The sequence below is a fragment of the Chenopodium quinoa genome, unplaced genomic scaffold (assembly GCF_001683475.1).
Source record: "Chenopodium quinoa cultivar QQ74 unplaced genomic scaffold, ASM168347v1, whole genome shotgun sequence".
Taxonomy (NCBI): domain Eukaryota; kingdom Viridiplantae; phylum Streptophyta; class Magnoliopsida; order Caryophyllales; family Amaranthaceae; genus Chenopodium; species Chenopodium quinoa.
Genome location: NW_018745286.1, coordinates 1,755,173 through 1,827,261, shown reverse-complemented (window position 1 = coordinate 1,827,261; position 72,089 = coordinate 1,755,173). Strand labels below are relative to the sequence as shown.

At 35.2% G+C, this 72,089-nt stretch overlaps 2 protein-coding genes across 2 annotated transcripts; one reads left to right on the top strand and one right to left on the bottom strand.

The window, feature by feature from the left end:
- The first annotated feature begins 32,087 nt into the window (after positions 1-32,087).
- On the top strand, positions 32,088-57,193 carry LOC110711967 (tRNA ligase 1-like). Its single transcript, XM_021890409.1, has 27 exons — positions 32,088-32,552; positions 34,316-34,765; positions 36,832-36,882; positions 37,012-37,094; positions 37,418-37,517; positions 37,697-37,775; positions 38,133-38,256; positions 39,794-39,900; positions 40,663-40,791; positions 42,161-42,225; positions 42,313-42,477; positions 42,800-42,960; positions 43,047-43,078; positions 45,904-46,076; positions 46,306-46,385; positions 47,549-47,614; positions 47,699-47,979; positions 48,601-48,708; positions 48,856-48,953; positions 49,771-49,831; positions 50,769-50,845; positions 50,936-51,007; positions 51,274-51,350; positions 54,295-54,375; positions 54,742-54,844; positions 55,678-55,836; positions 56,604-57,193. The coding sequence occupies exons 1-27, from the start codon at positions 32,403-32,405 to the stop codon at positions 56,994-56,996; spliced, it is 3,525 nt and encodes a 1,174-aa protein (XP_021746101.1). The 5' UTR covers positions 32,088-32,402; the 3' UTR covers positions 56,997-57,193.
- Positions 57,194-57,884: 691 nt separating this feature from the next.
- Positions 57,885-63,868, bottom strand: LOC110711968 (plant UBX domain-containing protein 4-like). Its single transcript, XM_021890410.1, has 4 exons — positions 63,118-63,868; positions 61,308-61,599; positions 59,183-59,278; positions 57,885-59,099 (listed from the first exon to the last, which is right to left on the bottom strand). Exons 1-4 carry the CDS (start codon positions 63,666-63,668, stop codon positions 58,725-58,727), a joined length of 1,314 nt encoding a protein of 437 aa, XP_021746102.1. The 5' UTR covers positions 63,669-63,868; the 3' UTR covers positions 57,885-58,724.
- Between the last annotated feature and the right edge of the window lie 8,221 nt (positions 63,869-72,089).

Here is a 72,089-nt window from a genome sequence, read left to right as displayed (position 1 = left end):
CCGCCTGCTATGGTAAAGATTTGCTCTTCATCACTGTTAGAGCTTACAGTCGGCTTCTTGGACGGTTGTCCACTGCTAGCTTTGGGATTACCCTTGGACTTCACCAGATAAGACTTTAAAGCCCCCTCATCAGCCAGACGGTCCCATAGTCGCCTGAGGCTATAGCAGCCATTGGTGTCATGGCCGACATCCTCATGGAACTCACAGTACTTGCTCTTGTCTCGACTGTTGATGGGACTCTTCATTGCTGCCGGTATTTCAAGGGCCAACCGGTCTTTGATCTCCATGAGGATGGAGGAGCAGTCCTTGTTGAACTCGTACTTGGGCAACTCTCTCTTTTTCATCTTGGACGGCTGACCAGAACGGTCCGCCGCCCAGACTTCTTTTCTTTTCTTGCTCTCTTCTTTTTTGGCCGGCTGAGCAGACCGGCTCTCTTTCTTGTCGGACCTTCTAAGTTCCGACGAGTGCTTGATGGCACAGAGCTCCGTCGCCTATATGTAGGCTTCGGCTTCCATCAATGCCTCTTGGAGGGTAGCCACCCTCTTTTGGACCAGGTCGAACTTAAAGGTCGACCCGTCCTTTAGACCCTTGAATAAGTTTGTATAGGCAACTTCATCAGAAAGCCCTTGGATCTAAATTCTCATCAGATTGAACCGCCTGACATAGGACCGTAGTCCCTCCTTGTCTCCCTGCTAAATAGCCCCTAAGTCGAGACCTGTCTTTTTGGTAGGGATGTTCATGGAGAAGTTGGATGCAAATAGGTATGCAAGCGTCTTGAAGTTGTTGATGCATCCGGCTGGCAGATTGCCAAACCATCGTTGGGCTATGCCCTTCAACGTTACCGGGAAGCATCGGCACCAGGCGGCGTCTTCCAACCCCTGCAAGTACATGAGGTTGGTGTAAGCCATTAGGTGGTCTTCCGGGTTGGTGATACCATCATAGGTACCAACCAACACATTTTTAACCTTTGTCGGCTGAGCCGCCTCGGTTATCTCCCTGGAGAACGCCGACGGCTGTTCCCCAAGGTTTAGCAGCCGGAGCTGCCAGTCCATAGGCTGGACCTGCTGTGCCGCCGGACCCCCAAACAGGGCCTGCTGCATATATGGTGATCCATACGGCATGTATGGCTGTTGGGGCACATACGGAGCCGGCAGGATAATTTGAGGGCCAGTACGTGTGGACATGCCGCGTGACTGACTCTCTCGGTTTGTCTCCGCATACTTCATTGAAGTATTGCGGAAACTGTCTGGGTAAGTCGACGTTGAGGCCGACTCAGACATCTGTTGACTTCTCTTCTCCTCGATGAACATCCGGGCGTCAGAGTAAGTTTTTTTTAACCCATCCAGCTGAACTTGCCGGATGGCCTTCCTTTTCCCTGATTCAGGGAAACGAAGTCTAGAAAGGTTGATTAGAGGCCCATCCGTCCCCTTTGGCTTAGGGTGACGAGTAGGCACCCGATCTTTAATGTGCTTCTTCCCGCAGGGAGAAGGCTTCTTGGCCGACTGACCCTTGTTGGAGCCACTTGACTTCTTTATTGTGTCCTTGATTTCCCCTTTGAAACTTGTCATGAATTTCATGAGCTCGTCTCTGGTGACGGGGAAAGTACCCTCTGCCGCCTGGGGTTGCCCACCAGGCTTGCCGGGTGGGTTGCTGGGACCAGCTTTGTCTTCGCCCCGTTCCCTTGTTTCTTTGGAACGGGTGCGGCTAGTTCAGAATGATCCGTCTGGGGCAACATAAGTGTCGACCTCAAAGTCGTCACCACTATCCTGGTCCGTATGGACCTCAGGTTCGGTCGTAGGCCGCTTGCCCTCACCAGGCGGTACAGAATCAGATGCCATCTCGGAAGTACTCTCCCCACAGACGACGCCAAATGTTTCGGGGTTTTTGGAGTCCCTCGGGAGAGTTACAATTCCGGGAATGCATGCCTACTGTCTGTACCTGCAAACCCACGAAACTCCGGTTGTGTGGAGTTCCGCCTCCGACGATCAAGTTAGAACGTTTCCGGATATATAAATGTGCGGAAACTAAAGGTTTTTCCCTTTGATTCAGAAAGAATTCTGCAATTAATATTGCTCGGTTTTGTGTTTTTATTTATGAATGTGTAACAAATGAGGATTTTCCTCTATTTATAGTATACGGGGAGCAGTTCCCCTATTACGGTTACGATGTCACGTGTTAGCGGAGGATTGGATCCCATTGGGCCTCTCTAAGGCTGACACGTGTCAGCATGCCATTGGGCCACGTGGCATAGGGTAATTTTACCCCAAACAATAAGTGTGCGAGCAAGTATGTGCGGAGGGATTGCTGTGCAAAAGGGGGCTAATGCATGCTGCATGGCTTAGGGCTGCTAGGCAGCACCTAGCGCCAGCAGCACATGCGCGCATCGCCTGTGCAAGTGCATGCTGGTGCGGGGCTGCTAGGCAGCACCCAGCCTACAAGAAAACGCTATTGGGCTAGTATTGATAGTACAAATATATATTTACAGTACTAATATTTTATTTGATTTGGGAGTTGGATTTTATTATGTTGAATTTAATTTTATATTGAATTATAGTGAATTCAATTTTCTGTTTCAATTTTTTGTCTCAATTTTTTGTCTATATTGTATTGAAATACTAATTTTATATAAAATTAGTACTAATATATTATTTGATTTGGGAGTTGGATTTTATTATATTGAATTTAATTTTATATTGAATTCAATTTTCGGTTTCAATTTATTGTCTCACTTTTCTGTCTATATTGTATTGAAATACTGATTTCAATTTTGTGTCTCAATATTCTGTTGATAGTTTCTATTTATATTGTATTTATCTATTGTATTTGTGTTATATTTTGGGAGTCTCAATTATTTTGAATTCAATTTTCAGTCTATATTGTATTTATATATTGTATTTAAACTGGTATGCAAATGTAGATGTTGTGGAAGAAAATGGAAGTGTTGATAAATGCATATTGTTGTTTTGCTGATCATGGATTAGTTTGTTTTGTTGATTTTTTGGGTTATGATCTTTGAGCTTTAGTTGTGTAATTTAATTTTATAGGGTTAATCTTTTGACTTTTGGGTTGTGTAATGTTTTTGAATGCTTTGATTAGCTTGGTTTTAAGTGTTATATGTGTTATCTCACTGTGGACTAAGGTGGATATTGTCAATCTTGGGTTTATGAAAGTTCAGATATAAAGTCCATCTGCCTTAGTTAGTGTGCATTATATCATGGATATACTTTGTCGTTCAAATTCTAGTTATGAATCATGTCATAAGTGGCTAGATATTTTGCTTTTTTTGGTGTTGAATATAACATGTTATTACGTTTTAGAAATGAATCATGAATGGATGTATGATGCACTCCGAACTTCACTTGCGTACTTGGAAGGAGTTAAGGAGTTTTGTAAAATTGTTGTGCAACATTAGTGGAGTGTTGTTGTTAATGAAGACTTACTAGGGCAAGACCTATCTTCTGTCCTTGTTATTATTGCAAGAACGTGAAAAGGTGGGATGACATTAAGAAAATAGAGGAACAATTAATTATTCATGGGTTCATGTCAGACTACACCGTTTGGTACTGGCATGGTGAAAAACTTATTACTATGGCCAGTACATCTTCTGTTAATAATGATACTAATAATGATACTGAACTTGAGAGGGAGTCGGGTGGTTGTGATAATAATAATGGGTTTAATCATGAAAACTGTGTTGATGAAGATAACATCAATGATATGATGGAAGGGTTGGAGGATCGTGTGAATAAAAATTCTCGTACAATTGAGGAGGTGTCAAAGGCTGTAGAGACACCACTATATCCTGGTTGTACAAAGTATTCCAAGCTTTCGGGGGTGTTAACATTATTCAACGTAAAAGCAAAGAGCAGTTGGACCGACACGAGTTTCACTTTGTTGTTAAAAACTGTTTCGGATATGTTTCCCGAGGGGAATGACATTCCTAAGTCCACCTATTATACGAAGAAATTGATGTGTCCCATGGGTTTGGAGTACACCAAGATCCACACATGTCCTAATGATTGTGTGCTTTTTCGAAAGGAGAATGAAAACTTAGATGCTTGCCCAAAGTGCGGTGAATCTTAATACAAGCGTGAGGGTTTGAACTTGAACTGGAAGAAGTGGCCACCAGCTAAGGTTGTATGTTATCTTCCAATAATGCCAAGGTTTAAGCGTCTGTTTCCAATTAAGCAAGATGCTAAAAACTTGGTGTGGCATGACAATGAGAGGAAGAAAGATGGGTTAATTAGACACCCGGTTGATTCGTTGCAATGGAACACATTGATGAGACATTTCCAAAGTTCAGTAATGAACCTAGGAACTTGAGGCTTGCGCTGAGTACAGACAGGATGAACCCTTATGGCACTTTAAGTAGCCAACATAGCACATGGTCGGTTCTTTTGTCGATATACAACTTACCTCCTTGGTTATGCAAGAAGCGAAAGTATATCATGTTGTCACTTTTAATATCAGGTCCTAAACAACCTGCTCATGACACAGATGTGTACTTAGAGCCGCTCATAGATGATTTAAAACTGTTGTGGGATGAAGGTGTTGTGACATTCGATGCTCATACTGGTACGAATTTCAGACTAAGAGCCATGATTTTCTGTACCATTAATGATATGCAAGTTACATAGCTGAAACATTGGGGTAGAATGTGTATATGCATACTAGAAGGTCACTTTGTCGAGACCTTCCATATCGAAAGATGAAGAAACAATTCAACGGGTTTACTGAGAAAGGAGTGAGTCGCAAGCCATTGAAAGGACCCAGATTTATGAAAGAATTAAACTTGTCAAGACATTCTATGGAAAACTTCACACACCGAAACCAAAGAAGGGTGTTCTATGGAAAAAAGTATCTAAGTTTTGGGAACTTCCTTATTGGAAGCACTTAAGAGTTAAACATTGTCTGATGTTTGTGATTCATTGATTGGGACATTGTTGAATATTAAGGGGAAGACCAAGGATGGTGCTACTGTGCGTAGAGACATGAAGGAAGCCCATATTCAACCAAAGTTATGGCCCAAGGATAACGATATCAAGAAGAAATCATTCTTGCCTCATGCGTGCTACACATTGTCTAGAGAAGAGAAAAGGATTTTCAGTGAATGCTTGAAAGGAATCAAGGTGCCTACGGGGTATTCGTCGAATATAAGCCGTTTAGTTTCGGTGACCGATAAGAAAGTAGTTGGTATGAAATCCCATGATTGTCATGTCATGATGCAAGTATTCTTACTGATTACTATTCGAGGCCTTTGGCCGAAACATGTTGTAACACCCCAATAATTCTCTCTTTAAACCTGTAAATACCTTTAATAAAATCCAAGAGAATTACTGACGTGCTACCGCCACGTGTTCAAACTTTAAGGCTAATTCAGAATTTAGCAGCGGAAAAACCAACTCAGTTATAAATAAGTTTCAAAACCAATGAACAAAACCAAATTAAGTCATACAAGTTGGAACCATTAAGGCCCTTATTCAAAACCAAATAAAAGTAGCAAATAAATCAAACCAGAGTTTAAATAAATTCAAACTTATGAAATGAAATAAACTGTGAGCAATAACCAATACTCCACTCAAAATCCCACCACCTTGATGCAAGTTTAGTCTATGTAAACACCTGTGATTAATCTGCTCCCCAATATTACAAGTGTAAAAATTGGATCATTACAGGGTCATTGAAAGGTGAAGGCCATGGTCAAGAAAAGACACACAAAAGCACGCAATCAGCAACGCTGAGTACATACAAGCTAAGAAGTATAAAAAAGAATTCCTAACATCCTACTAATTAAAAATCAACACAAAACAATTTAATTATTGACTCAAACACATGACTCAACTGTTAACATTACTAAAACTTCTCTAATTAATACTGATTATTTCATTTCATTTTTATTCATTGGATTAAGCAATAGACAAGGTTGTCTCCCCATGTTCCAATTTGGAACATCAATAAAAGAAAAACTCCATACCTCCTTTCGAAAACATCAATAAACATCCAGTGGCAGACGGGCACGACTCCGTGGCCATAGCTAGTATGAGATCTCATCTAACTCTTTATAGTTTTAAAACGTATTAGAAAACAATAGACTCGTAGATCAGACGGCCTCTAGAAAAGTGCACGACTAATACCTCGTGTACCCCAATCCCTGTTTGTCATTACTCTAGATGTGCACAAATCCAGAGTTTTATTGCTCATCCATCTTGCACTTTACGTGATTTACAAGTTTAAACTTGGTGATGACTCAAATGCAAAACAATACAACCAATCAAACATCAATTATTCAAGCAATTCAAATTTCTAATTCAATTCTTGATTTATTTGTGACAAACAATATTTGTTATTGATTCCTTTAACTACCTCGGTGTATAAACACCTTAAGTGCATAAGGCACCTCAAATCCTCAACCTCGTCTTATAAGACTTTAATTCTCCATTTACTCATTCCATTTCAACGAACATTATGAACGAGTAATATAATAATTTATTCCACATATTTACGTACCTTTGCCTCTTAGCTCATCTCACAAGTTAATGCACAAATAATACTTACAAGATAAATCAATACGCATTTCTCATACAATGAATCAAAACCAATCATCACATTAATCACCAATTAATTTACTACCATACAATTTCAACCAATCCACAAATTTCCTAACATGATTCTAAATTTTCCAAGTCCTTAAACACATGCTCCTAAAGTCAAGGCTTTTCTTATCCTTGTACGTACCTTGAGTAAACGAGTTGGTTGGCCACTTTAGGAACTAGAAATCGCCTTCTACGAAGTCCTCTCCTAAACCAAATAACAATAATACAATCAACACCCAAGCAATTAAATTTACAGCAATACTAGCTTACTTAAAAACCTTCAAAATCCAATTAAACAACACTTTAAAACCTTCCCTTTTACTAAAAGTAAAAACTTACATATAGTTCTTTAAGTTTCCTACATAAAAACCTTAAAATACATGCTTATTCATGAAATTACAGCAAGTTTAGAGCTTTATAAAAAATCTGAAAATTTACTTCATGCATAAAATCTTAGAATTATAGTAATATTTGAAACTATCTACATTATATATTAAGTTAGTAAGCTTTAAACCCAAAATACACTAATTCAATGTAATTAGAGCCTTCAACAACATGAAACAAAAATCTAAAAATTGATTCTTAAGATTAGACTTTAAAGTATAGGGTTTTATAATCATAGAATACTCACAATCATTGTTTTATGAGATGAGGAGCATAAAAATATGAAACTAATATAATTTAGTCATGAAATTGAGACTTTAATAAATCTGAAATTTTATATATAACCAAAATAATTATGCTTTAACATAATTTAGACATTTTATAATTAGATAACTTAATTAACAAGTTTTAAACCCTAAAACCATGAAAAATCAACATTTAAACCCTTAATTCTCAATTAAACTAAATCTGAAATATTTGTCAGCAAATTAAACATGGTAAAATTCAAAAATTTATAATCTTTTGCAAAGCATATGCATAATCAAATCATAATAATAACAATTTAAGAACAAAATTTAATAAAGATAAAAACTTGAATTAATTTAACAAAAGAGAGAAAAAGTAGAAAGAAAGGAGAGTGAAGGGGGGTGAACTATGCTGCACGATGGTGTGCGGGTAGAGCTGTGGTGGTCGGATAGCACCGTGGGCGGCGGTGGTTGAGCAGCGGCAGCAGCGATTTTTTTTCGGTTTTGCTTGATCGTGAAAAGAAAGAAGGGGAGGAAAGCAGTGAGATGAAATTGACGTGAATGAGGGGGAAGAATTTAAGGGTTTTTGGGGTTATTAAATGTGCATGTGGGCTTGGTTTTCAAACTTAAGTGGGAGTATAAATTTGTAGATTAGGCTTAAATGGGAGTTTAAGCTTTCTTTATTCAAAAGTGGGCTACCAACATTATAGACAGAGTAATTTGGTGCATAGGAAGAGAAATTTAAATTAAATTAGTGCCTATTAATTTAATAGAGTTTAGTTAAGTTTTACATAAACTAATTTATTTAATGAAAACGAAATAAAATATTTATTTAAATAATAAAGAAATATATTATACTTTACTTTAAAAATATGGGGGATTACACATGTTAGGTATGCCGTTGTGAAGCTTTGTAACTTTTTCAGTGACATATGTAGTAAGGCAATCGATCCCTAAAGGCTTGATGAAATGGAAGTTGATGTTAATGAAACATTATGCAAGTTCGAGATGTATTTTCCACCCTCCTCTTTTGATATAATGGTACACGTAGTTACCCACTTAACTTGAGAGATTAAAGAATGTGGTCTTGTGTTCATGCATTATATGTACCCTTATGAGAGGCACATGGGGAGTTTGCAAGATAAAGTCAAAAATAGAGCAAATCCTGAGGGTAGTAATATTCAAGGTACCATGGCAGAGGAAGCTGGGATCTTTTGTGTTGTGTTCTTGGCTAGGGCTAAAGAAATTGGTGTTCTCGTATCTCGTCATGAGGGAAGGCTGCAAGGGAAGGGTACACTTGGTCGAAAATTGGTCAGGCCTCTGATTGACAGATTTCAAAAGGCCCATCGATATGTTTTGCAACAGCTCTCTGAAGTTCATCCATACATAGAAAAGCATCTCCATGAATTGCAATGTCGAAATCTAAGAATAACTGCTTATTCATTGATGCAAGAGCATAATCGTCGGTTTGTTGAATGGTTTGAAGTCCAAGTTAAGCTTCAATTGTGTCAAAATGAAAATGTTCCAAAAATAATCAAGTGGCTAGCACGAGGTCCCCAACCACTTGTTTATACTTATGAGGGCTACAACATCAACGAATATTCTTTCTCTACTTATTGTAAGGATGAAAAGAGTGTTCAGCAGAATAGTGGTGTTGTTGTAGTTGCATCTTCAACAGAATACTCAAGTGCCAAAGATACAAGGCTAATCGATGCGACACAAGCATATTATGGGGTCATTCAAGAGACTTGGGAGCTAGACTATGTTGATTTCACAATTCCACTTTTTCGATGCAAGTGGGATGATAATTGTCGTGGACAAAAAAGGGATGATCTACTTGGTTATACTTTGGTAGATTCAAGTCGTTATACAGATGGTGAGGAGCCTTTTATCCTAGAAAAACAAGCTAAACAGATTTTTTACATCAAAGATAATATGGATTCAATGTGGCGTGTTGTGGTTCAAGGAAAAAGAAGAATTGTTGGTGTTGAAGATGTCATAGATGAAGAAGAGTATGATGATTGGATGACACCCCACCTATATCCATGGGTGTCCAACCTCTTCAAGATGGAGAAGATATAAATGATGATGAGGACTATGATCGTGATGAAGGGGTGGAGGTTGATTTATGACACCACTATAGGGTTTATGTTAGTATTCTTTTGCTATGTTAGCAATTTTGTAATGTTAGGAATGAACTTTGTTTCTCCTTTTTTTTCTAGAGATTTAAAAAATTTGCTTAGTAATTTGTGATCAATTTATTGCAGTTAGTTTCTTTTCTAATTTGCATCACTTGCCTATTTTTTAGACTTGTTTGGTTCACATGCATGTTATTTTGGTTTATCTGTATGTAGTCGTATTACACGATTCTTATAAATTTAATTTTGGGAAAAAGTGTTGGTGTAGTCAGATTTACCTTTTAGTGCAAAATATATGTTGAGAATGCAGTGCATTGAGCTCTTACCTTCTGCGAGGTCATAGATTTCATCATACCCTTTTGTTACTGTATGTAGTGTGTAAGACAACTATTCCGCCCTGAGAAATCTATTAGGGGGTGTTTGGTTCATTATATTGGAATGGATTGGAATGGAATCGCATACTAGAGAGGTATGGATTCTAAAACTCATACTAGCCTAAAGTTGTTTGGTTTAATGTTGGAATGGATTGTATTCTTCATTAATAGAATGGATTGTGAATCTTAAGGGGGGAGGTAGGTATGGGATTCCATAGGTATGGGGTGGAATTAGAATCCCTTGGGTATGAGATTCCATTACTAAAAAACTTAGGCTATTCTATATTTCTAGAGCGCTGTATAAAGTCAGATCAGTGTTCTGTTAGTGTTACTTGATGTGCGAATTATATTATGATTCTTGCGTTGCTTTATTAGATTGCTTATTGTGATGTTATCTTGTCTCAACTTAGGCTATTCTATATTTCCAATGTATGCTATGGCTTAAATTTACACAGCAACATTTATTTGGTTTTTTATTATTGTGTTCATTACTATGGAGCTACTCAACTTTATTTATACCTTTTCTTCTGGATTAATATGGGATGGGATACCTTGAAAATATGGAACTCCAAACTTTAAGAGTCCTGGATAAAGGACGTGAAAGTATGCACCTAAAGGACCCTCCTCTGGATAAACAATTCGCTGATTCTAAATGTAGAATCTACTAGTCACCAATATCTCCTCAAGATGACCCTCTAGCTATAGCTATAGCTATAACCGTTTTCTCAATATCAACCAATAGCTCAGCTTTCTCATAAAACACAAACAATTATCTGGCTTTTTTAGAACATATTGTTTGCTTTCATCCTCGTACATATTTTTATAGGTGCTTGCGTACTTGGTAATCATGTCTGATTAGCCACTCTCCGTGCCCAGGTACCATGACTGATTAGCCACTCTCCGTGCTCTGTTTGATCTATTGCTAATATAATTGCCTCTTCTTGTGTTGCTGTGGTGAAAGAGTGCACAGACAGGTGGTACAGAACTGTTGCACCTGTTATAAGTGCACAGAATAAGTGGTATAGAATTGATGCACCTGCTGTAAGTGCCCACTACTACTGCGCCCGCTGTAAGTGTACAAAACTGCTCCTAGTAAGCGCATTGTTGTTGCAATAACTGCTATTATCCTAATTCTATACCTCACAAATAAACCTGACATAAGTGTTATTAATCCATAATATGTCAGAAACTTTAGGAATATAAAAAACATGACGCCATTTTTACTGAAATAAGTGCTAGTGTACAGAACTAAAATAAGTGCATGACCAATCCGTAATGGTTATGTAGGGTTTTCCATGGAGGAAAGTGGAGATGACTACAGCCAAGAACGTCAAGATATGGAAGAATTTCAACAGGATGATGATACATCACAACCTAAGCCTAAGAAAAAAGGAAGAGGTCCATTAAAAGGGGTCCAAACAACAACTCCTATCTTCCTTGAATTTGATGAATTTGGTTTACCTACGGGGCAATGGAAATCTAATTATGGAAAACAAATTGGGACTTGTTCCAAAAAAGTTGACATCAATGTTAAGGAATATTCAAAGATGGATAAGGTGGAGAAGAAAAACCTATGGGAGGAGACAAAGGTATAAATGATTTAAATATGCTGAATTTATTGAATCTATGTTAACCTTACCTTGTCGAATAATTTTTTTTTTTTTTTTTTTGGAGCAGCGAAAGTTCCACATTGATGATCCCGATGGTGTTAAGGAAAAGAACTTTCATGTAGTTATTGGGAACAGATTTAGGCGGCACAAGTCATGGTTAAATGCCCGCTTTATCACAAAGAGCGAAGCTCCTGCCAAAGATTCACCTAATGCAAAAATGAATCCATGGGAACTTTATGAAGGTTTTATCACAGAGGAGCAGTGGAAAGATTTTGAGGCATATTACACATCAGAAGAATTCATGGGTATGTAAATATTAGTGTGAAATATCATAAGAATGAGATGACTATGAATATATTACTAATATGGTAATTACTTAACAGCTTGAAAGTGAAAGGGGGAAGGAAAATGCAAAAAAAAAAAAAAAAAAAAAAAAAAAAAATCCAAATATCGACATCACTTAGGGCAAAGAAGCTATAGGAGGGCTCGAGTACACTGGAAAAAGTCAAATAGACTTCCCCTGGTCTCTGAATCATCAACCACGAGCAACACCACTAGCAACACCACTGAATTGAGTACTACATCATTAAGTGAAAGGCTCACGCATCGTTCTCTTGAATGGGTCTTAGCACGTCAAATTGTGTTACCCGATGGATCATGGGGTGTAGACCCAAAAGATGTAGAAACTTGCAATTACAAAATCAGTAGTAAATTCTATTCTCATATAGTATATTTATATTATACAACCTCTTCATTCACATGTTATTAATAGTTAACCTTGCATTAACCTTACTATAACTAATCATCATTTTTATCATGTAGTTAGAGAACATGAAAAGGAAGTCCTTAGAGAGACAAGAAGGAACAAGTTCATGTGAAGAGCGAGGCATTGATGCCCTAATTAACCTTAGCATTAGGGAAAAAGGATAATCGGGGCCATAAGGACTTGGCAGGTGTGGGGTGGCCTTACTCAAGCATTTGGGAAGCAAGATCGAAAGGGGAAAATATCAAGCCACAATAGTTGTTCTAATAATGAATTGGAAGCAATTCATTAACTAAGGAATTTGAAGCAAGATTTGAAGAAAGGTTGAGTCAACGGGGAGCCGAGAAGATTCAGACTTATCTAGCTCTAATTTGATTCCTCGCTTAAACTCAACATTGCCACTAATGCCAGCAATTACTGAACTTCAATCGCCCCTTGCAAACGATCTTAATTAAATAAAAGCACCACTTGTAATACAGGTAAATGTGAAAAATTGTTAACAATATATCAAGTGCACACTTTATTAGTTTCTACATTTAAGTTTTGCAAGAAGTTATTTGTATCTCATAATTTAAATTTCAAATATTAAGTTAATATGTCTGTAATATTCACCAATGTAGGTCCCGACTCCATGTTTTCTTGTCTTGAATGATGAGTACAATGAGAACAAAGTGGTCGTGGCAGATGGAACAACACAACCATGTTTGAACAGGGTTATTACTCATAACCTTACCATGAATTCCAAGCACTATAGAGTTAGTGTGCTTCCTTACCGACTATGCCTCTCTTGATCTATCGGTGAAGGCTCCAGATGGTGAAACTAAGTTGAGTAAAGCAACAAGGAGACTTTATTGAATGGCCCATCCATTTAGTGATTTTCAAAGATGAGGTATAATGTTTTCTACATTCAAAAGTTCAATTATGAGTATGTTAAATGTTTTTTGTTAAAAATGTTTTTTGTTTTACTTAATAATGATTTAACAAATATTAAATTTAAAAGGACATGGGACCACCAATAAAGAAGGCTAAATCAGTAGAAGCCAATGAGAAATTTGATAGTTGTAGCGTTAAATCAGGGCAGTCAACTACTAAAGGCTTTCACCTACTTGACGATAGCATTGTTGACAATTTGAGTTAGTGTTGTGAAATGTTGTATTGGTGCATGAGCTCTGATATTAACAAGTATGATACTATAACGGTATCATTGAAGGCTCCCTAATTCTATCAAGATGAGGACAAAGAAATTTTTGTTACAGGCTATTGATGTATCAGAACTTCTTAGAGGAGCGTGGGCTAATGTTTCATTGTTCCATGTCTACATTTTGTAAGCTTTTTACACTCTAATCTTAATGTTTAATTGAAAGGTATTTACATATCCCATTCTATATGTAAGTAAGCTAATTTTGTTTTGTAGGTACCTAATTCATATGTACATTTCCATTTTAAATATAACTGAGACACATTCCTTTATCCTCAAAGGATTTCCGTAGCTGAAATCGAGCATGATTATCTCCAAGTTCATGGGTATGTTAAAAAGACTTTATGTCCGAACTTGAAAAGGAGGATAAGCATTGCAAATTCATGTTGGCACCATATCTTCAAAGATATGTCCTACGACACATGCTTAATTATTTACTAATGTATATGTTTGTGAATTACAAGTTAACTAAAGTCTTATGGAATGTAATTTTTTGTAGTAATCATTGGGTGCTTTTGGTAATAAATTTACAATTGGTCCTTGTGTTAGAGTTTGATCCTCACTTGTCCTAAAAAGAACCCAAGAAAATTGAGTTTGGCTGATGTACTAATGAAGTAAGTGGAGAAAGAACATCATTTTCACATAATATATTCAAAGGGTATGTAGTAGGTAGCTAGTTTTTTTTTTTTTTTTTTTTTTTTTACAGGGCATACAAGGTTTATTTGTCTAAGTTGAAGGGTAATGTTTTGAAAAGTAGAAGGAAAAATTTTCTATTTAAGCAAATGGAGGTATATAAGTGATATCCTTTACATTACAAAGGTTTATATATGCATGTATTAGTATTTTAATGGATATGTAATTGTGGGCTATGATGTTTAAATTAGCGTGCTCAACAAAAATGGAGGTACTGAGTGTGGATATCACGTCGTGAGATACATGTATGAGGTTGTTGTTGGTTCCAGTGAGTGCGAGGGTAATTTAGAGGAGGTAAGTGTTTGATTGTTTATTTGAAATAATTAACATTTCCCTATTGAATGTATTTGAATTTGTATTATTTGATTGTATTTTCCAAGTATATTCTGCAAGGAAAACGGCTTACGATGAAAAGGAATTGAATGAAACTCGAGAACAGTGGGCAAATTTCTTTAGAAGAAAATATTTGTTAAATGAACCTATTTAGTTATATTTTCATTGAATGCATAACTAATTTGATTGCATATGTAGTTATGGTGAACTGGTTTGTTGATTAGTGAATGGATTTATTGTGTGTGAGATTTAATTTGTTATGTTGATGACTTCATTTATTGGTGAATGATAAAGATGTTAGAGTAGTGTTGTGAGTACATGTTTATATACAGGTTATTGTTTAATATCAACTTGAAGTTCAGATGTTCGTAAAACAGGGGAGATGTTGTCCGTTTTCCGGCAGGAAAATGAGAATGTATATGTGTCTATGTACTCAAAGATGCAGGAAATATGACATCTTCTCCGTATATATAATATTTGGACAAAAAAATAAATATTCATAACCAATATATTAATTGTTAGTTACAAATAGCCTGCAGTATAATTATAAAATGAAGATCTAATTGTAACTGAGAATAAATATGTTAAATACGAATAAACATACAATCATAACGAACAATTGAAATGATAATTATAAATAAAAGCTTAATTATAACTAACATTTAAAATGTTAGTTACAATAAATTGTCAAATTAGACAATAAAATGGGGTATTTGTAACTAACATTTACAAAGTCCGTTACAATTACCCGACCATTTGTAACTAACAATGTTGGTTACAAAAGCCTAATAGTATTTGTAACCCCTGTATACGTAACGAACGATGTTGGTTACAAAAAGCCCGTTTTTGTCAGTTACAAATGACGTTTTTTCTACTAGTGTAACGACCTAAGTTAGTAACTAGTGCGTGCTTGTTTAAATACAAGTATTACTTATTGCTCATGTTGTTAAGTATTTTTGTACTTAGTTAATTTAGATTACTCCTAGTCTTTGGTTCTCTCATTCTTGATGGTGAAGTCAAGAAGACGGCGTTTCTTTGAAGATGGAGCCTTAAGGTGCCAAGACAACCTTGAAGATTGAAGATTGGATGCTTCAAGATTATGTCAAGGGGTCATGATAGTTCACTATGCATTTATATATCGTTTATATTGCTTATATATCTTGATATGTAGATGCATGTATTAGGATTTCTTGTGTTGAAAGGTTAGTTAAGTTCACTTAAATCAAATCAACATAGAAACCCTAAGTCCCAAAAAAATTGAGTTAAAATTTTCCATTCCAAATAACACTTACTAAAACTTCGAAAGTAGGTAATGGGCTATGCCAAAGCAAGACATTACCACTTTCTTAGGGACGTAAGGTATATTAGGTATACGCGTTAGTTTTGGTTAAACTCAACAATATCGGTAAGGAGTCCTTAGATATTGTGGCAAACAAGATAAGTGTCAAGAATGCATTAGATGCGACAACATATCAATCCAAGAATAGTTTAGAACTATTAGCAATTGGATTGCTTACCTTAAAATAATAAGTGTTAAGACAAGCCAAAGCATGCTTAATCACTTATTGATTTTTGGGATTTTGAAATCGTTTTATTCTCCCTAAACGGGACAAACTTATAAGTGTGAATAAAACGTTAATAAGCTTGAATATTGCAAGTATGCTTTAAATTTCAAACTTATTGGTTTATGAATGGTTATTCATTGCAATTCTTTTCATTTGTAGTACAATGTCTGCAACTAACACTAACAACAACCAGTTTTCTCTCCTCTCGACAAGGAGAAATTGAGTGGTACCAACTTCCTTGCTTGGCAAAGGAATTTGAGGATTGTTCTTATGTCCTTGATGAGGAAATTCCTAACACTCCAAATGAGGAGGTGACACAAGTTACCCTAAACCGGTGGATTGTTGCCAACCAGGATGTCAAATGCATCATGTAGCCACAATGTCCCCAGATCTTCAAAAAACATTTTTTAAGAGGGAGACCGGTTTTGAGATCATATCTGAGCTTTAGAATATCTTTCAAGAGCAGGCTAGAACTGAAAGGTTCGAGACCCATCAGCAAATCCTTAATAGCAAGCTCAAGAAAGGAGAGCTCGTCAGCCCTCATGTGCTCAAAATGATTGGATTATTCAAGAACATGGAGAGGTTTGATGCGGCATACTCGAACGAGATGGCAATTGACATTATTATCCACTCGCTGCACAAAGGTTATGATCAGTTCAAGATGAACTATAAATGCACGGCATGGAGAAAACCCTCACGGAGCTTCACGGAATGTTGAAGCAGGCCGAGTAAACGCTCAAAGATGAGGGGAAGCATGATATGATTTTGGTCAAAAAGGGAAAAGCATTCAAGAGATTAGGCAAGAAGAAGGGCTATAAGGGGAAAGGCAAGAAGGCCTCTTTGCCTAAGCCAAAAGCTGCCACAGGTGACAAGCAAAAGAAGGAAACTTCTTCTCTGTCCGACTCCGAATGCTTTTACTACGAGAAGAAGGGGCATTGGAAGCGGGACTGCCTAAAGCTTAAGGAGGATAGGAAGAACGACATCGTTGCTTCTGGATCAGGTATATATGTTATAGACCTTAACTTTGCCAGCAATGCTTCATGGGTATTGGAAACCAGACGTGGCTCACACCTTTGTTCCAATTCTCAGGGGCTAAGGAAAAGTATAAAGCTAGCGAAGGGAGAAGTTCAGCTTCGGGTAGGTAATGAGCAAGGATTGTTGCCGTATCCATAGGAACTCTCAGTTTGTCTTTGCCTTCGGGCCTTGTTTTAGAACTAGATGAATGTTATCATGTTCCATACATCACCAGAAACATTATTTCAATTTCGACGTTGGACGCCAATCAAGGTTTGAATTTCGGATAAGTGACAATAGTTGTTCATTTTATATTGATACTATTTTATATGGTACTTTTTAGACAATAGTTTATAATGTTGAAAACACCGCCAAAAGGGTTAAGACCGATGGGTCGAATTCAACCTACTTGTGGCATTGTCGTTTAGGCCATATAAACGTCAAACGCATCAAGAAACTTCTTGACGAAGGCATTCTTGATTCATTTGACTTACAGTCATTTGAAAACTACGAAGGATGTTTACTTGGTAAGATGATAAAACAACCCTTCTCCAAGTTGGGAGAAAGGGCAAGTGACTTATTTGGTCTCTTACACACGGATGTATATGGACCAATGAGCACGATCGCAAGGAATGGTTGTCGCTATTTCATCACTTTCACGAACGACTATAATAGATATGGATATGTCTATCTAATGTCGCACATAACTGAATCATTTGAAAAGTTCAAAGAATTTCAGAGTGAAGTGGAAAATCAGCTTGGCAAGAAAATCAAAGCCCTTTGATCGGGTCAAGGAGGACAAATTTGACGATCATCTGAAATAACATGGTATTCTCTCATAATTAACACCTCCCGGAACTCCACAATGGAATGGAGTGTCCGAGAGGAGGAACCTAACTCTGTTAGACATGGTTCGATCCATGACGGGTTTTACCGATCTTCCTATTTCTTTTTGGGGACATGCACTTCAAACTGCGGCAATAACACTGAACCGCGCTCCGTCAAAAGCTGTCGAAAAGACTCTTTATGAATTATGAATGAAGAAACCTCTGCGGTTGTCATTTCTTAAGATTTAGGGTTGCGAAGCATATGTCAAGAGACTCATGTCTGACAAGCTCACTACAACAAAATAAAGCAAATGTAACAATGAAAATCCATTGCCTAATATGAAAAAAGTGTTGCCTTGTAGCTAAGGTAACGCTTATAAGGTGTAGTTTATGCCTTCGTTGTCTATTCATAAGGCAACACATTTTTATTCAAGGCAAAAAATTTTAAAGACAAGGTGAAATGATACCTAAGGCAATAATTTTCCAAAGACAACAAGTAAAAATTGTTGCAACCTAAGGAAACAATTCAAAACTGTCTCTTCATGTGATAATATGTAACAATCTTTTCACTTGTTGTATTTGTCAGTAATAATACAAAAGTTTTGCCAAATATCTTAAAGACTAATTTAAAAATTATTATTTATAATTCAAAAGAACTAAAATGAATCAATGTGTAAACACAACAGTAGACAACAATTAGTCTAATGGGAAGATGAACGTCGATATAAGGGTAAGTTGATTGCATGTGAACTTTCAAAATCAAAAAAACAATATCCAATGAAATATCACTGCACAATAATGTATCTGCCCTTAAATATCCTAAATAGATTCACAATCTAGTATTCGTCTGTATCTAATTCAATATAAGTCAATTGACTATAGACAATCTAATTAAAGGCTAAAAGATTAACTCTTTGTCTCTGTCTTCAATATGTATATTTCTTCCGTGTACTTTTACATCCTGTAATACCAATCAAATAGCAAAGTTAAGAATAAATAGTTTTTCAAAAGTTATGTAAAATAATAGAAATTCTAAACAAAGATAAAGAATTAAAACCTTTGGCTAGTATGGCAATCAAAACATACAAATATCAAGAGTCATAGAGCATCTTTTGACATTCATCCAAGATCAAGGGAAGAAAATAGACAGACACCCCTCATAGTAATGTAATACCTTATTCACCAAGCATAGATTAGGAAAATAAAGAGCACTTGACAATTTGGAGGTATCGAAGAGCACAAAACTAAGATATCTAGCCATTTTCATAACCAAAACTTTTTTTTAGAGAAAAGGTTGAGTATTCAATTCAAAAAATACGGAGTTCCGCCTAAGAAATTTGAATCTAACAACTCATATCACGATTACAACAACTATAGTTAGAGAGAGAAAAGGGACTTTGCAAACAAACTTCAACAAGAGCTGCCAAACCCAATTACTATCCATTGTTACCTTTTGTAGTAAAAATATTGTTGCCTTTTACTACAAAAGGTAACAGTGGGTCAGCTATATAATCAATGGGTTTACTCTGTACATCACTAACCCTGTTTCAGATGAACCTTGTTGGGGTCTATATATCTAAAGATGGTCAGTTCACGGTGAAATCTGCTACTTGGTTAGCCCATTCTCATGTTCACCATTCTTCTAAATGGGAGTTTCGCTGGATTTGGAATTTGGATATTCCACCTAAGATTCAGATTTTTCTTTGGCAAATCCTCCACAACAGAACTTTTTGAATAGGTACTCTAAGTTTCGAGGCCGAAACTTTTAGAGGGGGGTAGAATGCAATACTAACTTAGCTTTGTCATCGTGTGAGCCTAATTTTGATAGCTAACTTTAAAGTTCGAGGACGAACTTTCGTTTTAGGGGGAGTAGATGTAATACCCCTTGAGTATATTTAATCAGCGATTTTTCTAGTATAGAGTTTTAAATTTATAATTATTTTTCAAATTTATATATTATAGAAAGAAAAAAAAAGTTTTAATAATTATTATTATTTTCGGATTTTAAAAAAAATGGCATAAATGGTTTTCAGATAAAGGCTAGTAACAAAATCAGTTTTAATTTCAAATTTGATCCTATCCTACAAACCTTCTAGACTGATACCTACCATCAAGATTGATTTATAAATATATTCATCATATCCCTCTCCACCGTCATTTTCAATCCCTTAAAAAAATACCAAATCCTTCTACATCTTCATTCTTGGTAAGCCATGATCACTCCTTCAACTTTTACCTTCTTCTCAGAACTCAGTACTTCATAAACTCATCACCTCTGTTTTTCTAGTTTTGGTTTCTTAATTAATCACGTTATTCGTTATCCTTAATTAAGAGTTCAATTTTCCCAACTAATGGGATTGCATATCTGAATTTGTGGTTGGTATCTTCGATTGCAATTCGTGGTTATTGACTAGAAAATTTTTGCAACATTTGGAAACATGGATTATTAAACAGTAACTCGTCACTTTCCATCTTGTTTTGGAGTCTCAGTAAATCATTAGTTGTTTTATTTTTATTTTATTTTATTTTACAACAAAAAAAAAAAAAAAAAAGGAAAAGCTTTAGTGGTATAGGTTTTGTCAGTAGGTAATGATGGAATAGTTTTGGTGGAGTAGCCTTAAACTGTTTTTCTCGTAATATACTCATGATATTGTTTTAAGAAATTTTGTTTTTATAAAATCAAACTTTAGAATGTAACTATTATACATTGAGTATATGGGTTTTTACAGATTGCTAATTTAATAGCGAGTGGTGTATGATATTGCTAATTTATCTGTTTATTTGTAGACAAAGGCTACTAGGTGAATGTTTCGGAGGTTACTTACCTTGAGATTTACGCGCAACTCAAGGTAATTTTCAATGTCCATCATCTTTAGAATCCCATTAGGAAATTGTTTAAAATATTATGTGCCAATTATATGCTTGTGTAATTATGGGTGATGAGTGTGTTACTGTATGATATTATGGAATCAAATTATATACTAGTTTTCTATAATTGTGTAATAGTATAACTATTGTCGAAAATTTGATTAATTGGTATCGTATAAGTATTTCTTTTATAATTAAAATCTTGGGAATTGGTCGATTGATTATATGTGATTGATAGTCTCCAAGGCCTATTGGGAAACGAATTGTCACTAGTATGTCATGTAAAATGACTATGTTCTAATAGTACTAAATTAAAACATTGTTACTCGGGATTAAATTGATTTTTGTGCAATACTCGTGTGCAATGTGATCGGACAATTTAATCTATTAAAGTGTACATTAAATTAAGAAGGGAAATGAAACCCGAAAGGGTGAAGAAAAAGTTGCCCACTAGTAGTTATGGTTGCTACTAGTTGGTTTAAATTAACGTGTATTAATGTTTAGTCTTCCTCCTAATCAATGGGTATTAGTGAGGGGTGTGCACACTAGGGAAATTCTGTTTAATTTATGGCCATTTGGGGTTACGCGCGACCCTCTGTAAAGTAGGTGGTGACATGAACTAGTCTCGACTTACTAGCGTTCTCTTTCCCTTTCTTAACTAAAGTAATAAATTTTATGTGACAACTTGATTTTGACTTATTATTATAATGCCGATGAAATTGCGTTGTGTAAAATGTTTTTCAAACTAAAATTATTTATTTTACGGGATGGAGTTGGAATTACTCAGTTTATCTGATTTTGGGAGTTTTCTCTCTTTTCTTGTTCTGATTTATTTTGCAGGTTGGTAAGAGGGTACTCGGTTACGTGTGAGGAGACGTTAGAATAATCACGTAGCTAAGACAATTAGTTTAATTCTGAACTTATTTATTTTCCTTTTTAATTAATGTTTTTAAAATATTTTACAGTTTGGATGTAACGACTATTTTATTCTTGTCGCCACTCAGATCATTTAGTTTATAAAATGTTTTTTTTTTGTTTTGCTTTGCACTTGTTTTCTATGGAAAATAAGTGTAGCAGTAACACTCCCAAGATTCGATGGTTGGTTTTTGAAAGGTAAAAAGGTTACTCTTACCGTTTTACAAAGACCCGAATTTTGGGGGTGTTACAGCCTCCCTACTCGTCATACGTTATCTTTGCGTAATATTGTTGTACCTAGCTTTTGTGTTCTTTGTACTATTCATTTTGAATCCCAAGATCATCTTTTCCTTTCTTGTCCTTTTTCTATGAGCCTTTGGTCTTCTTTTGTCCTTTAGTGGCTTGGTCGCATCCCATCGATTAATCAGATCCATGCTGTATTTCGCTCCCTTAAGACCAATTCACCTAGGCTCCTCCCTAAGATTGCTATTTTATTTTGGAGTATTTGGAAACATCGTAATGTAGTTATTTTTAAAAACTACCCCGCTAATATTAATAGTATATTCATCCGAGTTTTCTCTATGATTAAGGAATGGAAGTCTCGATCCCTTCTTGATGCCATACACTTGCTTGTTATGCCACCTCCTCAGCCTCCCCCGCCTACCCCTTCCCCTTTTGTCTCATGGTCTCCGCCCCGCTTAGTTTTTGTAAACTTAATTTTGATGGTTTTGCTACTCAAAATTCTGCTACTGCAGGTGTTTTAATTCGGGATCACCTGGGTAATCATGTGGCCAGCCGAACTTATAATTTAGGCTTCTGCCCGACCTTCCTTGCTGAAACTATTGCCCTTCGAAATGGCCTCCTTCTTGCTAGGGATTTTAATATTTCTGATATTTTCATTGAAGGCGATAACCTAACTGTTATTAATATTTTGCTGGGTCATTTTAGTTGTCCATGGAAACTTCAGCTTCTTATGGCGGATGTCAAGGCTATCTTGGATTCTTTTTCGAGATTTCAGGCAAGGCACATCTATCGGGAAGGAAACCGGGCAGCAGACTATGTTGCCTCTCTCGACCATTCGACTCCAACTCATCAAGATATAGACCCTGTTTTTGACAAGCTAAAGTCGTATCACCTAATCAAAAGTAATTCCTAAAACCACTAACTAAAATAGATAGGGAAGTAGGGTCGAATCCACAGGGAAACAATGTTCTTGTATTCCTAATAAATTATTATAATCTAGATTATCAAGTAACAAGTATGATTTTATGTAAATTAATCTAAGGGGACTAATTGAACTAAGCAAATAAGATTAAGAGATTATCAAATAAATAAAAGTCTAAGGCATAGGTTCACCAATAAATAATATTCCGGGATGAAAGACAACAATCAATTATCAATGCATAAATTAACCATATTATAAAGGGTTTTCGCTACATATTACAATCACAGAATTAACTTAGCGGTATTAAATCGCATCTCTCGAATCTTGACTTAACCATTTATAAATTAACCTGTCTATTGGAACTAAGCCTAAACATCAATTATCATCTCTCGAATCAATATTGCGTGACTCATACAATTAAATCAGCGCTAATCTAATTGCATAGCATTATAACAATCAATAGGAAATTAACCCAAAACAATAATAATTCATCCCTTCATATTATTCATGGATCCCCAAGAATCCTAGTATTAAACTACTCGTGCATAATTAAATCTAAACTAAGGAAAACAAATAAACAAGTCATAATATAAACAAGAATTAAATTAGAGTGAAATAATAATATTAAAACTATAAAGAAAACAAAACAATATAAACATTAAACATGAAAAGTCGAATAAAACAAAAAGAAAATTAATCTAATCTCAACATAAGAAAACTAAAAAGCATAAAAGATTCCCACTAATATCCTAAATGAAACAAAGTTACGGAAATCTAAACTAAGAATAAAGAAAAGTGATAAGCTAGCCTCCCCCACTACGTACTACTCCATCCTTTTTATAAGGATTATGAATCTTTTAAAAGTCAACTAACAAGAATCCTAGTTGAACTCAAATTAGTGAAAAAGCTGCCAATAGAAATCTAGTAAACAAAATCCCACAATCAGCCCAACAATGACGCATATCCCACGGCCCAGATGATGCTCACCCAATTGGGCCCGGCAAAATCACGCCCAACATAACTCGTGGCTTGCTTGGGCGGCTCTCTTGGGATTGGACTTCTCAAGCTTGGACCCAAAATATTTCCTTGGTTGTTCCGTAATAATAACTTGTAAAATCTTGGACCTCTTCATATATCGAACCCTTAATCACCGAACTAAATTTCTTTAAATCGGTCTTGGGCTTTAAATATACGGTCATAAAATACGATTTGACTCCAATGTCTTCATAGTGGCTCAATAAGCTCGGAATTATCATAAATCTGCAAATTCCTACAAAATAATACCAACTCTACAAAAACACTAGAAAACGTATATTAGTAATATAAAAAGCTCCACATAGCTCAAATAAGCACAAATATGATCGTGGGACGGGGAATAAAAATATATATAAAATAGACTTATTAGTTTTAGATAGCAAATTTTCTTATTTTTTACTCCTTGATAGTTTAGGTCGCGGTCTTGCGAGAAGACGTACCTAAACTCCTCCTTGTATCTTACTTAAAAAAAAAAAAAAAAAAAAAAAAAAAAAAAAAAACCTAGTACTTAAAAGCCTAAATAATACTCCTAGAGGTGGGCATGGGCCGTGCCGTGCCTACTTCTTAACGGGCCGTGCCGTTTCGAGCCACCATTTGGCACACCCCGGCCCACGGCATGGCGCGATCCACGTGCCTGGCGTGCCGGGCCGGGCAGGCAGCAGGTCGCTCACTTTTCTTTTTTTTAAATCGATAAATTTGAATATTTTATTAATTTATGTTTTTTATTATTATATTATTATTGTTCTTTATATTTTTCTTATTTTTATTATTTTAGTTCTTTTACTTATTTATTATATTTATGTTGTGTTTATTATTAATATATTATAATTAATTTTATTTTTTATTATTATACATCTTTATTATTATTTAGCAAAAAACAACAATGCATATAATTAAAAAAATTGACAAGTGCGATAACACAAGAATTGATGAATAACTTATTTTATTATACGCCAGTATGATAACTCGATAATACAATGATTGATAATGATAAAAAATCGTACAATAATTGATGAATAACTTAACTTTATTGCTTATTTTATTATACGGGGTTCGATAATACAAATAATAGCTATAATTAATAGAATGTAATCTAATTATTCTTCTTGTTCGTCTTCTTCTTCTTGTTCAAGTTCATCGACCAATTGAATTGATTGGGAACTGGTAGAACCCGACGTTCCTTCATCGTCGTCGTTTTGTGCATAAGTACGATCTTGGGAGCGAGTTTCGACATCCAACCAATCCTTGAAACAAACACACATTTCAAGTGTTTCAGGTTTTAGACTTGTTCTTCTATCGTCTAAAACCCTTCCTGACGCACTAAAAGCTCTTTTGGAGGCAACAGAGGAGACTTGGATAGCAAAAATATCACGAGCCATTGCCGCCAAAATTGGATGTTTCGTGCTTTGTGATTTCCACCAATCAAGGATGTCGAGGCCGTACTTCTCTTCGTCGTCCATGCCTTTCATGAAGTCGTAACTTAAGTACATTTGCAACTCCGAAACATCGCTTAGTGTTATCCTAGATGACGATTCCCTACCTGAAAACTTAGACATCATGTTAGCAGCTTGTGCAAATAAACCTTTGGCCCTTTTACTTACATTTTTGGATGATTGAGAAGGAGCAAATCGAGGCACAGTTCCATATTTAGATTCATAAACTCTATATAAGGCAAAAAACTGATTGGTCACATTAGTTTTATAAGATTCAACATCATCTTCAAATTTCATGTATTGAAAATAATTATCAATTAATAAAAATGTGCCATCATACTTTTGCCTTGGATCTAATATAGAAGTAAAAATATAAATCATAGGAAGAGTAGTGTAATATTTACGCCATTTTTCCTCCATTGATGGAAGATATCCATCATAATTGTGTTGTGATCGGTGTTCATCAAAAAGTTGTGCAAGTAAACATGCATTGGTAAGAAAAGAATGAGCACAAGGATTATAAACAGAAGAAAAACAATGTGTCATACTATATAATAATTGTAAAAACTGCATATATTTTTCACAGTTAGACACTTAGACCAATCATCATCTAATAAAGCAAATTGTGGAAATTTTTTATTATAAAAAATTGTTAATGGACCCTTGTACTCGATTACCATACTCAACATTTCATAGGTGGAGTTCCACCTAGTTGCACAATCTGTTTTGATTTTAATACCCTTTATCCTTTGTTGCCTGCAAAAAGCTTTCTATTCCTGAAATCTCATGTTAGAGTTGTTAATAGACATAATAGCATTTCTAATTTTGTGATAAAATGGACCAATTGCTTGGGTTCCATCCTTCACACACAAGTTTAGAACATGACAAATGCATCTATATGAAGTGCATCTCCATCTAATATTACATCGGTCAATTGTGCTTTAACTAAATAGACATGATTTTGGACTTAAGATTATATGCATCAATAGCTTGCATTAAATGATGAGAAATATTAAGACCAGTGTGGGGGTATTCAAGCATTTTAAAATGGATAATGCGTTTTTGTAATAAACCAATCGGTATTCAACCAGTGACAAGTCACACACAAATAGTAATATCCGTAACCACTATCCCATGCATCAGCGGTCAAAGAAACTTTGCAAGTAAGATTACTCAATTCATCATATAACTTCAATTTATACTCTTAGAAAAGATTTCATGGCAGCCGAACAGACAATTTTTCTAGAGATTTTTTTGTGTTGGGGTTGTAGTGATCGATTAATGTAATTGTTAAAGGGATCATTTTCGGCAAAAAGAAAGGGTTGTTCGGCATGTACTAACATTCTCCCAAGTTCATCCCTATCTCTCTCATAATTGTAAGTGAAGCCATGTGGATGGAATTGAGAAATTTTGGGTTAGGTTGGATCACTAGATGGTTCACCACATTTTTGTACATGTCTAGTAAGGTGTCCCGTCCCTCCCTTGGTTTCGGTCGAGTAAATTTTCTTACATGTCTTACACTTGGCTTTGGTTCCATCTCTACTTAATTGAAAATGTGCCCAAACATAACTCTTTCGGTTGATAGCGGCTTGTTCCTCTTCAGTACACCATTCTAATGTGTTTGGAATTTGGGTGTTTGGCATTTGGGTAGATTGTTCACTCGACCCGGCGGCATGTGTTTGGCTACCTTGACTAGTAGGATAAGAAAATTCATGTAATGAGCCGTGTAAATGAGGTGAGAATTGGTTTTGTTGAAATCCCGAACTAGACATAGTCCAAGGAGACATATTGTCAAATTGTTCGAATCCTCCCATGATTTGGGAATGAAAGAAGGGGGTGGAAGTGCTCGGAATAGGCATGTTAGGGGAGGGCATTGAAGTGTTTGAATTTGGTAATTCCCTACTAGTACTAGTACGTTTTGACTTGGCATTCCTAGAGGAGGAGGAAGGGTTCAGGTTTGATGCCATGATTAATAATAATAACAATAATAATAACAACAACAACAATAATAATACAAATAATAATAACAATAACAATAATAATAACAACAATAATAATAATAATAACAATAACAATAATAATAGTGACAAGAACAATAATTATAACAATAATAATAAATTAATATATAACAATAACAACAACAACAACAACAATAACAACAACAACAACAACAACAACAACAACAACAACAACAACAACAACAACAATAATAATAATAATAACACTAACAAATTAAAATAACGTTGAGTTAGATCTTACAACGACGCTTCGATTGCTTTCCGCTAATTAATTTCCTGAACTTATAATTCTTTTTTATTAATTTTTATAATTGAGAGAATTAGAGAATTAAAGGTTATATGAGATTTTTTTTTTTTTTTTTTTTGAGAAGTAGAGATTATAAGATAGTAGGAATTAGAGAATTAGAGAATAAGAGATTTGAGAATAGATAAGGTGATAAATTGTGGAAAAAATGGAGGAAGAAGTGAAGTATATATAGGAAAAATGATGAATTAGCTGTTAGAGTGGTTGTTGGAATATAGCCGTTAATATGGATGTTACAATATAGCTGTTTATGGCTGTTGGAAGCTGCGGAAAGTAGCCGTTATGCACGGGTCGTGTCGTGCCGGGCCGTGCCTGGTAGGGGTGTTCAGATCCGGGTACCCAGATGTTCGGGTAGTTGATAAGTCGGCCCGTGTCCCGTCCCGAATAATTCGGGTACCCACTGGGTACCCGAATTATCCGAGACGGGACACGGGTACTCGGATTTTATTTATCCAAGAAAGGAGTGAATCGAGAAACCCAAAACGTACCTCCTCTCCTCCTAAGCCACCATCCAAATCACCCCACCACCACCGCAATTCACCACCCACCACCACCGCAATTCACCGCGCACCACCACCTAAATTCACTCCACCACCACCAAAACCTCCCACCAACCCAGATCCACCACCGAAACCCCAAACCCACAACGAACCGATAACCCAACACCACCAATAGCCACAACCCACAATCGAAACCAACCCAACCAAACCCCAGCCACACCAAACCAAAACCACCACAACCAAAATTTAACCAAAAATAATGAAATTTACCAAAAAAAAAAACACGATAATTACCAGAAATCATATCATATAAATAGATTTATTAAAAATTCAAAAAAAAGAAAGAAAATTGAAAACAAGAAAGCATACCTTTTAAATCGAAAATTGCCTTGAATTTCACCTCGGATTTGGTTTAAAACGGTCAAATTCGACCATGAAAACTCTAGATCTAGAGTTTTCATCATTAAAACCTTCGTTTTGGCCAAATTTTGCGAATTTTGTGACGAAAACCATCGTTTTGACCATGAAAACCGAAAGAAAGAGAAAAAAAGAGGAGAAAGAGAGAGGCGTGAGAAAGAACAGAGGAAAGAGAAAGAAGGGAGGAGAGGTGAAAAGGAGAGCAACGTGATTTCACTGAAAAGGAGGAAAGAGAAAGCAAAGAGGAGAGGAGAGAGAAAGAGAGTAACAGGGGGAGGAGGAGAGAGAAAGAGGAGGATGGGGCTGAAAAAGAAAGAGAAGAAGATAGGGTGTGGGTTGGTAATGGGTATCCGGGTTTTTGAATTTTTGAGTTTATTTATTTATTTTGTTAAACGGGTATCCAGGTACTTGATAATTGCAATGCTTGTCCCATGTCCCAGCCCATGAAAGTGCTATTTTACTAGGACGGGTACCAGACCCGAAAAAAATAGAAAATTTTGAAAATTTCCTGTCGGGTTTTTTGCGGATCGTCGGGAAATCGGGACGGGACAACCGGGTCGGGTTTTATTTAACACCCCTAGTGCCTGGCAGGCCGCGTGTCGTGCTGAGCCGTGTCTGGTGGGCCGCGTGCTGTACTGGGCCGTGACGCATGCCGTGCTCGCGGGCCGGCCTGCGGACTAAACGACCTGCCGCCCACCGTGCCCGTGCCGATTTATCAAAATTTTGTTCACGACCCACGGCCCACTGCTGGGCCACCGTGCCGTGTCGGGCCGTGCCACCACCGTGCCGTGCTCGTGCCGCCCGCAGGCACGACCCATGCCCACCTCTAAATACTCCCATACTGCCAGCCCACCTCCATTTCAATTGATTTTCCTTTGCCAAATTTTTTTTAACCATTCACCTTTCCGCTGCCGGCTGGTTGCATGACCTCCTCTCTCTCCTCCAGTGAAGCGTACTCTGAATTCTCCATTGAAGCGGCTTGCGTGCTCTCTCTCCTCCATTAAGCAATTTTAAAGGTCATATTTTATTTTTTTAAAACGAATGTCAATTTCCCATTAGTGTTAATCGTTAATTATAATCAGTGCACTCAATTTAGGGTTCATCTCAGGTGGATTATTAAACTACTAATTATAATTACCGATAAACCATAATCCGAAATTCAACGTAATTTCGCTGTTAGAAATATTATTCATATTGTCCTAACTTGTAATGGAGTTGTAGAAATGAATGTGTTTAAGAGGCATTCGTAATTCAGGAAAGGCAAAGCCGCGGACGTTTTACCAAATTGAGCTTTAAACGGAAACTATTTACGAAAATGGTTGCGTGGCAAAACTATTTACCAAACTAAGCTTCCAGCATAAAACGCTGTCCGAGACAGCGTTTTATGCTCTGGTATAACGCTGTCTCTGACAGCGTTTTTACCTTTTGTATTTTTTTAAAAAAAATTATTAACAATTGTATGTTGAACATAAAACGCTGTCCCAGACAACGTTTTACCTTCTGTATTTTTTTAAATTCAGTAGGGCATAAAACGCTGTCTCGGACAGCGTTTTATCCTTGGGTTTTTTTTTTAAAAAAATTCAATGGGTAAAACGCTGTCCGGGACAGCGTTTCATGGCCATATATCAGTATGTTCACTTCAGCAGAATGCGCAAGAACTCAACCTCAACCTCAACGCTTTCCCTCCTCCCTCTCACACTAAACCACGACCGTACTCAAACACCCGCATTGCCGCCGCCGCCCACCCTTGCGCCACCGCTGCTGCCGCCACCTTGCTGCTGCCCTCCTCCCTCTCACACTCACTCACTCAATTTCGTGGTTAGCCCTAAACTGAATTTAGTGTAATTGCATAGTTATTGTGGTTAATTATTGTGAATTGTATGTAATTGCTCTTACTTGTTGTTAATTCATGTCAATTGCATGTAATTGTTGCTAATTATTAATGAAAATGTGGTACATTGTTGATAATTATTGATGGTGATGTGGTACATTGTTATTGAAATTGTTCATGACATTGGTGAAGTTGATGATGGTGAAAATGTTGAAATTATTGAAATAGTTTAGGTTGAAATTGTTGAAATAATTCAAATTGTTCATGAAATTGTTGAAATTGGTGAAGTTGTTGAAAGTGAAGTTGTTATAGGTGAGAAGAGTCTTATTTCAGTGTTGATAATTTACCTCGCTCTAGATTTCGATAATCCTAAAATGTGTTTTGGTTATGTAGAATATGGCGTCACAAAATGTAGTTTTGTTATGCCGGTGGGGAGGAGAAATGCTGTTTGATGGACCCCGGGTCGAGTATAGTGGGGGAAATATGGAACCACTAACACTAGAACCGAACATGACTATGAATGATTTGATGAATGAGGTTCATAGTAGTATTGGTTCAGACCCGATGACCGTTGACGTACACATTAAAATGAGGTTTGAGACCGGCAATGGGGTTCAAGTGTTACCGGTTTCTACGAATAAGCATGTGACAGCTCTAAGGAACGTTGTTGCAATGAAGGGTGTTCCCACTGAAATATATGTGGAAACGGTGCCTATATGTACCCAACAAAGTACTCGGCCAGAACAACAATCTACACGTATTTCTGGGTACAACACAGAGCCCTTTCAAGTGCCGTCACACGACATTCCATCAACTGAATATGGGATGGGATCTTTCAGTCGAATGCTGCACGACGATCAATTTGACATGCCATTTAGTTCTCATATTGCTTCACCTGTACATGGGGGGGCATATTTGGCATTGACTGGCGAAGCTTCACCGTCTCAGCATGCGCCGAATCATCTTGAAGATATTGTGAATAACGAACTTTCTGTGTATGATGTGTACACAAATGATGAGGCCGATAGCGGAGAGCCCCTGGTTAGAACTCCCATTCCTTGGTTCAGTCAGGTGAACGAGAACTACGAAGTTGATCAGGATTGGGCCGAATCGGGTAGTCATACGTCGTTTGTTCCGGGGGGGAATTTGAGAAGGGGATGTGGTTCGAAAGTAAGAAAGTGCTCCAAGAAATGGTGAAGATGTATTCCATACAGAGGAATCAGTTCTACACCACAATTACATCGAATGAGAGTGTGCTTCATTTGCGGTGCAAGAAAAAATGTGGTTGGATGCTACGGGGTACCAAATCTAGTAAGCACTCGCGTGGCTTCGCCCTAGTCACATACAAAGGCCCGCACCGGGAGAACTGTGTCACGGAAGTATTGTCCACTGATCACCCGCATTTTGTAATAGAAAATTTTGATTTAATAACATTTGGAACATTTTGATTTAATAACATTTGGAACATTTGATCGTTAACATTTTGGTTAATTGCTAATGCGTTAACTCTGTTGGGATTTGTTAAATTGCATGTGAACAGATACGATGGACGGTAGGGCTGTGGAGCTGGCTGTTGTGGTGGCTGTTGGAGGACTGCAGCATGCAAGCTGTTTGCTGAAGCTTGTTTTCTGCCTGGATGCTGGTTGCTGTTTCCAGCAGAAAAGCGCTGTCTGAGACAGCGCTTTATGTTCAAGCATAAAGCGCTGTCTGAGACAGCGTTTTATGTTCAAGCATAAAGCGCTGTCTGAGATAGCGCTTTATGTTGAACATATAAAATAGTTGTAGTTGAATTTTTTTTAAAAAAAAAACCCAAGGATAAAACGCTGTCCGAGACAGCGTTTTATGCCCTACTGAATTTAAAAAAATACAGAAGGTAAAACGCTGTCCGAGACAGCGATTTACCCTGGAAGCTTAGTTTGGTAAATAGTTTTGCCACGCTACCATTTTTGTCAATAGTTTCCGTTTAAAGCTCAATTTGGTAAAACGTCCCAAAGCCGCATTATGAATATGCTAGTATGCTACAGTATCTTGAAAATTACAAAATTGCCCTATACGACCTCTTTCCTCGTGTCCTTCTACATAACTGCCGATTATTTGAAAATATAATACTCAGTTGATATTATTGAATTTCTTCAGCATTCGAATTTCTGAAAGATTGCAGTTTATTTTGTGCTGTTGAATGTTGCAGAGGCTAGTTCTTCCATCTCTTTCCTCAACTTCCAGAACCTTCTTCTTCTTCCTTCCTTATTCTCCTCGTTTTCTCTCTCCTCTAAACAATCATCATCTTCTTCATCTTTCTGCCTGTAATTCAACTATGCCGCGGAAAAAGGTAACTTCATTTTTTTTTTCTTTTTCTTACGAATTTTTATGATTTTTTTTTGCAATTAGGTTTTTGATTTTATTCATGATGAACTTCTTATAATGTTTATTTAGATGTATTTTATAATTTATCTCCATTTTGTTGAAGAGTTTAGCATAATTAAATGTGGCAGTATAGTTTCTCAAAAAAAAATGTGGCAGTATAAAATTCAAATAATTTTGGTTTTTTTCGTATAATTTAGTGATTAAGACTTTATACATTTAAATTGTGTGTAAAATACTTGCGGCAAATGATATCATGAATTTGTATGCCGAATGTGGTTTTTGGGGACTGCACACCACCTGTTTGACAAAATGTTTCACAGACACTGTTTTGATTATCATCGTGATTGCTGAGTATGTAGACTTTGGATCATTTAATTCCTGTTGGGATGTTTGAACGATATTGGCATCGGTTCGTGGTTGGAGAGTACACCTTGGGTAATTGGTACTGTTCGTAGTAATCTTTTGACTTTGTATATTGGCAGCAATTGCAAAAATCATATTCGGGTTGAATCTATTTAATACTATTTGTTAATTTGGAGATATATTTGAATGGTAACTAAAGTAAAACATTCCGTTTGTTCTTAATTGTTATCATTTATGCCAACCAATTTTACTTTGCAAGATATGCGTTTTGCTAGTTTGATTAAGTTTTTTAGCAATAAACATAGAACTCAGACAATTCCATTGGTAAATTATAAATCGATTTCAGTTTTGTATAAACGCAATGTACTATAATCATAGATTCACGACTAATAAATATTTAATGGAAACCGCTAAATTATTTCGTTTAAGAAACAAAAATTATCTCAAGTTCTATATGCATTTTGTAGGGAGAGGAGATAGAAAGCTGCTTACATGAAACTCATCCTTCAAAGTGTTACTTAATTTCTCAAGCCACATTTTCACACTTTAAATTTTATATCTTTTAATTGATTGAATTTGGGGCTTTGTCCCATTTTTTGGATGTATGTGAATTTTGGAGTGATGTAGTTTGAAGTAGGGCATTTGGAACGGACATGTCAAAATATTTTTTGGAGCATGAATGCAATTTATTGGGTATAGTTATGTTGGGGTGGTTTTGATGAAAGATTGCGATTATAATTGGGGAAAGGCTATCAAGTTTGAGTAATGGCGGTAATGGTTGGGGTTTTGAGTGAGGGAATTGAAAAGTAGTGTGAAGAATAATATGAAAATGCTGATGAGTCTGCAGAGGAGCGATAATAGAGTTGAAAAGAGAAACCTGGAAATGAGGGATGAATGGTAGAAATTCAACGTCTGGATTGATGGTCTTCAACTTGGCAATATCACAAAAATTCCCCTGCTTTATTTGAATATATTGTGGCTAATGTTGTAAATCCTCAATATTTGTGTTAGAATAGCGTGATTTTTGCTCTTCATAGGTCTTCTTTTTCCCACCTATTTCCATTGGTGCATGCTGGATTGAGCTGGAGATGGTAGGAAGATGAAATGGATTAGTCCAAATAGGTTTGAATCCGAAAAAGAAATGCTTAATTATTTTTGAGAAGTGAGAGCAACTTTGTCTTTCTATATCTTGTTATTATAATTGCTGGCTGCTATGGATGTAATTACTGAAAATATTTCTTTAAATAAAGAGAAGTTTTGTGTGAATTTTTTAGGGTTCCTTTTTTCAGATAAAATGAAGGATCTTTATGTTATGTTTTCATACTTGGATGATTGGTGTTGTTCTTTGTTTTTGAATTTTTGTAGGGAAGAGGTGTAAATCATAATAAGGAGGAAAAGTGGAAAGTAAAGTCAGCTCCTGGTGGATCATCATCATCAACCTTAGAGACAGAAGCTGTTATTGATGACTTCAGTGGGCTTAACATACCAGAACAAAGTGGGAAGACAAATGCTCCTATAAGTCCTATTGCATCGGTCCGACATCAGAGTGCAATGCCTGGACAGAAGGTGCTTTGGAAACCCAAATCTTATGGAACTTTGAGTGGTGTTACAACTGCCCCTGAAAATGAATTTGCAAATGAATTCAAGGCAAAGGAAGTAGAATCAGCTTTAAGTGAGAAGAATAACACTTCTATGAACACATTGTTCAGTGGGAAACTATTGGAGAATTTTACTGTTGACAGCTCCACTTGTTCACATGCCCAAATTAGAGCTACCTTCTATCCGAAATTTGAAAATGAGAAGTCTGATCAGGAGGTAGAGTTTCTTAAGTCTTTCTTGTGAATTCTGTTTGAGTGGATTGTTCCTTACCCAATATTATGTTACGAAATATCTAATTATTGCTACTTCTTATTACTGGTGTACTTTAAAGTTGGGATTTCCCATGCTTCTACAATGCTAGTTTTATGCCAAATGTAAGAATAGTGAGGGGCTTTCATTCCTTTAGGTACTGTAACAGCCACAACTTTTACTAAATTTAGACTTGGTGCAGAAATCTGCCTTTCATATGGATTATGGACACTATTTTGTGTGTCTTGTGTGCTAATCCACTTTTAAATTAGTAGTGGTAGATCTAGGTATATATATCTTGGATGCCAGTTCTCTGCAATAAAGAGGAAGGCTCACATTTACTAAATAATGCTTTTGGAATTCTGCCTAACAGTTGAACTTTGATGATTAAACTAGCATTTCAATTGGTTTGGTAGAAGACAATTAATAGGAGGTAGCCTTATCTTGCTCTGCTTAAACCATAAGCTAGAATTAGCCATTGAAGGTTACTTTCTCTTAAAATATCTCTCGGATCATGTTGTGCCTTGAAGGCTTGAGTTATAGGCAACTAGGATTAATTTCTTATCACCAAATTTCACGGCTTTAAAAAGTTTGGTTATCTCCTATTATGTTGAGATAATCATGGTTTGTCTTATTATCAATATGCTGTGTAAGTTCATCAGCTTCTATTTTCCTAGAGTTTCCTTCTTTTAGGCTTTTTGTAATATCCTTTTGAGTTTAATGTCAGCTTGCACTTATGCTACTTTGTGTTTCAAAAAATTGATAATCAATTGATATCGGGAAAAGGCTATGGGAACATAATTTATATCATTGCTTTGATTAGAAATATTATATCCATATATTTGTGTAGCTATTTCTCTGTATTTCTTCATGTATTTCCCTCGTAAAGAGTTTGACCAATATATGGCCCAATTAGGGGTGTTAACGAGCTGAGCCGAGATCGAGCCTCTCTAGGCTCGGCTCGAGCTCGACTTCGGTGAGCTTAGGCTCGGCTCAAGCTCAACGCTCGTCGAGCCTAAGAAATCAAGCTCGGCTCGAGCTCGAAACCACCAGATGTAAGCTCGAGCTCGAAACCACCAGATGTAAGCTCGAGCTCGGCTCGAGGCTCGTTCATTAGATATTGAGTCAAGTATCAAACTTGCTCATTTTCATTAAGTCTTCCCTTTTTTTGCTTGCGTACACCCAAATATTATCAAATTTTGCATGTTACAGGTTGCAGATTTATTAATCATATCGATTCCTTATCTTTTGCAAAAAAAATAAATTAAGAAAAAAGAAGTACAAGTAATTTAAATTGAAAACCTGTAATTTCTTAGAATTCATGTGGTGATTGGTTCTAGTACGAGATTCAAAGTGGTACAAGTCGGCAATCCGTCGCCTCCGATCAATGTCTTTTTCATAGTAGGAGAGTAAAGGCGATTGAGAAGGGATACGAAGGAGGAAAGGAGTTAGGGTTTTGGAGTTTTGTGTTTTGTTCTAAACATTTGATGTTACCAGTAAGCTTGAATTATTAGGCCCAATACAGGAAATGTCCAATAAGACAATAACCCCCCAAAGCTTAGTTTTTTTTTTTTTTTTTTTTTTTTTTTTTTCTTTTTAATAATTTATTTTAGGTATTAATTAGCTTATAATAAAATATTAATATATATAAAAAATTTCGAGCTTGTTCACGAGCTTTCAAGCCGAGCCAAGGAAAGCTTGGGCTTGGCTCATTAAAATCTCGAGCGGAACTCGAACTCGAGTTGAGCCCACTCGAGCCGAGGATTGAGTAGTTCACGAGCAGGCTCGGCTCATTAACACCCCTAGGCCCAATCAGAGTATCAGACCTGTCACTTGTGGTATCCATATTGGTTTGTTGTGTGTATACTTGTAGGTCAGTTGTTTTACTTCATTTTAAGTTATTTGTTATAGCAAGCTTTGCATAAAATAATGTGTAATAATGTATTTGTGTTATGTTATGTTACAATGTTACAGGCACAATTTGCATACCTACTGCTAACTATTTGTTTGTTTTTTGCTTTACTTGTATACAGATTAGAACTAGGATGATTGAAATGGTTTCCAATGGCCTTGCCACCATGGAAGTAAGGGATACATTTTTACTTTATCAACTAATTATTATAAATGCTTTTGATTTTCTTACAGTACAAAATTTAGTCATTGAGTAATTTAGTGTTTGACCACTATAAGTTGATTTTTTCAATCAAATGCAGGTATCCCTTAAACACTCCGGGTCCCTTTTTATGTACGCTGGGCATGAAGGTGGAGCATATGCAAAGAATAGCTTTGGAAATATGTATGGTTTCATGTTTCCTTGTGTTATCAATATGTCTCCTTTTTTCCTATTTAATATCTGATATTTTCCTCCATGCTTTTATTCTATAGTTTTATTTTATATTTTACTATCAGTTCCTGTCTTTGAGATTATCTGTTTCAGAGTATATAAATATCCGATCTTGACTTAAATTGAAGTCTGACAATTGTAAGCCTTGAATAGTATTATCAATTTCTTATACTTTGGATGGTACCTACATTGTTAGTGCATACCCTACTTTACAGTAATCATATCCCCTAGTTGGTTGTTTTAATTCCTTATACAAAGGTCTTTCCATGGTGCAGATACACTGCAGTTGGTGTTTTTGTTCTAGGTAGGATGTTTCGTGAGGCCTGGGGCAGTCAAGCAAGTAAAAAGCAAGCAGAATTTAATGATTTTCTTGAGGTGAGCCTGTTATCTATAATTGGTTTGTGAAAACTTGTAAATTGAATTACCTTGATGTCATCCGGTTAAATGACAGGCAGACAGTTTACTTTTTATATAGTATACAGTATCAGTGGTTTCCATCTTATCTTTTGAAGCTAGATTATGTGACATTTTGTTTTCATTTTGTGGTTTGTCAGAGGAATCACATGTGCATATCAATGGAATTGGTAACAGCGGTCTTGGGTGATCATGGTCAGCGTCCTCGAGAAGATTATGGTGAGATACATTGCTTTACACTCATATGTAATTGTCTCCATTTTCTGTACTTTGTGAGTGCGTGCATAGAAAAGGGTGCTTTCTTAATTTATATAGTAATTGTTCATCTATCTGGTGTGGTCATAGGAAATTGGAAGATAAGTGAAAGTTCTGATCCAAAAGGGTTGTTTCTTAAACTAGATAGTAAAAGTGCTTTAGTATTTCGTATTGATCAATCCTTAATGATCAAAACATTTAATCAGTCCTTGCTTAAGGAAAAAAAAGAAATATTTAGTAAGTTAGTCCACTCCATTACGACACCTTGATGCCAACTCACTGTAATGCAGCCCTGACACTTCACTTTTTGTTGCTTTGCAGTTGTTGTGACAGCTGTTACAGAATTGGGACTTGGTAAACCCAAATTTTATTCTACCCCTGAAATAATTGCTTTTTGTCGGAAATGGCGGCTTCCAACAAACCATGTTTGGCTGCTCTCTACAAGGTATTTAATAAAGTTGTTTCCAGTCGTCTGATCTTTTTTATTGATAGCTTGTTGTTACAGTCTTCAGATGAAAGTTTCTGCCTGTATCTTTTTGTAAAACAGATGAAAGTTTTTGCCTGTATTTCTTTGTTTTTGTAACATTTGCACTATTTATGAAATAGGAAATTTTGAGGGGAGGATAGGTGTGTGGAGGGAGAAGGAGGGATCCATTTTCTTTGAATGGATGATAGTTATTTTGGTCAGGGTAAGTGATTTAGTTTTACTCTCATTCTAATAAACCAAATCCTTTTAACTGATAGATGTGGTCACGAATCCATGATCTCGGTTGTGTAACCACTTTTGCGGGCTATGCGGATGGTTCTCATGGTTGCAGTAAGTTCAAAAGCCTAGTGATGCTCTACTAAGAGTTACTACTTTTTTCTGCTGTTAGGTTTGAAATGACAAAGCACCTTGGTTTTTTAAAATTTGTTCAGACATCATTGTACGTTATGTGTCACTACAAGTCAGTTGCTTCTTGCTTGTCTATAATATGAACCTGTTATATTTCAGGATTTTATGTCATAATTATAGAAGTGTGGGGAAGCTTCAAGAGTGGCAAAGTGATGTGATCATGAAAGAGGCAGGGGAGGACCTACAAATACTTGGAGGAGGGTAATTGAGAGTAATATGTGCCTTTTGGGATTGAGGAAAATATGGTGTTGGATAGAGTGAAATGGAGGAAGAAAATCTGCGCTTAGGACATGTCATGACTCTTGATTTATATACTTTTTTTTTTCCCCCCTTTTTACCTAATGTGTGTTGCAAACTCTATTTATTCTCCTATCTTTTACTTGCTTGTTTTTCCTCTCTTTTATCTTCCCTTAACCCTTATTTATAAAACTTTCTCATTATTTTTTACTTATGATCTCTTTTGATTTTCAGTTCACATTGCACTCGTACATTTTTTTTTAGTTTTTTTTTCTGTTTTTTCGTCAACTTTTTAATATTATCACTTTATCTTCTCTATTCCATATTTTGTGGACGGTTCTTTATGATGATTCACGTTAGGTGACTTCTAATCATTTTGCCAAGGCTTGTAGTTTGTTGTTGTTGTTGTTGTGGTTGTTGTTGTATAGACATGTATCCTTGTGCCTAGGCACTGAAGCTAAGGCTTTAGAGGTTGAGCACCATTATTGGTCTAGACGAGGCCGGTTAAAATCGGGGCGCAACACCCTATATACACCCAGTAATGTTTCATAATTGTACCTCACATTAATGAAGTGTGCGCCTTCCGCCGTTTATGCTCTTTGCGCTTAGGCTCTTGGATCCCTGTAGCTTCACTACACAGTGATCTATTTCATACAATTGGTGTATAGGCCTCTTTGGTTTGAAGTTAGTAGTTATCTCCGCCTTCAAATTTCCTCCGTTTTCTCTGTACCTACAATGCAGAATGTTTGAAAAAGTCGTTTCCACAAGAAGATAGTATATTATTATCCTGAACTTTGTAATAGGTAGCTTTATTCTTATTTTATTTTTCATGATGAAAATGTATCTGCAGGAAGTCAGTGACGTCGTTTTTTGCAGCATTTGATGCTTTATGTGAAGAAGGAACCGCAACATCTGTGTGCAAGGCCTTGGACGAAGTAGCAGATATCTCTATACCAGGTTTGGCTCATAAAAGAATAAAATAAAGAAATACCGCCTATCTTATCTTAGTCAATATTAAGTTGGGTGGGTGTAAGAACATGGTGTAAAAAGTAAGAGTGGGTGGAAAGGTATAATAAATATTGTGGGGTAAGGATGGTAAGGCAGTTAATGAGGTTTGCCAAAAATAGAATAAAACAAAAGTGTGTGTACTTTCAAGAATCAGACTAAAACAAAAAGTGTAAAGAAAGGAGGTGGTACATTATTTGATAATTTTTTTCTTAAATTTTTTGTAACTAGAAAGCTTAAAACTGCACGCGATAAACACTTATGTAGAAGGCTTTAGATTAATAGTTGCGCGTAGGTGGGGTGGGGTGGGGTGGGGGGGGGGCTGTAAACAGTTATGATAGTGATCTTATTTGTGGATACATTGTTTGTAAAAAAAAAAAGGTAGGATTACTTTGATTGGATTTTTTGTAACTAGAAAGCTTAAAACTACATGCGATAAACACTTATGTAGAAGGCTTTAGATTAATAGTTGCGCGTGGGTGGGGGGGGGGGGGGGGGGAGGGGGGGGGGCTGTAAACAGTTATGATAGTGATCTTATTTGTGGATACATTGTTTGTAATTAAAAAGGTATGATTAGTTTGATTGGAGTCATAAACTTGAGTAGTGGTTGCTGGTATCATGTGGGGGATGGACTTGTGCATTTGCTTCATTGCTCATTCTTCTGTGATGGAGAATGAGTAATAGAATGGTAGTTGATTTTATTTCTTTTTTCAGGAACAAAGGATCATACAGAGGTGCAAGGTGAAATTCTTGAAGGCCTAGTTGCTCGTATTGTTAGCCCGGATAGCTCAAAACATTTGCATGAGGTTTTGAGTGACTGTTCTCCTCCACCAGTAGAAGGGGGTATGATCTATGCTGCACTAAACTTTGTATTTGTGAGTTGAAGTTATAGTTCTGTTACTGACTTACTGTTCCTTTGCACATGGAAGCTTTCTTCTTATTATTCTTCTTCTTTTTTAATTTTTTTTTTTTTTTATTTTTTAATTTTTTTTTTTTTAGAATTTCTGTTTAATGAATACCACAGATATGTAAACAATGAAGCTGGTATTGTAATGAATTTGGTTTGTGGCACATAGCTTCTTGTGGCATTTGCAAAGCTGGGATTTTTCTTGTTATGCAGTTAAACAGAGTTAAAACTATGCTTCACGTGTTGCTTTCTGTTTGCTAGATGTTGCAGTTTTGGATATCAATTTTGTTAGGATTACTAGGCAAGCCCTGTGCGATTCATGGTTTTACCCAATTACTTCATTGCCTGTTTGAGGTTGTGTAATTCTTGTCAAATGCCGAATTTGGCTCAATTAAGCTGTGTGTCAATCTACTGCTGGATTTGGCTCAAATTGAATTATAGAGAAGAGCGAAGGGAATATCTAGTGATTTGAGGGAAACTAGAGTGTACCCTTGCTAATGCACGTGATATAAGAAAAAGTTATGTTGTTTTCCTCTATTGGATATGTAGATGCCCTAGACGGATTTTATGAGAAGTAATTTTAGTTTTTTTTAAAAAGGGAGCCAATAGATTTGCAAGGATTGGGTTTTGAAAGCATGTGGTTTAAAGTTGGAAATGTGACTCCTAATAAGCTGAATTCATAGGAGACATTTGAAATTAAGGGGTCTTAATAAGCTGAATTCAGAAGAGACATGGGGTAATATTTTTTTGAATTGCTGATCTACCTATTTTTCATCTTGAGATGTTTTTGTATGATGTACCCACTTCTACTTTATATTAGTTTTGGCACACACATTTTACCCTCTTAATTGCATACCTCACCGTTTTTACACCTTTCCACTCATGTGAATGTAGGAGTTCTCTCTCACTCTCTCTCTCTCTCCCTTTTTTTATTTGGGTGGCTGAATCATCATACTTGTGCTATATTGTTGAATTAGATCTATTGATCGTTGAAAGAGAAAGTGTAGTGCCCACACAAAATAGAAACAAAATTTAAAAGGCCAGATACTTGACTTTTCCTCTGAAAAAGACAGACTTATATTGTGTTGTTTGATAGGAAAAAAAAAAAAAATGTAATTTGATCCCAATTTTTAATCATGCATGTAAAATATTTTTTCATAAGCTATGGTTGAAATTCGAGTACTATCCTGTTTACCCATTTGCTTGATGTTTTCTTTTTCATATATTTTCTTTCTGATGGAATTCCAAGTGTATTAGGTGAAGTTTTAGTTTAAGTCTTAATGAGTTATTTTCCCCTATTCGCAGCTAAGCTGGATTTAGGACCAACATTAAGGGAAATTTGTGCTAAGAATAGATCTGATGAGAAGCAGGTGATGTGACTTATTCGTTGTGCTGCTTGTTGCAATTGGTCTTTTTCTTTATTCGCTGATTCATTGGTCTTGGAAACTGTTGTGCAGCAAATCAGAGCTCTTCTGGATGAAGTAGGTTCCTCCTTTTGCCCCAGTTTTGTTGATTGGCTGGGAAAAGAGGAAGGTGGTGATCATTCCAGGAATGCTGATAGATCTGTTCTCACAAAGTTTTTGCAAGCTCATCCAGCAGATTATTCAACTAGAAAGCTGCAGGTTTGACATGATAATTTGCAATGTATTCTTTTGATAGATTTGTTTATCGTCGTTTGTATTAGTCTCACCTGCAATACCCAAACTGTGGATTTAGTTTTGTGGCACTTAATCAATTAATTGAGTGCTGTCTGCCGGTCTTATATCAAGTTGTTGATTGCTTCTTCTTCATTTCCCTTGGTTGTCTGTTACTCTGTCTGTCTTGGTTCTTCTATGGTGTTGGTTCTATCTTCCAGTTTCCTTTTCCCCCATATTATAGTGCTTGAATAGCCTGAGTAATTTATCACTTATTGTGCTTGTCTGCCATTCTATTTACTGCTTACAGGAAATGATCCGTCTTATGAGAGAAAAAAGATTCCCTGCAGCCTTCAAATGTTACTATAACTTTCACAAAGCTGATACCATATCAAGTGACAATATACATTTCAAGATGGTCATTCATGTTTACAGTGATTCTGTGTTTAAGCGATACCAGAAAGAAATGAGGTATCTATCCTTAACTTTTATGTATGTTATCTTATGGCTCTGCGATGCATTGTATGTCCTAACATAAAGGATGTTTGTGTCTTCAGGCGCAATCCTGGCTTATGGCCATTATATAGAGGTAAGTTTTATCTGTTTTGAATTTGATGTATTATTGATTTGATAAGTTTTTTAGTTGTTTGGTTTTGCATTTTGGGTAGAGGTATAAAGAAACACATACTCGTGAATACAAAACAGTCAGTAACTAATGCAGTTAAAATGGTTTTGAAACAGACTCCGTAACTAATTACTCCCTTTGTTCCTATTTTTTTGCCCAATTTGACTTTTTACAGTCTCCAAAACGCGTCTTAAAACGTTATAACTCCATTTCTGTATGCATAAAAATTATAAAAACTTGATATTAATAAAATATATAGTTAGACGAATTCAACAAGACCCCACTTGACTATATTATCTCTTGTATATTAACGAGAATTCACGGTAATAATTTTTAAAATTTGACCCAATTATTTGCAATAGAGCAAACTAGACTAGTATCTTTTAATATTTGTAGAATTTAAATAATTTTTTTTTTCTTTTGTGGGACACTAACAATTCAATAGAAATTTCGTGTATGATCGATTGACATATATATTTTCTAATATCATGTTTGATCTAATGCTTAGGCTACGCTGAAGTCGATTTACGCACGGAGGACACTACAACTACAGTAACACATATATATAGAACAAGGTGTATTAAAGTATACTAGGGGTAAAGATCCACTTGATAATGAGACTCCATTTGATAACCAATCATCCAAAGAAAGAATTAAAATGGGAATTAATTACACTAAAGAACAATCTCTCAAATTCCTAGCTTAGATCCCTGGGTGCATAAGAGAAATTAAACCAAAATGCAATCAAATATATCTATCTTAATTCACAATCTCTTGCCCAACTATAACCAATATGCAATTAAGTTTGCTATCATGCGAGATCAATCCAATCTAAAACAAACAATATGCCACAATCAATTTAATCACACAATCATCATTAAATTCACTCAAGTAACTCAATTAATTATTACAAAGCTTCATTCACACCTGCAGAAGGAAAACTACTAAAACATTATGAATAAAGCAATTGAAGAAAGCATAACGAGAAGGAAGAGTAAGAAATGCTCATTCATATAAAATAGAGATCTTCAAATCATCAAATTCCTCATTTGATTATCCAAAATCCATGAAACCATTGTGTTTCTTACTTTCCTTCTCTGAACGTTAAGTGTTTCTCTCTAAAAAAACCTATTTATACCCCCACTAATTTGCCTAAAAAGCTTTGTAAAAAATCGAGCAGCGGGGATAGGAGCAAGTGCTCCTCTAGCATGCGCGGGCGCTCCTTAGACTCAGAATGTTTTTGAAAATATGAGCGGGTGCTCCTCTTTGCATGCGCCTGCTCTTATTGCGCTGGACAAAACTACTCGGCTTCAAACGAACATATCTCCCTCGTTTTACATCGGCATTAGGCATATGACCCGTCGTTGGAAAGCTCTCAAGATAAGCTTTCATGTCCAATTGGAATTACTTTAAAATGTTTTGTGGAAAAAAGATATAGGCTTTTGAAGTTTGATCTTTGCAAATTAAGTGCACATTTCTTCATTACTTGTTCAATTATGCTTTATTTTTCTTCAATCTTAAGCAATGAACTTATCCAAATGTTCATAAACACAAGAATAAACCAAGTTTAATCTAATGCAAGAAAGAATCTAAATATGAAAGAAAAGCCAAAATCGAGCAACATCAACATTTCGCACAGAAACACAACAAATGTAATAAAAAATTAAATTTAAAAAACATATCAAAATTATGAAAAACTTACTAGAAACTCCTAACTAGGAAAACAGAGTTATGTAAATGACACTTATCATATGCATTACTATCATTTGATAGTTTTTGGCCATATATTATTATAAAATTGATATTTTGATACTACCTCTGTTTTCCTAAGTGTTACTCGATTATTGTAGGTACGCAAACTAAGAAATAGTGAAAAAAGGACCTTGCATATGGATACTTTTGTTTTAATGAGGAGAGAGATAGAGAATATGGGTTTTATTAAATAAAATTGGGTAAGTGGGGTTGTATATTATTAATAAAAATAAATAAAAGGTTGGCATAATAACGGTGATTAAACTTAAAAATACATATGAAAATAGAAAGTGAGTAATACTTGGAAAAACGGAGTTAGTATTTTCGTTTGTATAATTATAATATTTTGTAAAACCATTTATTATTTAGTTTAACTTTTAATCAATTTTCTTTGTAATTATATTTCAAATTTATGTACAATTACATGGAGGATATGAAGATACTACACATTTCATCTCTTAATTTATCTACGGAGTACATTTTTCTTAAACTTATTCACTTTTTCCAATTAACCTAGAAATAAGAATTCCATAATTTAGTTGTACTTTTTTTTTTTTTTTGAGAAAAATTTAGTTGTACTTTTGGGAATGAAAGGTAAGTGAAAAGGAGATAAAAATTAATATAAGAAAATAAACATTGAATTAAATCAAACATTACCTTATATACTAAAATTTGTTTTCATATATTTGTAAATAAGATGGTCAAAGTGAAATACATGAATTAATGAATAGTAATAAAAGAGTCAAAACAACTTATTTGGAACCGGTGAAGTAAAAAAATTTATTTATTTAAGATTATTCATCAATTTAATAATATAATTTTGTTAAAAAAAAAAAAATTCTCCATAAATTTGTGAACTCTGCATCACACGGTCACTATACTAGTATATCACTAGATTGTACTAAGTTTTGGTCACCCTACTTGTATCATTTATATTCATATCTTAATTTATCAAGAATAAAATGTTCACCATTTAAGATTTGTATTATTGAATTGAGCATCTCTATTGGAAGGTCTGAAAATAATTTGGTTTTCAGGTTTTTTTGTTGACATACACTTATTTAAAGGAAGCAAGCATAGAGCTTCTGACAATGGGGAAGAAATGAGTGACGACAACAATGTGAATATTAGTAGTGATGCATCTGAAGCAGATTCACTAGCTGACGAGGATGCTAACTTAATGGTTAAATTGAAATTTCTCACATACAAGGTAGGTGAACATGTCTTGATTGGTTGTTAGGCTTCTTTCGCATGCATGTACACCTGGAAGTTTGATGTTGTGGATGTTGTTTATTCACCTCGTACTTTGCAAGTTTGCATCAACATATAATTGTTATGAAGATGCTCGGTTTTATTTATGGTATATTGATGTCCTTTGATTATCTAATGATTGGTCTCTGGTTTTTGTGTGACCTTTCTTTGTTTATTGTCTGTTGCAGTTGCGAACTTTCTTGATCCGAAATGGTTTATCAATCCTTTTCAAAGATGGTTCTGCTGCTTACAAGGCATATTATTTGAGGTTAGCTACTTTTCAATATTGTTTCTACAAGACTTGAGGACAAAAAGAGAAATGATAAGATATTATGGCTTAGAATCCTCAAGACATTAATTTTAGCTATGACAGTATGACACCTTACCTCTAGTCTTGGTTGAATCGTCAAGGCTACCTTTAGTTGAAATTTAGTTTTTGAAAAGACCAAGGGTGACTTGAGCATATATTTAGAAGACTTTTTTTCATTGTGGTCATTTTCTGTCTTTGTGTTACCATATCTTTTCTCTATGCTCTTTCCTTTAAAGCTCCTCCATCTAAAACAAAACTATTAGGGTAATAGCTGAACCATTCTCTCTAAGGTGGTGAGACATATTATTTCTTTGTTTAAACCTTTATTAACTTGCATAAATTAGTGCCATCAAGATGTATGCATGTCAATTGACCTAGTTTTGTACTTGTTAGTTGAGTAATGTAGAGAATTTTTGAGAGCCTCATGGATAAGGTATTTCCAATTCCAATATATTCTAAAATAGCTCATTTGTTGTTTTTTGGGGGATGGGGTTGGTCAGACTGTCGAAGAACTAGTATACCAATTAAACAACCACCAAAACCATCATTTGCATAATGTATCTTGTCACTGGAAGAGTGTAGGTGGCTGAAATGTACCACTTCTCCCCGAAGTCATGAATGGTCACAATTCTTGGAGCATCAAATATTTTTTTTACCGATGATAATGTTGCCATTAAACGTTGATCTGCCATGTCCTACCATGTGTGAGTGATCACTGTGTGCCACCTACTTGCTGGCTCTCTTTGGCCTTATCCATTTGATTGGAATATGTTTTGGTCTCTCTGCATGGCCTTTGGATGGGTATTTTCTTAGTTTTCCTTTTGAAGTTCACATTAGATGGCTGTAGAAATTGCTTTATAAGACATGTTTTAATAGTTGTTTGGTAATTATGTCTTGAGGAGAAGGCTAGTGTTCTGAATGATGGATATTTGCCTGGTCTTAATGGGTAATGGTGGTGTCTTGCCTGCCTTATGATCTAGGAGTTTAATGTCTAATACATGGAATGGAAAAGCAGTAGAACTGTGAGTTTGTGACCTTTTTTATATATCAAAGGTATGATATAATGACTAGCTTTTATGGTGAACTATTGCCTTTGTTGATTAGAAATATTTGTATGGCAGACAAATGAAAATCTGGGGCACCTCTGCAGCAAAGCAAAAGGAATTAAGCAAGATGCTGGATGAATGGTAGTGCTGCCATTACTGGAAATTTTATTTTTGTTTCTGTTTTTGTGGCTGTATTTGATATGTAATGCGGTGCTATCTTGAAAGGGCTGTCTATATAAGGCGGAAGTGTGGTCACAAGCAGCTGAAGTCTAATGTTTACCTCAGTGAGGCTGAATCTTTTCTTGAACAATATGCGAAAAGGAGCCCTGCAAATCAAACGCTCATAGGTGCGGCTGGAAATTTGGTGAGATCTGAAGATTTCTTGGCCATTGCTGGTGACATGGATGACGAGGGTGACCTTGAAAGAGAACGTGAGATAGAACCTATATCACCATCTCCTACTAAAGAAGCTGTAAGAAAAGAAGGCCTTATAGTGTTCTTTCCAGGTTTCTACCTCTTCTCTACACAAAGTAATTAGTGGCTTGCCCCACAATATATTTACCATTTATTACGATATAGAAAAGTGATTAAGATTTAGAGTGAAAGAAAAGTATTGTATGATTGTAGTACAATGTTCTTTCATAAATTTATGTGGAAGAGCATCAATTCCTTCTTTACATCTCTCTTACTGTATTAACAATTAGTAGAATTAAGATTTACTATCACATGATTCACATCCCACAATTCATGTAAAGTTCCAACCAGTATTTATTCTTTTAATAAAACATATCATTCTCTGTAGCCACAAAACTCTATGGATAACCAAACATGCTACCCTTCTAATTGTTATCCTTTCTAGTCTGCTGGAAAGAGAACTTATCTAACCAATTACCCAATTAATCCCGTAATATCAAGCAATTGTTTGACATTTTTTTACCGGTTTAAGATATGCTGGGATTCATATATTTATTCTTATTAGGTGAATTATAGTTTTTCAGTAATGTGAATATTGTCAAATTTATATGCTACATTGCTTTCTAATAGGTGTTAATTTCTTCCATGATCTTTTCAGTGATGACTAATGTTGCTTTTCTCATTTTTGTTTTTACTTAATTTTTTTCTTGCAGGAATACCAGGCTGTGCTAAGTCTGCACTTTGCAGGGAGCTGCTGAAAGATCCAAGCGCTTTTGGAGAGGGTCGTCATGTCCAAAGTTTGATGGGTGATCTTACGAAAGGCATAATATCCTAACTACCTGTTGCATCCAATAGCGTAAAGATGTTATGCCATCGAGTTCAATATTGATATGTCAATTTCATTGCCCTCTTAAGTCTATGATTTTGGTTGTATTAGTATAGTTGGTGAATGTATAGTGTATTTGCAGGACGATACTGGCAGAAAGTTGCTGAAGAGTGCAAAAGGAAGTCTGATTGCATTATGCTTGCAGACAAAAATGCACCAAATGAGGAAGTATGGAAGCAGGTAAGCACAAGTTTTATGGATAGTGTCCATTCCCTGTGAGTGTTTTTTTTCATAATTTTTTTGTTAAATATTTGTAATTTACTACTCTCTCCGTTCCCTAAAGTTCAACTTTTCTTTCTGTTTTGGGGCGCTTTGAATGTTCAATTCACTTTTACTTTATTCCATTATAGGAATAACCCTTTTGCTACCTTACCTCTCTTACTGAACGCTGTTTACACCTTTCCACCCACTCTCGAAGTTTCTGTTACTTTATCCATCGTTTTCTTACACCCACTTACTTTTAACAAACCTTTTTAAAAACAGGAGTGTACAATGAGTTGAACTTTCAAAAATTAAGGGTTTAATTGACTTTTGATATTTAAACACTATCATATAACTTGTATTATCTTGTTATGAGATAACGTTTGAGCTTTCTCACAAGTTACCTTTGAGCTGTTCATACTTCCTTAGAATCTAAAGTAATTCATAAGCGGACTTGTGACTTGTTGTAGAAACATAAATATGAAATATTATACCTATGTGTTTGTGTGTTTGTGGATTACTTGTATTTTACCACCGAATATGTGTGTGTGTGCATTGCTTGGATGTTGCTGGTCTTTTTGGTCCTTTCCTATTGTTGTTAATCTCTTGTTTTAGTAATTTTGTTTGTCATCCAGAATGTTTTTTCAAGTGGGCATGTTTGCATCTGCTTGTCTGTCATATGTATTACCTGTGTTGCCAATGTACTGAATTCAAATGCTGTCCATTGTACTAGATCAATGGATTTTTGATGATTAGAATTGCTTGAGTGGATTTGAATGTTGCTCCTATATTGCAGATTGAGGAAATGTGCCGAAAAAGCAGGGCATCTGCCATTCCAGTTGTACCTGATTCTGAAGGTATCTTTGACTTCATCTCTTTCTAATTTGCCTACTGTAACCTTAAAGAATTATAATGAGAGCACGATGTAATAGAAGTAGAAAACAAGATTTTGGAATATAAAGGTGGATTAATGATGCTAGGTCTCTGCCAAATAATATGTATGGCTGTATTGGGCTTTAGTCAATCCTGCAGAATCCTTATCCAACCTTGTTAATTAGTTTTGATCCCCAGTACAATTCAAGTCCAACATAGGCTTCATATCCATTGCTTGTGATCTGAGTGAACCTCCACTACATCTATATTTCACCCTATCTGATACAATTGTTGCATGTTGTATCGACACGACTATTTATAAACCTATTTTGATCTGAGAATTTGAAATTAGCCACTTCCGTGAAAATTCGAAACAATAGATACAAAACACCAAGTCATGATTCCTGAAACACAATACTTAAGTAGAATATGGCTGTTATCTATTCAACATAAACTTTGTGATTCGTAACGCTGAAAAGGAAATGTCCATTACACTCCACAATTGTCTTCTAAATTTTTTATGTGAATGCATAGTCTCTGGTACGTGCTCTCACAAAGTCTCAAGTGGGAGAGCTATATTGCTTACACCACTTTCTCTTTGACATTTAAACCGACTCTGCTCTAAGCGTTCATTATGAGTTGTCTCAAGTTGTGAGAACCATGGCTTGGTACGCTGAGTGGATATATCATTCCTTCAGAAGCTCTTTTATAAGTGTATATTTATGAAGTGTGAGTTAGAACTCTTTTTGTGCCCTCATGTTTGCTGTTGGTCCTGTACTTTCATAAGTCTTCTTCCTTGACTTTATTATATGTTTCATACTTTTATTTATAGCATTAGTTTATGACATACTACAGTAAAGTTTCTCTGTTTACCATTTTCCTGGATTGATGTAACGTAATGGTGGGTTTCCTGTTGTGCAGGCACTGATTCATATCCTTTTTGTTTGGATGCATTATCTGTTTTTATGCTACGCGTGCTTCAACGAGTAAATCATCCGGTATTGCTTTTTTTTCAATCTTATTTGGATGAGGTTTTTTATTAAATTAACTCATACTTAAGATAATTTCTTGTTTTCTATGTGGGGCAGGGAAACCTTGACAAGGCATCTCCAAATGTGGGTTATGTATTGCTTATGTTTTACCACCTATATGAGGGCAAGGTATGATAGTGTCACTTGTCTTGAAATGATCTTCAAGTTCATGCATTTACATGTGTCAATTTGAGTATCCAAAATTCACATTACCTATTTTTGTTTAAACATTTGTCACTGTAACTATGATCTCCTTCCATCCACCTTCCCCCAAATACCAATACGCAGCAAAGTAGGAGAATCTGATTGGCATGGAGTTACTAAATTATTTGATTCCAGTGTAGCTACTTTGAGAATGTCCTAATTATTTTACTATTTTGATCTTTTCTCCCTAGAGCCGTAAAGAGTTTGAAGCTGAATTAATTGAACGCTTTGGTTCAGTTGTGAAGATGCCTTTGCTCAAAGCTGAAAGGTTTGTGTCATCCTAAAATGGAAAATCTTTGTTTATTATTATTTTTTCTTTCCTAACTCAGAAATCTCTATGTTTGCAAAAAGAGAGTTCTAGATGTTCTTTTGTGCTCTGGTTCTTCTTTAACATATGCAGATGCCTTTTTAAGTCTGACTTGTAACTGGGCATATGCCACTGTCTTCTTCTCTACCTCACCATATAAGCCACTAGCGAATGATGCTGTCTATTTAGGATAAGACCAACAATGACATCTGGGTTTTCGCCTTCAATGGGCTTAGGGAGCTCAGGGAATTTTTAGTCATAGTACATCTCTGGACTCCTGCAATTAAGAATAGATTGTCCTTGATAGCCTAACTTAAAGCTCATTTTACTTGGATATTCTCTGTGTATGTGTTTAAAGATGAGAGGAAAATGTTCCTATTAATTGTACTACCTCTGTTACACAATAGTTTCAATGTTTTTATATGCTCATAAACCAATGAATTGGGTAAATAGTTGAGATTGGACAAGTATTAAAGTTCCCCATGTGCATCATTCTAATTTTACTGCTGCTTCACGGTACACTTTAACTGCGTAAATTAAATGGGAGTAATTAACTGTTAGTAAGACTTAATGAGGGGTTGTTTGAAGTATTAAAAATTGTTTTATAAATTTAAGTGGGATAAGGGTACTTGTGTCATTTGATCTAAAACGTTACTAAAGAAGCAAACAGTGCATCTATTGTGAAATGATGAAGGTAGTATAAACTAGAGATCAGAGAGCCAGGAATCTCCCAAGATATACAATTGGAATAAGTGATGCCCCTGTGCTTCCTGTCAAGATGGCTGCAGCAATGATGAAGGGACAGGAAGGGTCTACAACATTCTATTGCTGGAAAATCCAAGGAGATGATGCCAGCATGTATCTCAGTTTAAAAAAACTTTTTAAATGATGTGATGTTGGTGAGGCTAAATTTACAACTTCATTTGGTGGTGAACACAACCATATTTCCCATTTTAGAAGATTTGGTATACTATCACTTCAAACCCTCTCTACTTCCCTCTCTTGTTTCTTACTTTTGTGGATGAGTATTCTAACCTAATACTCTGCAAAAGAATGAGAAGGGGTAAAAATAGATCTATAGAAGAGTGAGAATAGAGAGAAATAAAGAGACTGAATAATTTGAAAATAGGATTGAAGAGAGAGAATAGATAAGATAGATAGGAGAATAGGAGAGAGAGTGTGAGATACAGTAGGAGTGAAGGGCGCGAATGTGCGATATCTGTTAAAGGAGTAATTGAGTGATATTTGTTTGGGTTTTTCAATTTTGTATGACTACTCTTCACGTTTTGGAACAGATATCCGATATCTGATTCCTGGTTTCTTCGAATATCGGATTATCCGATTTTAAAAATTTCAATATCCGATCCTAAATTGATTTTGAATTGGATATTCATAATTTTCGGATCGGATGCGGATATATGGATAGCTTTGCTAAGCCCTAATTATGATTTTGGCTATTTTTTTTAAAAAAAATAAATTAATTTTCATGAAAAACTAAATAAATACCCCTCCCCCACCGATCCCTTTCTCTCTCTCTCCTCCTATTGCTGCCCCTTCTCCTTTTTCCTTTTTGTCACGAGTTTCAAGGTGAGGGGCTTTCTCGGGTGTGTGTTGGGTTGATTCAGGGTGGGTTTCGGTGGTTAAGGATGGATTTCAGTGGTTAGGGTTATGTTTTGGAGTGGATGAGCTGAGTTGTGGTGTTTAGGGTTAGATGTGTAGTGTTCAAGTGGGTTTCGGGGTGACTGGGATGGATTTTAGGGGGGGGGGGGGTCCGTGGGCTTGGGTTGGTCTCGGCCAGCAGGCAGGGGGGTGGTCTATAATGGTCGGCCATTAGGGGGGGGTAGTCGTGGTCTGGCAGTGTGGGAGCTGTGTGTGGTGGGGAGGGTATTTCTTAAAAAATTATATAATTAAAATAATAATTTTCAATTAAACTTTAAAAATGATCTTTAAAAAAATGCTAGGACAAGGATTTCTGTAATGACAGCAATTAGAGTAAGGTTGAGGATAATTTGTATTGAATTGATCAAGGTAATCACTCAATACACCTTTATTTGGAGAGGAAAGGAGCTCTCCCACTAAGCAAATGCTTAATAATATTCTTTTTGATGATTATTACAGCAGAGGCTACTCACTTAAATACAATTAGTTCTCCCTCATATCCCACTAACAGAAAAGATTCCCCATAACAAACTTTTCTAACAGAACTTGACACCTCAGCCCCTGACCTATCAATTGAATTTGCTGCCCTTGCCCTGCTTCCTCCTTGCATAAGTGAACACTACTGCAGGCCTCGGTGCATTCCTTGCAAATGAAAAATAACCAATGTTATTATGACATGTGTTTATTAACCTATACAACAAGTTACCCCCTCACATCAACAGGTCACAGCCTAATTTGAAAACATAAACTTACTCTTTAACTCTTAGTTAATCAAAAGGGTTGACTTATTTTCCATTTTAACATTCAAGAACCAAAAGCTTCTATAAACGAGAATTTACAAATTAAAAAACTTTAGAAAAGAAACACGCTGACTAAAAAGTATGAAGAAAGTTCAAGCTAAGATTTTTTGTGCAAAGCATGTTCTAAAAGATTTACTGGTCTCCCAGTGCTGCATACCCATGTCACGGCATTTTCAGGCATGAAGCAACCTTCCTTGAGGCCTAATCAAATTCCTATGCAAATCCCCATATCAAAGGTGAACTTAGTTGGAATCTTGTTGGCTTCCTAACCTCTTCACAACTCAAAATAAATAAGGCTATCAACAAATGCTCCATTCAACACAAATCAATATGAATTTTGAATGGTGTAACATTCATGAAGCTGGTGTTATCTGTTGATTTGTTTTATGGAATGAATTTTTTTAGGGGCACAGTATATGATTATTTGTGAATTTTTTATTACTTAGGGCTTCTCTACCTGATCCTGTGAAATCCGTGCTGGAGGAAGGGATCAACCTATACAAGCTACATACAAAGCGGCATGGAAGGTTTGTGTTTGATGTGATATGTTATACTGTTTTGTGCTCGCAATATTCAAATCAGACCATGGCTTGCCATGTGATGTCTTATTAGAATTATGATTTTTCAAGTACGAAATCTTATCGGTTAATAGGATTTTTGTGATCATATCTAAATGAAATTTCAGTTCTTTGACGGCTTCTTTACACTTTAGTAAGGAATTAAATTCTCTATGTCATTGAATAATGGAAATTGAACATTTTGCTACAGACTTCGTTTATGAAAAAATAAATGCAAGAAAAGCGATGAATTGATCTCTTGAACTCATAAAGCTCTATTTAGTTTTTCCCTTTTTAGTTGAGATGTCTTAGATTTTGAGCTTTATTAAAATGCAGAATGGACTCGAGTAAAGGCTCCTATGCAAAAGATTGGGCAAATTGGGAAAGGCATATGCGAGAGACTTTATTGTGCAATTCTGAATACCTTAACTCTATTCAGGTAAACTTTTTCTTTTATTTTTGGTTGCTATTTGTTTTAAAAAATTAGAATTAGTAGTAACATCATCTTGAGTTTTCATCATTCCAGGCTTCTCTCTGGGTTTACATTGCCTTTTACTGAAGTATTGATTGATAAATTAGGCCATTGAATTTTGATATCACCTGTTGAAGGACATAGATTAGTGCATAACATGCTGTTTAAACAACTATTCTAAAGAGTTGTAAGTGGGAGGAACTGAGGGAATCGTTATAATATGTTATCAATACCTGTAAGATGCTGTTAGAGAATTTTTGAGTCAAAATATAGTGGTTTCTGAAATTTTTAACAAACAATATTATTCATTGTGTGTGTGGGGGGTGGGGGTAGAGGGTGGGATGAGGGGGTACGGTGAGGTTTCATGGTGGGAAGTGGGGATGAAGGGGTGGGGTTTTGCCGTTTCGAAGATGGGGTGCGGTGGGGTTCGGTTCAGGGTTTGGACCGTGCAGTGGGTGCGTGGAGGGGTTTGAGTCAGTGTGTTTTGATGATTACAAAGGTTACTAACTGTAAGATTAACAATTCACTATATAGTATCTTCCAGTAGTCCCTCACTCTCTAGTATGGCTAACTTTGCTTCTTTTTTCGCAAATCCTATGAATGGAAACATTCATGATATATAGACTTTAGGTCTGGAATAAATTATTATGTCATTTGATTAAGATTTTTTTTTTCAAATAACAGCAGAATATTCTGAAATAATAGGTGCTGAATTGCAGTTGACGATTAATATTTAAGGTCGCTATTATTTGCATGTACTAATTCCAAAATTGGCTGAGGACTGTATTTGTATTTTACAGGTTCCATTCGAGAGTGCTGTGAACAGTGTGTTGGAGCAATTAAAAGCAATTGCAAAAGGTGATTATATAACTCCTAGTTCTGAAAAGAGACGGCTTGGAGCAATTGTCTATGCTGGTGTCAGTTTGCCTGTTACTGAAATACGTCATCTTCTCAGTTATGTAAGTGTTTTCAAATCATTCAATATTTATTATGGATCTGATGCTTGCATTGCATATTAATGTCTCAACTTCAATTATTACATTTGCTATCTATTGACTAGTTAGGCTTCTTACAGCCGTTTCAAACATATTTGCCTTTTCTTTGAAGTCCTTGAATCAGTATTGAGGAACTTAAATCCAATGAGAAAAATGTCATGGGACTACGCTTTTTTGTTTTCTCCCTTTATTCCTTTTTAAGCTTTATGGGTAGTTATTTGATGTGGAGTTTATTTCAGAACCCACGCTGGAATTTACTCTTGTATTTACTACGACAACATTTCTAAGATTTGATTCTTGGTGCTCATACTGTTAGTCCTGTCTCACGAATCTGTCAACCTCCTTTCTTCGGTATAGTTGATCCTGTTTTCTGCATTTAATTTTGGGAATCTAATGTTTTTTGAAGATGCCAGTGACATGTTCCCATCTTACAATGGATACAGTTCAATGATTGAAAAAAATTTATGATAATACTTCCATGTCCTTGACCATTGAACCAGTGACTTTATAACCCAAACCAGTGGATCCTCCATAATTTTGGTACCAAAAGCGGTTAGCGGTAATTGTAGGGAGTGTCCTTATTTACCTATCTACCTAAATTGGCGGGGCTTGTATTTTTCTGAATTTGTAGTCATCATGTATGACCCTAATATTTACTCAATATTTGGATGCTCATTTCTGGCTTTATCTTGTATATTGATTTTTGCAATTTGTTTTTGCCTGATCTGCAGATTGCTGATTACAACTCCAAGGTTGAACCTTTTTTTAGTGACAAGAATTTGGAAGACACGCTCAGGAAAGCTCATGTCACCCTTGCTCATAAGAGAAGTCATGGTGTCATAGCAGTGGCTAACTTTGGTCAATTTCTTAATCAAAAAGTAGATGTCGAGTTGACTGCTTTACTGATATCTGATAATATGGCTGCCTTGGAGGCACGCATTGGCTCAGTGGATGGTGAAAAGATTGAATCCAAGAACGAATGGCCTCATGTTACCTTGTGGACAGCATCAGGAATTGCAGCCAAAGAAGCAAGTACTTTACCTCAGTTGGTGGCACAGGGGAAGGCATCTCGTATTGAAATTGATCCCCCTGTTGTTATAGTAGGCGAAGTGGATTTTTTTTAGTGTAGTTCTTTCTGATGCCCCTTGAGCCTTTGTAATTGATTTGTGCATTTGCGGCTAATAGATGTAGTATTGTTAGATTTTCGCAGTACTCTTAGTTAAATAATGGAAAATTATTATTGAAGAATATCTGTTCTTGCTTCCATATGTCCATGTTCTAATTGATACTGAAGTTCGTAAATTCTGGTGACTTTCTTGTACTCTTATGGACTTATGGTAGGTTGTAAATGTTGGCATACAAAGTAGCAAACCAAAAAAAAAGGCCTCTTTACTTTCAGATGAACCGATTGAGCCCTAATAGTTGTCAATTGTGCAATTAAATCCTAATCTAATTTTTGGACCAAATTATTGCAGAAAGATGACGAGGTACCAGCAAAGTTATACTGGTAATTGGGATTTCTGAATTTGCGCGAATGTTTATACAAATTATCGTTGTGGGTTTCAATTTTTTTTTTTTTTTTTTTTTTTAATAAGATAGTGTCTAAAACATCCGTAAAGGAAATTCTCAAATGAGAGTTGTTCAATAATGAATTAAAGACTAGGCTAAACATTAGAAATAAAGAGTTAGGGTTCTTACTTTAGCTTATCACCTTACTCAAAACTGGTTTTTTTTTTTCCACAACCATGCCACTGCAAGGGAAGCATTGTATTGGTAATTCTTTGTCAAAAAGCAAAAACTAGAACACATAATGGTTTGGTGACTAAAAGACAAAATTAATGTTTGTAAACATAGACTCTAATTGCGGCCAAAATATAATGTTTTTACAAGGTAATTAAGAAAATTTCTAATGAGTTTATTTTAGTTGTGTGAGTTAATATTACATGGCAAAATTTTGTATAGCTAGAATGAAAATTTTGACAAGTAATATAGAACGAAGGTGAGTACAAAAATTAGTTTAAGCTGAAAAATTATGGAATAGAAGGAATTAGTTAAGGGGACAATTGATAAAATGGAAGGTTAACATACTAATCAATTATAACCCCAAAAACTTCCCCAAGTATCCAGTATATGCTCTTTGACACCCCAACGCTCCTGCATTACAAGTTTTACAACATAGTAACATACAAGACCTTACATAGTGATCAAACATTCAAACCCTTGTATCCCTCTTCTTCTCTCCTCTCCAATCCACCACATATACCCCACCAAACCAATACCCCACCTCAACGATTCAACCCCATCACAATTGACACCGCTGACCTTACATGTCCTACACCCCTATGCAACCAAAAAAAAATACCAAATGGCAGAGATGTGGATTTGGTGATTAGACAGTGAAAAACATGCTTGTGGCAGAGGATGGTGGTGGTAAATAGGTAGAGGGGAGAGGTTTTGGCGGGGCCGTGTAGGTGGCTTGGGTGGCAACTATAAGGTTTGTGGTTTTGGAGGCTGTGTAGAAGAGACATGAGAGCTCGATCTGATGGGGGTGATGGGTGGAAAGGAGGTGGAAGTGGCGGGCTGTCGACTGGTTATCCTTGGAAGGATCTTACACAACCATGCCATGTGCTCCATCGAATAGCAATTCAGAAGTGATATGCTGAAATAAAAACCTGCAACCAGTTATGTTGAAAAAAAACTATGATGCAATGTGCTCCATGAAATTTACAGCCACTAAACTTTCTAGCAATCATTTGTTAATTTTGCTAAATGAGTAGACTTCTAGCCTCTTAGCCAATGTAGCAGCAGACAAAGAAGCCAAGGCAACAAATCCAGTATCAAGTAAAGTTCAGCTAGAATTTCTGGATGACAACAGAGTTGGCAAGACCAGCCTGCTCTATAGTCTGCTCAAGATCAGTTAATTGCCTGGGAGGAAACCCCATCATCTGAAGTGTATAAACTCCTGTTCTAGCTGGCCTTGATGCATCAATGAAGGCATGGATATCTCTTATAGTATGATGATAATTGAAACGTGAGACCATACGAGTCCCATCAGCTAACCTAAGCTGGATAGAGGTTGATGGTAGTTTATCATCCACGACTAGGCCCATCACAGGGGGTGGAGCAGAGCTGCGAGCAGTTACAGAAGCAGAGTCAGAAGGGGTCGAGTGGCTAGCACCCAACGTTCTTCCAACACCCTGAAATGGAACTTTTCGTTTTTGTGGTTCCTGCATGAAGTATAAGTTATTGAACTTTACAACACAAAATCAACATGACCAAAAGAAAAATGCAAGTGAATGAAAAAACATACAGGGCAGTTCTCATTCCTCCTCACAAGATTACAATGGACTGCAGTCTTCCTGTCTGCTGGCTCTAGTTCTTTTGGGCACTCAGAATTTGTGATGCTCTGCACAAGATTCTTTTTTACATAAGCAAGCATACACAATGCCAATTATCACCTTCAAGATAGATACTACCAACAAATCACTCACAAAAAACTATCAATTGAATTAAAAAATTAAACAATCATCTATTACTCTATACTAAAGTAGAATATTTTCTGGAGCGAATTTTCCCTGCCAAACTCTGTTTTATTTATTTATTTATTTTTAGATTATTACATAATTATAAATTATCCTAGGAGCATTATAATCTAACTACTTATTGCTATGCACATTTTTCTACGCACTTCACATTAATTAATCTACAAACTTCATCATTTATTTATTTATGGGTTGACTAATGAATTTTATTTAGAGACTTCTATATTTTGAATACTACTCCGTATTAATTTAATAATCCGAGCATGGTACTATAATACTGGAAACATCATCTTCCCATAACAAGCTGTCAGCATGTGAAGGAGATAAGTGTATAAAACTTTTGTAAGTTAATAATGGTTATACAGGTTCTAAAGACAAACTAGTGTGTCCCTCGGGCGATGCCCCGGGTTGCTAGTTTGTGTACTTCTATAATTTGATGATTTATGTTCGACTGTTTGTATAGTTAGTGTGTGGTTTGAGTGTTGCCTCGGGTGTCACTTTTTTTTTACCTAGTATGTATTTATATTCTAATCTTGTGAAAAATAAATGAATTGAATTACCTCTAATTTACTTAATGAATGAAAGGAATATATAATATTATTTGAAACTTGAAACATTAATAAAAGTTAGTTGAGATGGTAAATGTATTACCTGAATGTATAGGAGGTTATGGGTTTAAATCTAGCTCAAAGCATAATTTATTTATTTTGTTAAATGAAGTGGCAAGCTTACGTAGCGCATATACTTTGCATAGTGACATGGCATTATAACATGGCACATATACTTTGAAGAGTGTCACGTGGCACCGTTCCTTTAAATGGGACGCTTTTTAATATATAGCATAGATTTTAGTCCCAACCAACAAGTCGACAACTTATAAGAAGAAATTGTGGCATTAAATCTGTTGTGGGTGTAACAATTGAGTGTGTTTTGTCCTTTTCCTCTTATAATTACATCGCACTTGTTAAAATTTAAAATGTATAAAAAGAAAAGAAAAAAACCCTGACGGGATATCCATTGTCTTAATGATTGAAGCACAATCTATGCAACGATGCAAAATGAGGGTCTTATATTCCATAATTGTTAAGTTCGCTTTCACATATAATTATGAGAAGCATATATCACAAATCATGCTAGTCGGATGACAAATCATCACCAACTGTCGACTGTCGAGTATCATGCAGTGAAATCTAGTGAAAGACTAATAACGCCTTCTATATACATGCTTCCTCCATTCCATTTAACTCACAACAATTAACATTTGCCATTATTCGCATACTCCGTATTAGTGTTTGACCATCTTTAGTGATTGAAATGTAAGTTAAAATGTAGTTGGAAATTCGGAATCTTGTTATATTCATCTCAATATATGTTATCATAATATCAAGAATACCTAAGTTTTACTTAATCATAATTAAAGATATTGATGATTGAAGTTAAGCATCAGCAAACTTGACAGTCAAATTATTGCAAGTTATATAGAGATAAGACATGACAACTAAACTCAGACAAGGTAGTACAAGGTTATAAATTCAGATACTGTAATATTTAACTTTCTATTAATAACACAATATATTTAGCACCTTCCCCTAAATGGTGTTTTCAAAGGTTTCAGCATAAACATACATATTTTCCACTAACCTATTGTAGTCTGCTAGTCTCTTACATATTATTTGCTGGGACCAAATTTGTTATTTTGTTTTTTTTAATGACACTGGAACCCTATTGACCTATAGAAACTGCCTCACACCCATCAAACAGAATAAACAAATTGATGATGGATGCCAAGAAAAAATAACACAGCTCTTCATCCGTCAAATAAATAGTAAAAAAAAAGTAGAAAACAAAAAAGGAATCAAATCATCCGATGACCATCAAAATTTGGAGGATTACCTGCAAAAATGGAGCATTTTCTACATCATCAAATCTCCTCAAAGGCCCATCATCCACTGTGAAACCATTACGCCATAAGGTGATAGTATGAGTGATAGTTTCAGGAGCCTGCTCGGGAGGAGAAGATGACACCGTCTCTCCTGAGAGTAACCTAGCTGTTCCAGTAAAGCTTCTTGAGCTTGAAGATGGTTGTTGAACATCAACTGGTGCCTCAATACTTCCCACACGTCTAGCTTGCTCAAAAATCGCTTCAGCATTAATATCCTTGGAAGGATCTTGCACAACCATGCCACTGCAGGGGATGCATACAGATTAGATCTTAACCAAGAATTTGAAATTTACATGAGCTAGTAACTTCATTCCAATACAACATAGACCTGTATGGCTGTATGCTTATATTTGATCTTACACTAGAAAACTGAACAATATAATTTCAAACAAAGATTGTTCACTAATAAGTGAAAGAATCCGAAACCATTATATTCCAACAAGGAATCAAAACCTCTTTCCAGCATTGATACAACAGTATAACACACATCAAACAGGACAAGCCCATGACAATCTGAATTTGCCAAAGCATAAAAAAGGTCATTGAGTCAAACAATTCACTGTTCATTGACTTTTGGGAAAACAAAGGGGTTCATTAAACTACCTGCTTTTAGACATATGAAAATAACATATTAGGATGGTCAGCCACTTTGTTATCCTAGGGGTAAATTTTCATACATCATCTCCCTTGCCCATCTAGAATGAGACCTTCTTTAGAAGAATTAGTGTACTAGATGTAATCGTTGTCTAAACATTATCAATTTATGTTCTAAACTTGCATCATGCATAAAGCACCATCCTACAAGTGAGTAAATGAGAGGGGAAGAGAGGCAATAGCACAAGTGCACAACCCCATGAAAGAGATCTGAAATTCAAATAAAAACAGCATATGTTGTTCCATATGGTATACTTGCGTCAGACAGGAAAATACTTAGTTTCATGACCTTTTCATCAAACATGAACTAGTCTTATTATGAATATAATCCACTAAAAAACTTGTAAATTCTAATTAAAAAAGTAACAGTTTTGATCATCTATGCCCCAATAGAGAGTAGAGGCAGAAACCTCATGCAAAAAAGATTCAACTGGCTATCTATGATTAACCCTATATCCAAATGTATATTGTATATCTAAACACAACTAGTTAGCAAGCTACATTCAGTCGTTCAATCACGAACCAAAAACTCAAGCTTGGCATTAGGTAAGCCAAATTTAACTTACAACAAAATCAGGGCTCCAATTGAAGACTATACTCACACAGAAATCTCATCAACAAGAGGCAAATCAGAATAGAATTATCGGTCTTCCAAACCCTTTGAGAATCTCCAAAACATTTCTCAATGTATCCTAAAATCGCATCGACACAACCCACATTACCATCAAAATGTGTACATCAATTCTATATCAAAATGTGCAAAGCAGTAGTAAATTGACAAAAATACCATCAAAATGTGCAAAGCAGTAGTAAATTGACAAAAATACCATCAAAATGTGCAAAGCAGTAGTAAATTGACAAAAATATATCAGCAATTCAAGGGTAGCAGTACTGTTCATCCAATTCATTCAAGATTCATCAAAAATATAATAATAGACCTTCAATTTTCATAATTCTCCCTCGTAAATCAAATACTCCCTCCATCCCGAATTAATCACATCACTTTCCTTATAAACTCGTCCCAAATTACGAATTCAAAACAGAGAGAGTAACAAAATTAAAACCCTAAAAATCAAATCAATCAATTTAAAATCAATTAGGGCGTACCTTTTCTGACCACCAGTGAAGAACTGAGCAGGACGATCACCATCAGAATCACTATCAGAACCATCAGCACCCGAATTCCGGTTCAGATCAGCAAAAGTACGAACACCTCCAACACGACGACGAGTCCTGGAATCAGAACTTCTAGCATTGTTACCATCGTTGTTATCGGCAGTTCTCCGAGAACGGAGACTGTACTGCGATCGAGCTCCGGCGGGAGGAGAATGCGAGCGAGAGCGAGAAGGAGAAGGAGAGAGAGAAGCGGAGGGGGAAGAAGGAGGGATGAAATCAGCATCAGCAGCACCATCGTCGTCGTCGGCAGCGGCGGCGGCGGTGTTGACAGCGGGAGGAGGGGCGGAGGAGGACTCGAAGAAGGTGGAGACGGCGGCGTCGACGTCGAAGTTGTGGCTTTCGAGGAAGAATTGGGCTTCTTCGAGAGTGGAGGAGGTGATCTCCAAGAAAGTGTTGATGATGGAGGAGTTGGAGTTTTGGTGGGACGCCATTGATGAGATTGTTGCAGCAGCTTCTTGTTCTGGGTTTGGTATGGGTTCCATACTTGTTTATGATGTGTTTGAGGTTTTTAGGTTTCTCACTTTTGTTTTAGCTTTTGCTTTCGAATTGGGATGGATTCAAGAGATTGTTTCATTTGCTTGTGTTTTTCTTAGGACTAGAGTGCTCCAACGTAAATTCTTTGCGATGAAAAACAATTTTAATTAAGATTTTTTTGACTTTTACAATCCACGAAGAACATATTTTTTGCACAAAAATCGAATAATTTTCTTTTAAACCGTTAGATTTAACGGTTTTTTTGACGCTAGGTGGTAAAAAATTATTTTTAGAAATTTTGTTTTTGTAGTAAAATAAAACTTTTAAAAGTTTTGATGGTAAAAAACAATTTGTTGATTTTTTATTTGTGGTAAAAGTCAAAAAATCCTTTTAATTATGACGTGGGTTTTGTGTAGCTGGCCACATAAAATAGTCCTATAGCCATGCGCTATGTTAGCAACTTAGTATGCTCTTACGCCATCAAAATGAAGAAAAAGTTGCGCAAATCCCTAAAACTTGCGTATAATAAACATTGCCGCTTTAAGTAATTAATTTTCCTTATAAAACACACGGCACAAGTTTGCACAAATAAAATTCGAATCAAACACAATTTACAACGTAACATGCATGACTAAACAATCTGAATTTTGTCATGAACCTATGAAAATTAAACAGATTGGAGACTCACTAACGAATCTGAAATTAAGAGTAAGAAGCTAAGAACAACCAAATCAAATCAAGAAAAACGTAACTGCCAACAATAAATTAGGTAACCTGATGAATGTCAGTTATGTCACTCTTTGTGAAGAGTTTTAATTAGTTTCATAGTTTTGGTAGGTTTTTGTTCAATTTTAACACTTTTTTTTATCCCATTTGTCATGTTTGTGTGCGGAGTATCATTGTTGCTCAACTTTATCTTTCCTTGCATTATATTAAACTATACTGGTTTATTCTTGTGTTTAGAAACATTTCGAAAAGTCCATTGCTCATTGATGGAAAAATAAAAGATAATTGAACAACTAATGAAGAAAAGTGCACTTGATTTGTAAAATTTGAACTTAAAATGGCCATTTACCCGCAAAACTTTCTAGAGTGATTCCACTTAGAAATGAAACCTTATCTTAAGAGCTTTCCAAAGATAGGTCATATGCCCAACATCGATATAAAATGAGAGAAATATGATCATTTGAAATTTAGCAGTTTTGTGTTGATGCGCAAGCTACAAGGAGCGCGTACAACAAATTTTCTGAAGCAATCTACTACACCTTCGCTAGTGTGAAGAGCACCCTTGCCAAGCCATGGAGTGCAAACTTATGTACCATTGTTAGATTTTTTTATGGAGGTTCCTAGGCAAATTAGTGGAATATAAATAGGTTATTTTGTTCATATTAGAACAAATCTTCATCCTTTCTATAGTTTTTGAACTAGTTTTAGGTTTGTAGAGCGAGAAAGTCTAAATGTTTACAGAGAAAAAGTGAGACAAAAAATGGAATAATTCATGGATTTTGGATAATCAAAGGGTAAGGCATACCGATTTTGGGCAGTCGTCTCTGTCATTTCAGAAATATTTATCGACTTTTAATTGTAATATGTTAGAAATGACCTTGCACCACACGAAGCATCATCACCAACTTCCCTCATTCTATCAAAGTCCCATCACATGTTTAAATGTAAGTTGGTAAACCTTATTTGCATTGTCCACACTCATTGTAATAGCTTAAAGGTAAATGTCGTTAATGGCCTAAGTTTGTGTTGTGTAAGGGCTTATTATGCCTATAGTAACTAGGGGTGTCCATTCGATTTTCAGTTTGGATTTTAGCCAAATCCAATCCGATCCGAAATAAAATTTGGTTTTCAATTTTCAAATCCAATCCGATCTGAATTTCTCGCCAAATCCGATCCGACCCAATTCGAATTTGAATTCGATTGTTTGGATCCGATCCGAAAATCCAAAATCAAGATACATATATTATAAATTTTTAGGGCCTAATACGATTATAAAAATAAAAATACCATTAATAAAATCTAATTCTTGATAGCATAGTTGTACATGATTAATACAGAATTGCAAAAATAGTTTTACATGGTTACTATTAAAGTAATTAAAAACTTTTAACATGATTAAAATAATATTAACAATCATTATTTGTAAAATCATGGTTTCATATATTCTTTTATTTCAGTTTTTTGGATCCAAACAAAGTCAATTCGATTCGATTCAAAATTCCGAATTATCAAAAAAATTTCAATATGATCCAATTTAAAGTTTGGATCTGATCCAAATTATTATTTCGGTTTAAATTGGATTGGATTTCGGTTTTAATCCGAATAATGGATACCCCTAATAGTAACCCATGCTACTTTATTTTCCGTTCGTTTGTTGTAAACCTAGTTTAATTAATGTAATTTCATCCACTTTCAAAAAAGAAAAAAAAAAGCCAAAAAAAACTTAAAACAATTGATACAAGCTTTGGTGTCTAAAAAAAGTACGAAGTACTTGATTAGCTCCCATGCGATGCACGAATATAATGAAAAAAAAAGAGAGGTATATATATAAAACAATACTCGTAAAAAAGCTATAATAATGTTTCATTGGGTAAGGGTTGTCAAAAGTTTTTAAAAAAAAATTTGTGAAAAGCTTAATGTACTGTATTATGTATTAAAGTATTTTGTAGTTAATATTTAGTTTTTTCCATAAAAAAAATAAGAAATAGAAAAAAAAAAGTTTAGGCGGGAAAAAATTAAAGGAGAAGTTGACACTTGTACAATTTGTGAAAAGGAATGATATCAGCGGTTATTATTTTAGTACTCCGTATTAGTTATAGACTAATATAGTACGCGTGCAATTACACGGTTTTGACAGTTCAAATATTAAATCTCACAAAATCGAAACCAAGTTAGTTTAATGCATATATAATAGTGATATTTTTTACATTATTTTATCATTCATTCACAAAAATGTGTATCATGGTATTGCGTATCATAATTTTAATTCAATGTTGAATACAATACATTTAAATTTAGAGATATAAAAGGGTTCATGCATAATTGACCTTTTAGATTAGAATAACTCATGCGAGTTATGCCAATTAATATATCTCATATATTATCTAGAGATGGCAATGGGTCCAGGACCTAACCTAGACCCGGTTAGACCCAACCCATATTTTAGGATTTAGATTGTAAATGGATATAGGTCAGATCTAGGTCAAAGTGCAATGGGTCCCAGTCTGAAAAGTTCAAACTCATACCCATCACAGATCCGACCCATAGACCCGTGATTCTTTTTTATAAAAAAATTACATCTAAAGAATTAGATGAAAGAAAAACCTAAAGAACCTAACTCCAAACTACAACTGCCACTCCTCTAAGGGCTCTAAGTCAAACGGCTCATAGCTCCTACTCTTGTCAAGTCGATTGACATATTATATACTCCCTCCGTTAATTTTTATTTGCAACTTTTGCCATTTTAGTTCACTAACCACTATGTGCAACTTTCTATTTTATTTCTATTTTTAGTACACAAAAACCCTAAAATTACAAATTTACCCTTAATTAAAAATTCTGATTTTAATAATTTTACTAGTGGGTGGGCCAACTTTCTCTCTCCAAACACTTTAATCACTTTCATTTGCTAGTGGGTGGGCCAACTTTCTCTCTTCAAACACTTTAAATACTTTCATTTACTCCCACTAATGTTTGCCCTTTAAATTTTGCCTCGTGAACCGCAAAACCCCCCAAAGTTGCAAATAAAAATTAATCTCATACGTTCAAATAAGATGATCTAATGACTCTCATTATAAGCTTCATTAATGGCAAATTTGTAAATAATACTTTTCTCCATTTCTCTTTCTCCTCCTCATATTCCTCTAGTCCTCATCCTCTCTTTCCTCCCTGTTCATCACTCATTTTCATTATTTTTTTTTCTTAAAGTTCAAAAAAAGATTCAATAACTTATGAAATTTTCCCCATTTCTCTCTCCTCCCTGTTCCTCTCCCTTTCTCTCCTCCCTAATTATCTCTTTTCCCACCCTTTTTTCCTCTCAGATTTCAAAAAAAATTTCATGTTATGATCAATATATTGTTGACAATATATAGTAACAGGGGAATATATCAAGAGTGAAGATTAAATATGCATAACTTTTATGCTATATTTGCATTGTTAATGTAAAAAATGTGCATATATAATTTACAAATTATGTGCATATCTATTAGCAGAAATTTACAAATCCTCTACACTAAATATGCATATTTTTATTAATAACACATATTATTGAATATTCAATCTCTGAATGATTAAGGTATGTCTATTTATGATTTAAAGTCCGGCCAATTGCTTGATGATTTCCATAATTCATCGTATAATAAGGATACGAGTTCGGGAGTGCAATTGACATAAGAACTCACCTAAGTAGCAAAGCTTAGAAATTCGGTCCTTATTACTAGGTTTGCAATTTGCTCATAACCATATTTACTTTATTATCTCTAAAATTAGAAGTTAGAACTTTGAATAAGCTTTAATGGAGGAGGGAGAAAGAATATGTTTCAGTGAAGAAGAAAAAGAAAGTAAAAAAACGAATGTGAAAATTTTTGAATTAAATGTGCATAAATTATATACTAAATGTGCATAAATTTTGTGATGAATGTGCATTTTACAAAATTCCTTCTCATTCTCCTCATTTTAAGATCCTTCTCACTGGATCCCAACCCTATATATATATATGTGTGTGTGTGTGTGTGTGTGTGTATATATATATGTGTGTGTGTGTGTGTATATATATATGTGTGTGTGTGTATATATATATATATGTGTGTGTGTGTGTGTGTATATATATGTGTGTGTGTGTATATACATATATATATATGTGTGTGTGTGTGTGTGTATATACACACACACACAATTAGTCACACAAGTAATAGGATAGTTATAATATATAAAAAATATAAGTGATTAAAAAAATCATAATTAGACCCATTTTAATTTGAACCCGTTTTAGACCCGAGACCCGTTAGACCCAGTGTAGGTTTAATTTACTTAGACCCCCATAAACTATCTTTATAAAATTAAATTTCATTCCTTTATAGAGTTGTCCTCTTTTTCTTGTTTTACCACTATCTATCTTTTATTGGTAGAGTGTTGTGCACAACTTGATTTACCTTCGATCTTAAATCTCAAATGCTATACTCATATTTTCAATTACGTACCTTTGATGGCTTATCCTTCAAAGTTCAAATCCATAGCTAATATTTGCAGAATTTGAAAGATTACACGATCAAAGATGAAATTGGGGAAATGGTCGGGTGGGAAAAAAAATCTATCTATTAACTTATACTAAAAACAAATAACCAATGACACTTGTCATAACCTTTTAAAAAAAATTCTCGCCTTTTTCGCTTCTCTTTTTAATTTTTTTTTTCAAAATCTTTAAGTAAACTATTTGTTTTTGAAAGAATCTTTAAGAAAACTATTTATACCTTATGATATTTTCTTTCCAGTTTGACAATCATATTCCATATATACCCAAATGAAATATTTTTGCATATCTTTTATACTTTATATAGAGTATTTTGTAATATTATTGTCATAAATATTTAACAACGGGATTTTAACCTAGTTAATAATAGTGGAGTGACACTTGAAAATATTACATATTGTAGACACCAAATTTTGATCCCACTATTGTGATTATTTATTATTAATATCATTAGTATTATTATTTATTATTATAATTGTTATTTTTGCAATAATTATATTTATTTTGCTATCATTTTTTAATTATGTGGTAATAACATAAGCATATGCTAAAATATTTTTATAAACTTAATGACAATTTTTAATCTAATTAATACAAAAAAAAATAAAAAATAAACGAGTAATAATAATAATTTTTATTCACAATTTCCGAAATACATGTTACAATTTGTACTTCTAAACTACTAAATTACAAAACTTTGAAGTACAGCTAACATCACATGCATTTTTACCCTGTCCCACTGAAGTAATTTCGGGCTTCACTTGCTAATTACCAAGTAAATTAATGCAACCATTAGGAAGACCACTAACCCTACAATGTACATGACGTAAACCCGTATCATCCTCATGTCTTTTTCGAAGGTGAAGATAGGTTGATCTTCTTGGTTATTTTGGAACATAATGGCCGAATTAATGGTGGTTTTGCTTGGTTTTTTTTCGGGTAAGAAGGAAGATAGAAGAAGATAAGAAATAAGTGGTGAGTGGAGATTTGAATAAGGGTAATCTTCTTTTTTATAGTAAAAAAAAGTGTGTATATTATACCGTTTTTTTACACGTATACGTATAACAATCATATAGTATAAAAGTACGACATTTTATCTCGCCAAGAAAGTGTCTTTTTTTATTGAAGTATAAACAAGCATTGTTTAACCGTTTAAAGTATAATAAGTGTATTAGTATTTTCAATTTAGAGTGTTAGAGTACTTTTTTATTTTATCTAATAATTTTTACGACCCGAGCACAATACTCTAATTTGGACAGCTTACTATAAAGTCCACTACACCAAAGACTAATGCCTAACAAAGGTAGGGAAATGACAAACATTCTTTTTTTCCTACAATAAAGTTTGCCACAGACTAAAATAATCCTACCCTTTCTTTTTTTTTTTTATTTACCTTCCCTCAATTTATATTAGATCCGATGAATTTCAATTCGGTCCAATTGTACCAATATTTATCTAACATGATAGATATGTGGACGTGAGCGATTTACGGCAGTGGGAGCCTAAAAATTAGAATGTTCCGCGTATACTCCAAGTACAATGGAGTAATGATATCCGTATTGTAGTGGTTTTTAGAATTGTAGTGGAGCACTTATTTTCTTTTTGTTATAGATTACTGTACGTTCAGCGTACATTTAGGATCTGGTGGCTTTTGTTTTTTTTCTTTTCTTTTCCAATTATTTTTTATCTTACTTTTTTTTTTTTTAAATGTCTTGCTTATTTCAGTCTAGTTTTTGTATTCTTTTGTCAATTTTGGATGTATAATCATCAATCGTGAAATAATGTCGCCTTTTTTTTATCCCACGGTTAATATTGTACCCGATAAATATCAATTCGGACCAATTGTATCAATAATTATCTAACGATAATTGTAACAGCTGGATGTCATACGTTATTCACACATCACCTATTGCGTGCTACTATTCCCTATACTATTCAAACACTATTTACCACTATTCAAACACTATTTGACACTATTTACAACACTATGCACTCTTGCCAGTTTTTACGCACTCTGCATCGTCGGCATAAATTTAGATATTTATTTTATGATATAATTCGCATTTCTGTTATTTTGATCTAGTTTTATCTTTTATCAATTTTTTTATCGATAGTGAATAATACGATCGTGATAAATATAAATTTGTGCTTTAATAGAGTAAGACATGATAAAAGTTTATACTTTTTAAGGTTGTTTGGTTAAGGGAATATATCTTACCCTTGACCACGTCAACCTTGTATTGTATGACTTTACATAATACATTTTACCCTTGATTGCGTCAACTTTATATTGTATGACTTTGCATAGCATATATATAAGGTAATTCACATTACTTTATACCTCACCTTTGTTAGTAAGGGTCATTTTTTTTTTATTGTTTGTAATACTTGTGCTTATAAGATTTTGTCGCATGATTAGATGTCCTTTTGTAAATTTATATATACTGTCTAATAGGGGCAAAAGTTAATTTCTTATGAATACATAAGCTCTGAAAATATTTTGTCTAACCCTACTAGTATTGTAACCTTATGCCCTTGAGTAAATTTCAGAGCTGATATCTTAGGAGATGTTTATTTTATAAGTATTGTTTCAGTACCTTGGTGAGTGTAATGAATTATGAGGTTCATGAATAATCACTTAAGTGGTTTAGGTACTCTGTCATACGTATACCACATGAGTATTTTTGAGTTTTGACGTGACTTTGTTATATATTTTTCTTTTTGTAATACCAAGGCATTTTAGAACCTTTTTATATGATTATTAGAGTCTGATTTAGTTACGATTTCTTTATTTTATCAATTTAAGTGTTGTAAAACAGATTAATTAGTTTGTCACATATAAAACAAAGGAATTTAATAAAAAGATTTTCATTATTACCGAAATCTAGATATTTACAATTTAAATCCTTTAGTTATCTTTTATTTATTTTTTTATTTACAAATTAACCATTTTATTTTCCTATTAATACCCCCCTAATTTTCTTATTTCAACACACCAAAAAATCCTACTAAATCTCTCTCTAAAAATTTTCTCTAAAAAATCCTTTGCTAATCTCTTGCTTTAGTTAAAATCTCTCTAATTTAGCTTTATTAGCTTATAAAAAAGCATCATCTAGATAAACTAATATATCTATTTTTATTTAAGTATTGTTATTATCTCTAATTCTTATAAAAA

What these genes read in the sequence shown, in the direction of transcription:
- LOC110711967 (XM_021890409.1), top strand. Translation starts at nt 32,403, where the DNA reads ATGTTGCAGAGGCTAGTTCTTCCATCTCTTTCCTCAACTTCCAGAACC. An exon ending in CCTTATAGTGTTCTTTCCAG is followed by an intron (nt 47,980 to 48,600) that starts GTTTCTACCTCT and finishes TTTTTCTTGCAG; the next exon opens with GAATACCAGGCTGTGCTAAG. An exon ending in CATACAAAGCGGCATGGAAG is followed by an intron (nt 54,376 to 54,741) that starts GTTTGTGTTTGA and finishes ATTAAAATGCAG; the next exon opens with AATGGACTCGAGTAAAGGCT.
- LOC110711968 (XM_021890410.1), bottom strand. Translation starts at nt 63,668, where the DNA reads ATGGAACCCATACCAAACCCAGAACAAGAAGCTGCTGCAACAATCTCA. An exon ending in TTCACTGGTGGTCAGAAAAG is followed by an intron (nt 61,600 to 63,117) that starts GTACGCCCTAAT and finishes CATCCCCTGCAG; the next exon opens with TGGCATGGTTGTGCAAGATC. An exon ending in AAAATGCTCCATTTTTGCAG is followed by an intron (nt 59,279 to 61,307) that starts GTAATCCTCCAA and finishes AATCTTGTGCAG; the next exon opens with AGCATCACAAATTCTGAGTG.